This window comes from Schistocerca serialis, chromosome 10, assembly GCF_023864345.2.
Source record: "Schistocerca serialis cubense isolate TAMUIC-IGC-003099 chromosome 10, iqSchSeri2.2, whole genome shotgun sequence".
NCBI lineage: Eukaryota > Metazoa > Arthropoda > Insecta > Orthoptera > Acrididae > Schistocerca > Schistocerca serialis.
The window spans coordinates 89,455,684-89,527,772 of record NC_064647.1 but is presented as its reverse complement, the minus strand read 5'-3'; the positions used below and the strand labels follow the sequence as shown (position 1 = coordinate 89,527,772).

At 40.9% G+C, this 72,089-nt stretch overlaps 1 protein-coding gene across 1 annotated transcript; it reads right to left on the bottom strand.

The window, feature by feature from the left end:
• Positions 1-27,598: 27,598 nt before the first annotated feature.
• LOC126424562 (cytochrome P450 4g1-like) lies at positions 27,599-48,598 on the bottom strand. Its single transcript, XM_050087308.1, has 2 exons — positions 48,413-48,598; positions 27,599-28,024 (listed from the first exon to the last, which is right to left on the bottom strand). Exons 1-2 carry the CDS (start codon positions 48,596-48,598, stop codon positions 27,599-27,601), a joined length of 612 nt encoding a protein of 203 aa, XP_049943265.1.
• Positions 48,599-72,089: the final 23,491 nt, after the last annotated feature.

Here is a 72,089-nt window from a genome sequence, read left to right as displayed (position 1 = left end):
GGGAAGAAAGCAAATATGGGAAAAACGCAAATATGGGAAAAACGCAAATATGGGAAAAATGCATATATGGGAAAATTGCATATATGGGGAAACGCATATATGGGAAAAGAGCATATACGGAAAAGTGCATATATGGGAAAAATTCACATATTGGACAAAAGCATATAGTGGGAAAACGCATATTGGTGAAAAACGCATATATGGCAAAAACGCATATATGTGAAAAACGCAAATTTTAGAAAAACGCATATATGTGAAAAAAACAAATATCGGAAGGAAGCAAGTAAGGAAATAACGCAAGTATGGGGAAGACGCAAGTATGGGGAAGATGCAAGTATGGGGAAGACGCAAGTATGGGGAAGACGCAAGTGTTGGGAATACGCAACTTTTGGGGAAGACGCAAGTATGGGGTAGCCGCAAGTATGGGGGAGACGCAAATATGGGAAAACCGCAAATATGGGATAAATGCAAATATGGGATAAACGCAAATGTAGGAAAAACGCCAATATGGGAAAAACGCAAATATGGGAAATACGCATATATGGGAAAAACGCAAATGTGGGAAAATGCAAATATGGGAAAAACGCAAATATGGGAAAAACGCAAATATGGAAAAACGGAAGTATGGGAAAAACGCAAATGTGGGAAAAACGCCAATATGGGAAAAACGCATATATGGGAAAAACGTATATTTGGTGAAAACGCATATATGGGAAAAACGCATATATGGGAAAAACGCGAAAATGGGAAAATTGCAAATGTCGGAAAATCTCAAATATCGAAAAATCACAAATATCGGAAAATCGCAAATATGGGAAAAACGGAAAAATGGGAAAAACGCAAATATGGGTATAACGGAAAGACGGGAAAAACGCAAATATATGAAAATCGCAAATATGGGAAAAACGCAAAAATTTGAAAAACGCAAATATGGGAAAAACGCAAATGTGGGCCAAACGCAAATGTATGACAAACGCGAATGTGGAACAAACGCAAATGTGGGACAAACGCAAATGTGGGACAAATGCAAATGTGGGACAAATGCAAATATCAGACAAACGCAAATATGGGAGAAGATAATTTTGTGGCACACCTTGAGTAGAAGAAGGAAGTGGTTGGTGGCATGGGTTCATGAGTAATGGGAAAAACTCAAAAATGAGAAAAACGCAAATATTGGAAACACGCAATTATGGGAGAATTGCAGATATGGGAGAAACGCATATATGGGAAAAACGCATATATGGGGAAAACGCATATATCGGGAAACACATATATGGGAAAACGCATATATGGGGAAAATTCACATATTGGACAAAAGCATATAGGGGAAAAACGCATATATGTGAAAAACGCATATATGGCAAAAACGCATATATGTGAAAAACGCAAATATTGGAAAAACGCATATATGTGAAAAAAACAAATATCGGAAGGAAGCAAGTAAGGAAATAACGCAAGTATGGGGAAGACGCAAGTATGGGGAAGATGCAAGTATGGGGAAGACGCAAGTATGGGGAAGATGCAAGTGTTGGGAATACGCAACTTTGGGGAAGACGCAAGTATGGGGTAGCCGCAAGTATGGGGAAGACGCAAATATGGGAAAACCGCAAATATGGGATAAATGCAAATATGGGATAAACGCAAATGTAGGAAAAACGCCAATATGGGAAAAACGCAAATATGGGAAATACACATATATGGGAAAAACACAAATGTGGGAAAACGCAAATATGGGAAAAACGCAAATATGGGAAAAACGCAAATATGGAAAAAACGCAAGTATGGGAAAAACGCAAATGTGGGAAAAACGCCAATATGGGAAAAACGCATATATGGGGAAAACGTATATTTGGGGAAAACGCATATATGGGAAAATCGCATATATGGCAAAAACGCAAAAATTGGAAAATTGCAAATGTCGGAAAATCGCAAATATCGGAAAATCACAAATATCGGAATATCGCAAACGTCGGAAAATAGCAAATATGGGAAAAACGGAAAAATGGGAAAAACGCAAATATGGGAATAACGGAAAGACGGGAAAAACGCAAATGTGGGCTAAACGCAAATGTATGACAAACGCGAATGTGGAACAAATGCAAATGTGGGACAAACGCAAATGTGGGACAAACGCAAATATCAGACAAACGCAAATATTGGAGAAGATAATTTTGTGGCACACCTTGAGTAGAAGAAGGAAGTGGTTGGTAGCATGGGTTCATGAGTAATGGGAAAAAAGCAAAAATGAGAAAAACGCAAATATGGGAAACACGCAATTATGGGAGAATTGCAGATATGGGAGAAACGCATATATGGGAAAAACGCATATATGGGGAAAACGCATATATGGGGAAACACATATATGGGAAAACGCATATATGGGAGAAAGGCACATATTGGACAACAGCATATATGGGGAAAACGCATATATCGGAAAAACGCATATATGGGAAAAACGCAAATATGGGAAATACGCAAATATGGGAAAAACGCAAATATGAGAAAAACGCAAATATGGGAAAAACGCAAACTTGGGAAAAACGCAAATAAGGGAAAAACCCAAATGTGGGAAAAACGCAAATATGAAAAAAACGCAAATATGGGAGAAGAGAAATGTGGGGCACAACTTGACTAAATGAAGAAATCGGTTGGTAGCATGGGTTCATGAGTAATGGAATCACTTGAATATGTGAGAAGAGAGTTTAGTGCCACACCTCGAACAAAGACTTAGGAAAATCAACAGATATTAGCGTACAAAATGCGCGTAATACTGAGCCTTCTGGCATATCTCAGGTGGTGGCGGGGGGGGGGGGAGGGGGATATGGAGAAGTTAGACACTGTTTACTGGTGGGGTGTACTTGTTTTAGTGTTTTGTTGGGGTATCATGTAGTGATGGGACAGACTTAGCTGTAATTATTTTTTCGCGTCGACTGTGGCCGAGGCTCGAAGCCTGGTTCTCTTGGGTGATGTGCTCTCACCTAATACCTGCAAAGCTATCTGGACTATAAAGGGTACAGTTCGATAGTTGATTTTCGTAAGTCCTTGTTCGAGGTGCAGAAAATGGTGAATAGGTACATAATATTTAATTCGCCGTATTAATGCATAAATTTGTCTGTTTGGGGGTTCCCTTATTGGTGGAGATGCGTGTATGGTAAGAATTTTTAGGGTGCCGCCAGAACTCGGTACGTGGTGAAGCAGGTATCATTATGACATTGGCTAGAGTCACAAGCAGACGTGCTGCGATGGAGGCAGGTTTCATATTTATGCTGAATGGTGGAGCCACTGAGCGGCGCGTGTAGCGGCAACATCTCAGGCGCGTTCTAAGTGAAAAAGTTTCACGACTCTTTGGGACGTATCTCTGAGGAGTAAAGGAATCTATCTCATTACTCCTCAGTCAATGGTTTGATACACATACCCGCAGAAATTCACGATTTCCAACAATATATTCCTAAATGCAACATAAATTCACTTGCGTTTATTAATACGAGGGTGTTCTCCAGTCATACTGACAGTATTCAGTCTCATGGTCTCTCCTGTGTCCTGGTGAGGATCCAAAAATCCTTGGCAAGCATCCGTTTCCTGTACCTCACGGATCGCGCTCTGGGCTGCGGACTGAGCGAGATGGCGAGGTGGCGAAGTGGTTAGGGCACTGGACTCGCATTCGGGAGGACGACGTACAGCCATCCTGATTTAGGTCTTCCGTGATTTTCATAAATCACTCCAGGCAAATGCCAGGATGGTTCCTTTGAAAGGGCATGGTCGATTTCCTTCCCCATCCTTCCTTAATCCGATGGAAGCGATGACATCACTGTTTGGTTATCTCCCTCAAATCAACCAACATCTGGGCTGCGATGAGTAGTTTGTTGCCGCTGCTGTTTTGTCCTATGCTCTGATCAACCAGAACACCATAACCACAACCTATTATAGATGTAAACCCGTACAGGCAACAGCAGCGTCAACTGGCAAGGGACTTTTGCTAGTCAGACACACATACGCACACACACACACACACACACACACACACACAATGCACTTAGCATCAGTGAGCTTGCTGTCCCTGTGTAGAATGGGAAAGACTCGCGATCCATCAGAGTTTGAACGAAGGCAGATTGTGATGGCCCGGAGGCTCGGCGCGAGCATTCCGGAAGGTGTACGATTTGTCTGGAGATCGAGGGGTGGTGCGGTGAGTGTCTTCAATATGTGTCGAAACCATGGTGAAACCACGTCCAGACGTCGTTGGGTTGGGTGACCATCCCTCGTTACAGATGTAGGACGTCGTAGGCTGGGCAGACTCTTGAAACAGGACAAGCATCGAACTGTAGCGGAACTAACATCATAACTTATAATGCTGGGTAGAGGATAAGTGTGTCTGAACACACAGTGGACCGAACACTGCTAACAATGGGTCTCCGCAGCCAGTGACCCATGTGTGTGGCAATGTCAACACCACGATATCGGCAACTACGATTGGAATGGACACGTGACTATCGGAAGTGGACGTTGGTGCAGCGGCAGAGGATTGCACTGTCTGATAAATACCGATACATTCCTCATTATGAATATGGGAGGGCGCAAATCCGTCATCTTCCAGGGTAATAGCTCCTTAACACCTGTACAACGTGGCGGCGTCTCCATTGTGCTCTGGGGGATATTCACATGGGTCCAGTGGAGCTCCTGGAATGCACCATGACGGCAAAGGAGTATCGCACACTGGTTGCAGTCCACATACACACCCCTTCATGACGATCATGTTTCCCAACTGTAGTGGCTTTTTCAGGCAGATAGTGCGCCATGTCTCAAGGTCAGGATTGTGATGGAGTGGTTCGAGGAACACAGTGGGGAGTTCCAACTCATGTGGCCTCCCCCCTTCCGACCCCACCCACACGCCAGATCTGAACACGATTGAACACATTTGGGAGGTGATTGAATGTGGTGTCAGAGCTCATTGCCCCTTCTCCGGAATTTACGGGAATTGGATGACTTGCGTGTGCAGATGTGGTGCCAACTCCCTCCAGCGACCTACCAAGATCTCATTGCTTCCATGCCACTATTCGCCGCCTCTGTTATCCGTGCCAGAAGTGGACATATCAGCTGTTGGGTAGGTGGTCACAATGCCGGCTGATCAGTTAATGTTTCCGCTGATGATGCTGCTTCTGTTACTGGTCCTTCAGGTGTTTCATTTGTCACTACTACTTTGCACTCCTGTGAATTTCTGGTGTTTCTCTGAGATGTTTTTGGAGATTGAGAAATCTTGATACTCAGTAGCCCATCAGTTGTTGTATCAGGCACGCTATATGACCATGTTCTTCTAATTCTTCTTCGTGAACAGGTGTCATGTTTGAACTTTGCTTCCTTTAACAACATCTCATCGCTGGCTTCGAGTGATGTATCTTCACTGACGGTAGAAATTATGTTTAATTCTCAGGTAACATACGACCTATGTAGCATTAACTAGCACATTTGAGATTTTATTTACTATATCTAACACCTTCGTGATTAAAGCGTTTTCCCTAGTCTATTTAAGTGAAAACCGTGTGTAGTGTGAAAGCTTTTCCCCAAATGGTTAATGTTCACAAATGTTGCGTTTTCAAAACGACTACCGATCTTCTGCATCTCTGTATTAGCGCTTTGAGTTTCCTTGTTGACACACGAGCACCCTATCACTTCGTGTTGATGTGGCACTGAAAAAAAGGGCGACGATTGTCTCTCTCAGCTTAAATGGTCTTCTTTCAAGTGAGATTAAGAAACCATTTCTTTCGTACCTTGAAAGAAAGGCGGAAAACTCTTTGTTAGTTAATAAAGAAATGTTTTCTGAATGAAATTACAATGAAATCACTACGCTTAGCTGCATACAGGCGTTGATATACGTCAACGGGGACAGTCGAATATGTATGCCCCGAGTGGGACTCGAACCCGGGATCTCCTGCTTACATAGCAGACCTTCTATCTGTGGTGTCACCGCCAGACACCACACTTGCTAGGTGGTAGCCTTTAAATCGGCCGCGGTCCGGTAGTATACGTCGGACCCGCGTGTCGCCACTGTCAGTGATTGCAGACCGAGCGCCACCACACGGCAGGTCTAGAGAGACGTCCTAGCACTCGCCCGAGTTGTACAGCAGACTTTGCCAGAGATGGATCACTGACAAATACGCTCTCATTTGCCGAGACGATAGTTAGCATAGCCTTCAGCTACGTCATTTGCTACGACCTAGCAAGGCGCCATTACCAGTTAATATTGAGACTGTAAAACATGTACCGTCAAGAGTGATGTTCTCCAATTATGGATTTAAGTTAAGTATTCCAGCAACTACGTTATTTTCTTACTAGACTCAACTACTTTACCTTGTTCCAGACCTCACGCCAGTCTGCGTGAGCTTAAATGCGTGCATTTCGGCCTCCTCTAGCAACACGGTGTTGGCTCTTCTGCCAACACATCACTGTCCATCTGAGCCACCGAGGACACAGAGGATAGTGCGACTGCAGGGACGCCTCCCGCGAAACCCACATTCGCAACTTATTGTCCCGCACTATATTCATAGTACCCCTGCCCATTACTCATTACTCGCCGCTTTTTTGCTGATTCCCGTAAGAGTTCGGGCACTGCTTGTGCATCCGCACAGAAGAAGATGGTCAAATGGCAGGGACACAATGAATATAGTGCGGGACAATAAGTTGGGAATGTGTCACGGGAGGCGTGCCAGAGATAAGTCCCTGCAGTCGTACTATCCTCTGTGTACTCGGTGGCTCATATGGATAGAGCGTCTGCCATGTAAGCAGGAGATTCCCCGGATTTTAGTCCCGGTCGGGGCACACATATTCGACAATCCCCGATGACGTATATCAACGCCTGTATTCAGCTAAGCGTAGTGATTTCATTGCAGTTTCATTCTAAAAACGGGCTGCATGGTCACCAGTGGTATCTGTTCTTTCGGACATGTCCAAAAGAACAGATACCATCTTCATACAAAGTCTTTTATGAACTCATTGATATAACTGGAATAAATTTCGCTCCTGGCTTTATAATGCAAACGACCAATGCGTATTCACAAAAGATAATCTAGTGGAACAACGACGGTGTGGTGTACTACGAATTGCTTCCGCGAGGTGTCGCTATCGCTACTGCCATTTATCGTCAACAACTGAGACGTCTTGTAGACGCAATACAAGAGCAACGGCCAGGAAGGCAGCGTGAAGTGATGCTGCTCCAATATCAGACCCGTCCGCATTCTGCTAGACTGACAAAAAACACTACACAGGAATTCTTTTGGGAAGTCATTCCCCTACCACCTTATTCACCTGATCTTGTGCCCTTATATTTTCACCTTTTCTGCTGTATGTTGAACAACCATAAACTTCCTTTCAGGATGAAAATGCGCTCCGAACATCACTCGGCGAGTTCTTCGCCTCAAAACCTCGTGATTTGTACAGTCCAGAATCGAAAAGTTATTCGTGCACTGACAGACTGTTGTAAAGAGTGGAGGATGATATATTATAGAGGACTGACGTCTCTGTTGTGTGTATCTGTTGTGTTTACACTAATGGAAAAACGCTGCGAACTTATGCACGAACCTAATATATGCGATAACAACAATGGCTGCGCTTAACACTGTTAGAGGTTACCATTATTACAGGAATCAGTTCGTTGTAGCAGAGCCACGTTCATCACATGTGTTTATTCGTGCAACATCACTAGTTGGAGATACACAGGATTAAAAGCGTTAATGGATACATCAAACAATTATTTCCATAAGCACTTTCAGCAGAGATGAGTACCAGTTCACATTCTGCTGTGCGTCGTCAAATGTTTCACTTGCATTGTTTCAGACAACGTCGAGTAAGTGCCCTGATTTCCATACTCAATTAGACTGCGTTCTACACCGACTCGCTTAGTCTATATTTCTATACATTTCGATTTATCCTAGCGAATATAAATCGTTTATCTATTCAGTTACAATGGATCATGCAATTTGTCAGAATACTAAACCTAGTTACAAATTTTATATTTTTCTCTTTGCTTTTAAAAGTCTAGCTACGTACAATACTTTTCATTCGCAATTTAACTGGCCGTGTTTGTAATTACTTAGCTGAGTGCCTTGATGTTTACACATGAATTGTTTGCTCAGGTAGTAAAATTGTATGTTTTGCCGTGGAAAACACCACACTTCTACTCTCACATGCACGAAAATCTAAAACGTGTCAGTACGAATCGAGAAACAGGAATCTTAGAAAGAGAAATCGAAACTAGAACGTGTATCCAAACATACACCAAGTAAAATTTGTCTGGCCTTAAGATCAACCAAATATTGCAAAATGGCTCTGAGCACTATGGGACTTAACATCTCAGGTCATCAGTCCCCTACAACTTAGAACTACTTAAACCTAACTAACCTAAGGACAGCACACACATCCATACCCGAGGCAGGATTCGAACCTGCGACCGTAGCAGTCGCGCGGTTCCAGACTGAAGCACCTAGAACCGCTCGGCCACCAGCGGCCGGCACCAAACATTGCAATAATTATAGTTAATATCATTACTTTATTTCCTTCGAATATGAAAAAGGACCAAGATTTTCTTATTTAGTAAAGTAAGGAACTTTTATCATTTCAATAAAATAATATACCTAAATCTTAATTCATATTGAAGAAATATTTATATATTGAATTTTACTTATTTAGCGAGTGTTTTATATTTATATGCCATTTGTGGTGCGTTGTAAACATAACTCGCAGCCTTGACAGCGAAACTGTTATTTTAGTATCCACATTTCATTACTCATTGATACACTTGTGCATATCCCTGTCGTACATTACTATCTTTGAATTACATGACGTACGTAGTGTACTGATGGTTCATAGATTCACATTTCACAATCTAAAAACTTCATGAGTTGAAACCACTTCGTAGTACATTATGAAATTGTGTCCAGCCTCACCCACTATGTCAATTTCGTTAAAACAAACTGCTTACATTTCTGTTACTGGTCAGTCCTGCATAATGTGTACATAGCTTCTAGATAAATATATAAGTTTTGGTAATTTAGCTCAAGTACTTTTCTCACTTATATACTACGAAATATTGACTTCAGAACCTATAATATGTATAGATGGTGAATTGCACAAATAGCTATATGCTATTCATATTTCACATAACTTCCATAGAAAAGTATAGTCTGTACTTCCTGAACCAAGGTACAAAATGATCTTTACACACTTATACACAATTAAATACATAATATTTATACGTATAATATATTAGTTATGACATGGTGTAACAGATATTAGTACAAATGAAAGTCCTTATTGCAGATATTTCTTAATATCCTCTTGGCGATTAAGTCATTTTATTCTACTAGAATGTGAACAGACTACCAGATGCGACCTTCATGTGGGATTCAGATATTCATATAGGGCCCAGTATACAACTGTCCTTATTTTTCTTGTGTATCAGTTAGGGTTTAGCATGTGTCCTCAGGAGAATATTTTTTTCACTTACCTCGAAATTTTGTATACGTCCCAATACTTTGGCAGACTTACATAAACTTGCTGTGGCTGTGACTGGAATCAATGTTCAACGAATCTTCCTTTGTCACATCAGTACCAAGCTTGTGTGGAAGAGAGTCTACCTACTCGTTTTTTTCTTCACAGGTACCTAGTATAACTTCATATGGAATTCGTTGTGTCGTAGCACGCGACAAGTTATTTACAATTGGCTCAAATGAAATGACATATTCAGTCCATTTGGTTTGTTGTTTGTTGGTGTGGTTTGTAAGTCTTAATGAAGTGGTTAAATTTCCTAAATACCCTTACTGTCAGGTTCGACTCTGGATGAAATTTCAAGATGGATATCTGTTTGACTTTCTGATCATGCAGAAATGATCTCCGTACATTTGAGGTAAAACTGGAAGCATTATCAGGGAGTATTGCTTTAGGTTTGGCAAGTCTTGGAATATAACCATCAGTCTCTGTATTACTGTACCAGCATTTGTACATTTGGATGCATATAATCTAACATAATTGGTAAAGAAAAGATTAACGAGGTGTCTAACGCCGCCTCTTGCCTGTGGAAGGGATCAAGCTACATCAATGGCCAAATTCTCTCCAGGTGTAAACGTTGGAATGGGATGTACCTGTCTTGTGTTAGAAACCTTTAAAGATGTAGCCTCTGACAAGTAGTGTAGGTAGATAATAATCTGTGTTTATGTCTATGTGAGTTAGAAACATATCAGTGTAGGATAAACTTTCTTTTGCGTTACTCCTCTCCAAAATACCCTCAAGCTAAGTGTGTAAACCAAGTAAGATTATCTTAGCATGGCAGAGGGAATGCATACACACCATACATTTGAATCTATACCTTGTCGGTAAAACAATACGTTATTATAAACCTTGTAGTATGATGCCAATTTGTGTTAAGGCTGTTGTAACAGCAGTTGTCTTACAATTCTCCACCTTGGATCTGCAACCTGTAGCCTTTTCGTATCCTTACACAGCTTTAAACAATGACGCCTATGTTCTGATAATATCATCAGCAACACCTTGTAATCTGACATCTGTCCAGTTATCTCCACACATTATGGAAGAGCTTGAGGTAACCTAGAAAGAGCGCCAGCGACATTGCCCTTACCTTTCATATGTGCAACTAAAAAAACGTAGTCCTATATAAATGGAAACCATATAGATAATCTTCAGTGTAAGTCTTTGCATGGTAACATTAAGTTCAAGGGCTGATGATCACAAAAGATCTATTTTTTTCTTGCCGTAGTAGTAATAATGAAACTTTTTGAACGACCATACTGCCGCAAGTGCTTCTAACTCCATCATTTATTAAGATCTTTCACCCTACTAGCGAAGCTGATAATGTTTACGTTGTTTTTTCCATCATACTCTATAATTCATAATAAGAAAGCTCTCATATCAAGTACGCTGCATCTGAGGCGATGAAAAGTTCTTTCTCCATACCTGGATGGTGTAAAATCTCAGAGGAAACGAAAGAGGCTTTTATCTTCTCAAATGCATCCTGACGTTGGATCGACCAAAACAAACATTTTTATGTAACAGACTAAGTAAGACATTGCTGCTTAACAGTTGATTGAAAAACTTAATTCTGATCAGTCGTTGAAGCCTTTTTTTTTTTTTGAGAGATTCGATCAAGACTCCTACTATCTGCTGGGGGCACGCTTTTGAAACTCGATCAAGAATTCTGTTGATCTGGGCTGCCTATCCAATCGCTAAGCGGGCGCAATTGGCGTTCACTTGATAGGTTTGTTTCTTTGCCAAACAAGGAAAATTTTCACTCGACATATTAGCTAATTTATTGGAGAAATCCTTAAACGGGTCACAACCTTCAGTAGTTTCCGGAATCTTCTCTGCAGACGCAGACTGCATTTGTGATTCAGTCTGTGTATTATTAGAACCCACCTTTTATATTGTTGGATCAACGACACTGTCGCCATCGGCATTCACACCTGTACCTAAGTTCTCTGTATTATCCATGCTCAATTTGTATTTTGCCAAATTTGGTCATACTATACAGTAACATATGTTATTAAAATCCTGTCATACATAGCACCAAGAATAATTTAATGAAATGTCACTCAGCAAAACTAACTTAACGACAACGTACATCCATCTTGTTCACGGACTGTTTAATAGTGGCCATTATGAGCTTTATAAATACTTACTTTTTGCTCTTAAAAACATCTGAATATATATATATATATATATGTATATATATATATAAGTAGATCATAATTCTTTAAGGCAATGTTTTAAAAGTAGTAGCAACACAAAATGCAGGGATCAAACTAAGGTGTCTGTACCTTATTCCAACGTTTTGCAACTTTTTTATGCAATAAAGCTGGTCGTACATCAACTACAAAGATTTTTATCCTTTTATTACGTCGTTCACTTATGAATTATCTCACATTTTGGCTTTAGATCAATTTTCTTGCTTCCAACGACATTTGTTAACCCTGTCACGTGCAAAAGAGAAAAAACTTCTTTAATCCTTTACACCGAAATTTCAGTTATCCGATGGGTCCACGTTGGGGGCGATTTGAAGCGTTTTTCGCTCTCTCTCTCTCTTATTTAAAGGCTGAGATGTTTTAATAAAAGTTATATCACTAAGTCACGGCAAGAAGAGGATACAAATCCTAAACCTTCCTTTATGACTGTCACGTGCAATGAGAAAGAGTAACCCCCCAATGATGCTGAACCTAATCTAAATTTTGAGATAAAATGTTTAAATGATGAAATTCCTGACAATTATACAGAAGCGAATGATTTCTATTCACCATCTGTATTACGTCATGGGTTCGCAGACATCAAGCAAACTGTGACATCTACAATGTACCCACCTCTGGTAGCAGTGCAGGGGTGCATTCTCGCATGCAAACGACCATAAAAAGTGTCAAATGACATCCATCAAAAGATTGTCCCAAGCATCTTGCACCTTTCGTTGCAACCCGGATTTGGTTCTTGCAGGCTCTGGTGAATGAGTGCGTTCCCACTTCGCCGTGCTCCATGCATGTTCAGTTCGCGAGAGATGTCAGGGGAGTTGTTGTACACCTTGAAGATAATGTCGCATCGCAACAGTCGTATGCCAATGTGCATTCTCCTCCTGAAAAAGCACATTACCTTCCCGACTATGAAAGGACAGTAGCATGTTTACAACTACGGAATCTAGCGGGCGATAGTTACTGCACACTGCAGGAACACCAGATCTGGATGTGAGTTGTAGCTAATGGGCCCCACATAATGAAGCACGGCGCCGGCCCTGTGTTTTGTGGGCGAGTGCACTTCGGAACTGGCCGCCCACCAGATCTGTGCCACACACGTGTACGTCAATGACTAGCATAGACACAGAATCTGCTTTCATCACTGAAGATAACAGAGTGAGATCCTGCTCTCCGGTCGACGCTTTCACGACGCCGGAGTACCTGTGCTTGGCGGTGTCGTGGCGGCAGCGTTATCCTGGCCAGAGGCACACATGTGCATAGTCCTGCTGCAAGCAGGTGGTCCTCAATTGTCCTTGGTGATACAGCAGGTGCAACAAATTCTGGATTTATGCCCTGGATGTCGTTTGGTAGGCCACAGCTGTACGCAAAATGTGGCAGCGGACGTCCAGAATATGGTCCAAATATGTGGGAATGTTCTTCAGATCACTGTTGAAATCAGCGCCACACCACCGCCACACTATGCCCAACACGTGTCGTAATTCGTCGATACGTTGATCCAGCTTCCCGCATACTTCTAATGAGACACCGTTCAAACGGCTGTAGCCGTTCAACAGGGGCACGGTTTTACCCTAAAATGATTGTTGCATACACTGCTCACCTCTAAATTCAGCACAGTTATCGCCTGTAGTGCCAACACAGAGGGTGCACAGAGAGGCGCTCTGAACACCGTCCGATCGCCGATGATCATCACAAACGAAACACTGACACTAAAACCATTAGGATACACATGTGATGAAACCGATCCAGTCCTTGTGGGTGTTGGATTTTTTTCCGGCAGTGTATATCACGCTCTGGAGCAGTATGTGCAGAGTTGTAAGGTGGCAAATTTTAGCACCTTACATGAGATTGGTTCAGAAAGTAAATGACAAATACCACGCTGACAGGTATAGCTGTTGCACAGAATAATACTGATAGCAAAACCAAGGTTCATACTGGTACGTAAGATTTTGAGAACTTTTCATGTTATCATTGGGAAGTTAGTTTGAACGGACACAGGAAAGAGCTGTTTGAGCTGTGGATCAAGCAAGGTAGCCGGCGGGAGGCTGGAGCTTCACAAGGCGGCTTCTTTGTTTGCAGTGTCGCCAGCGGCCGAAGTGGGCACCGGGCGAGCCTGGGACCACACAGGAGGAAGAGACAGAGAGAGAGCGTACATGTGAGACACAGAGAGACTGCTTCACGCCGTTGCGCCTATACAGCGATTGGAATGGGACACAAATACGGCGCGCCCATGAAAGGTGGGAGAACCGCGAGAAATTTGAGAGTTCTGATTGGCCGAAAACGCGTAGGGATACATGTGAGAGGAACTGGAAAGTTTGACGGCAACAAGAGGTAGAAGACACTAGTTTCTGGTGCGGTGCTGGGCAGACACGGAGTGTCTCGTCTGCGAGTGGAGGCCTACACATAGTTAGGTTTGGAGATATTGCTGGCATTGCGACCAGTGATCCCTCCCCAGTTTTTCAGAGTTAGTGCAGACATCTCCACAAAAGCAGAATAATCTGTTGCACTGAGAAGAGAAAACAGAATTGTCCCACTTGTGGCGTTCGAGTGCAACATTAAGTGTTCCTTTTCTGCCGCGCACACGAGTCTACAACTACTACTGATATTTGTGCAAGTAGATTGTGTATCGACTAATGACGGATTCCGCAATTGACCAACTTACGTCAGGATTTTTCAGACGGAAATCAAGTCGACTTTTCAGATAAAGTCGAGATTTCAGAGAGGAAAGACGTCATCACGCCGGTGCCTGGGACGACCGTCGTGATCTTCACACTGAATTACCGTGATATTAGTGCAAACAGCTGCAAAGTAGGGGTCTGTACTTGAAAATGGGTACGTGTTACACTAGCTCTTTGCTTGAGCTCTCCCACCCTGCGTCCGTCTAGGTGGAGCTTCAGTAGAACAACGACTTGCGTGACGAGTATCAACCAACATAATTTAGGGAAAGGGGCGCGATAAGGAATAGAGTATCCATTATGCCAATGGTATGGTAGTTAGTTTAAGAAGTTAATTTGATTGGTGTTGTAATGTCTTAGGTTAGTAACATTGCTCATCCTGTTTTAATTAGTAAATTTGTGATTTGATTACACACCATAATTAAACTTATTATAATTTCCGTAGGTAGTAAACCACTTATTGAGAGTAATAGTTTTTATTAACAGAAATTATTATTCAAAATTGATCGAAACGGTATTGGGGGTATTACTCGCGCAGTTAAACAGAGCCAAAGTCGGATAGCACTAAATAAGTAAGCATGTTTTTATAGAGATTATAACACCGTACGTTGCAAAGTAAGTGGATTAAGGGTGGAAAAGACCCATAGTGGTATAATAATTAATTTAGCAAGTTCTGGTTAAACAGAGACTGTAAAAGGAGAGCACGGAAATTTCAACAGGCAAAACTGAGTTCGTGTGTCTATAAAAAGATCGATACGTGAAGAGTACAACAATTTCCACCGTCATACACTAATTAAAGACGTTGTCGAAACCCGAGAAAATTCTGATCCTACATAAAATCGCTAATCGGGTCGAAGGCTGCTGTTCAGTCGCTCGTCGAACAGTCTGGAGTGGCAACTAAAGATAGCGAAAGGAAACCTTAAGTTTTAAATTTGACGTTTAAAATAACGTTCATGGAAGAGGATCGTGAAGACGTACCACCGTTTTACTGTCATCCAGGATGCTAGAAATAGATAACTCTGGTGCCGAAAACCAACTAAAAGAGTTGGAAAGGAGTAAGTCGCCTGTGCCGGATTGAATCCCATACGGTTCTACAGAGAGTGCTTTTCCACAGTGGCCCCTTACTTAGCTTACAATCATCACCTATCTCTTGCCTACTACAACGTCCCAAGTGACTGAAAAAAAAAAGCGCTGGTGACTCCCGCGTACAAGAAGGGTGACAGAACGGACCAGCAGAATTACATGCGGATATCCTTAGATTGGTTTGGTGGATAATTCTCGAGCTTATACTAACTCCGAATATAACAAGTTTCATTGAGACAGAAAACCTTTTCCCACAGATCAGCACATATTTAGAAAGAGTGGCTCGTGGGGAACTCTGCTTGCCTTTTTGTCGCACGATATCCCACGAATCATGGATTAAGGGCAACAGGCAGATTCCGTATTCGTAGATTTCTGGAAATCTTTTGACACGGTGTCTCCTATGCAGACCGCCAGAGAAAGTCCGAGCATAGAGATTAGATTCTCAGATATGACAGTGGCTCGAAGACTTCTTAAGTAACAGAATCCAGCGCGTTGTCCCGGACGGCGAGTGTTCGCCGCCAAAGTGCCTCAGGGATGTGTGACAGGACCGCTCACGTCCTGCATGTACATACCTGGTGTGGCGTATCAGAGTGAGCAGCGGTCTACGACTGTTTGCAGAGGACGATTTACACGAGATTTACATTTGGTGTACTAAATGGCAGCTTGCTGTAAATGTATACAAATGTAAGTTGATGCAGATTAGTAGAAAAAAAGCAGTCGTGTAACGCTCGAATACAGCATTAATTGCTTGACACAGTCATGTCGACTAAATATCTAAACGTAACACTACACAGCGCACGAAGTGGAACGACCTCTTGAACTCGGTTGTAGGGAAGGCGAACTGTCCACATTCGTTTACTGGGAGAATTCTAAGAAAGCGGTAGCTCATCTGTAAAGGAGACTGGTCGTAGGACACTTGTGCCATCCATTCCACAGTAGTGCTCGAGCGTTTGGGGTCTTCATCTGCCCAGAGTGATAGTAACACTAAAAGAGACTCCAGACATACAGTACTGGACGCTGAAACTCCTCTGGATTTGCAACAGCGGAGGAATGTTTTTCACGGCATTTTGTGTTTTCGGAAGTCACCTGTGTATTCTGATAGTCTTATTTTAGTTTTTCCCACTTACAAAAGTACAGTCGTGTTAAGTATAGCGAGCGTGTAGGCAATTTTCTGTTCCTCCAACGACCGATCCAACGATCTTCTAATGTTCTGAACAATGTCTATATATTTCAGTTTCGAAAAGGTGATACATTGATCATGTTGATGCAGCGTGGATTGTCCTTTGCATATTTGAGAAGTCTTCCGGTAAGTGCAGCACCATGATCAGCTTCGCAGTGAATTGGCCGATGCAGATAGTGTTTACTTCTAGTTCCTTGCAGGAGATAAGTGGCATGAAAGAAACCCACTTGGGGTACTGAGATGACCTTGGTCCTACGTGCTAGAAACCCGCAGAGACATGTAAGGAATCCTGATGGTCTTCACTGTGTTTAGGCTGGCGGGAAGAACACTGTACTGCAGATCATCAATGTGGCTGTGTAGCACGGAGCAGTAGCGCCTCTCTTAACTCATGTAATTGTATCTTGACTTTGAATCTTTGTAAGTTTGTCTCTCTGTAATTTTATTCGTATGAATCATCATCATCATCATCATTTAAGACTGATTATGCCTTTCAGCGTTCAGTCTGGACCATAGCCCCCCTTATAAAATTCCTCCACAATCCCCTATTCAGTGCTAACATTGGTGCCTCTTCTGATGTTAAACCTATTACTTAAAAATCATTCTTAACCGAATCCAGGTACCTTCTCCTTGGTCTGCCCCGACTCCTCCTACCCTCTACTGCTGAACCCATGAGTCTCGTGGGTAACCTTGCTTCTCCCATGCGTGTAACATGACCCCACCATCTAAGCCTGTTTGCCCTGACTGCTACATCTATAGAGTTCATTCCCAGTTTTTCCTTGATTTCCTCATTGTGGACACCTTCCTGCCATTGTTTCCATGTACTAGTACCTGCAATCATCCTAGCTACTTTCATATCCGTAACCTCAACCTTGTTGATAAGGTAACCTGAATCCACCCAGCTTTCGCTCCCATACAACAAAGTTGGTCGAAAGATTGAACGGTGCACGGATAACTTAGTCTTTGTACTGACATCCTTCTTGCAGAAGAGAGTAGATCATAGCTGAGCACTCACTGCATTAGCTTTGCTACACCTCACTTCCAGTTCTTTCACTATGTTGCCATCCTGTGAGAATATGCATCCTAAGTACTTGAAACCATCCACCTGTTCTAACTTTGTTCCTCCTATTTGGCACTCAATCCGTTTATATTTCTTTCCCAATGACGTTACTTTCGTTTTGGAGATGCTAATCTTCATACCATAGTCCTTACATTTCTGATCTAGCTCTGAAATATTACTTTGCAAACTTTCAATCAAATCTGCCATCACAACTAAGTCATCCGCATATGCAAGACTGCTTATTTTGTGTTCACATATCTTACTTAATCTCACCCAGCCAGTCTATTGTTTTCAACATATGATCCATAAATAATATCAACAACAGTGGAGACAGGTTGCAGCCTTGTCTTACCCCTCAAACTACTCTGAACCATGAACTCAATTTACCGTCAACTCTAACTGCTGCCTGACTATCCATGTAAAGACCTTTAATTGCTTGCAAAAGTTTGCCTCCTATTCCATAATCTCGTAGAACAGACAATAACTTCCTCCTAGGAACCTGGTCATATGCCTTTTCTAGATCTATAAAGCATAGATTCAATTCCCTGTTCCACTCGTAACACTTCTCCATTATTTGCCGTAAGCTAAAGATCTGGTCCTGACAACCTCTAAGAGGCCTAAACCCACACTGATTTTCATCCAATTGGTCCTCAACTAATACTTGCACTTTCCTTTCAACAATACTTGAGAAGATTTTACCCACAACGCTGATTAAAGTGATACCTCTGTAGTTGTTACAATCTTTTCTGTTTCCATGTTTAAAGATTGGTGTGATTACTGCTTTTGTCCAGTCTGATGGAACCTGTCCCGACTCCCCAGGCCATTTCAGTTATCCTGTGTAGCCATTTCAGACCTGACATACCACTGTATTTGATGAGTTCCGACTTAATTTCATCCATCCCAGCTGCTTTATTGCACTGCAATCTATTGAGCATTTTCTCCACTTCCTCAAATGTGATCCTATTTCCATCATCATTCCTATCCCATTCTACATCGAAATCTGAAACATTACTGATCGCATTTTCACCTACATTGAGCAACTCTTCAAAATATTCCCTCCAAAGGCATCCACAGGATTCACCAGCAGTTTTCCTGACCTGTCCAAAATACTTGTCATTTCCTTCTTACCTCCCTTTCGAAGACTGCTAATTACACTCCAGAATGGTTTTCCAGCAGCTTGACCCATAGTCTCCAACCTGTTTCCAAAGTCTTCCCACGATTTCTTCTTGGATGCTGCAATTATCTGTTTGGCTTTGTTTCTTTCTTCAACATAACTTTCTCTGTCTACCTGGGTTCTGGTTTGTAGCCATTTTCGATACGCCTTCTTTTTCCTTTTACAGGCTGCCTTGACTGTATCATTCCACCAAGCTGTTTGCTTCATCCTACTTTTACACACTACTGTTCCAAGACATTCTTTAGCCACTTCTAGTACTGTGTCCCTGTACCTTGTCCATTCCATTTCCAATGACTGTAATTGACTACATTCAACTAACTGGTACCTTTCTGAGATCGCTGTTATGTACTTGTGCCTGTTTTCCTTATCCTGAAGTTTCTCCACTCTTATCCTCCTACAAATGGACCTGACCTCCTGCACTTTCGGCCTCACAATCCCAATTTCACTGCAGATTAAATAATGATCAGTGTCATCAAAGAATCTCCTGAATACACGTATGTCCCTCACAGCCTTCCTGAATTCCTGATCTGTTATTATATAGTCAATGACAGATCTGGTTCCCCTGCCTTCCCAAGTATACCGGTGAATGTTCTTATGTTTAAAAAAGGAGTTTGTGATTACTAAGCCCATACTGGCGCAGAAATCCAAGAGTTGTTTCCCGTTCCTGTTGGCCTCCATATCCTCTCCAAATTTACCCATAACCTTTTCATACCCTTCTGTTCGATTTCCAATCCTGGCGTTAAAATCACCCATGAGCAGAACACTGTCCTTGTCCTTTACTCTAACAACTACATCACTGAGTGCCTCATAAAAACTATCCATATTATCTTGATCTGTCCCTTCACAATGCGAATATACTGACACAATCCTAATTTTCTTGCTAGACACTGTCAAATCTATCCACATCAGTCGTTCGTTTACATACCTTATTGCAACTACGCTGGGTTCCATTTCTTTCCTGATGTAAAGCCCTACACCCCATTGTGCTATTCCTGCTTTGACTCCTGACAGGTAGACCTTGTATTCTCCCACTTCCTCTTCTTTCTCACCCCTTACCCGAATGTCACTAACAGCTAAAACATCCAGCCCCATCTTACTTGCAGCCTCTGCCAGCTCTACCTTCTTCCCAGAGTAGCCCCCATTGATATTAATAGCTCCCCATCTCATTACCATTTGTTTGCCAAGTCGTATCTTTGGAGTCCCTGGTTTGTCAGTTAGAGGTGGGACTCCGTCACCTCCAAAGGTCCGAAGCATTTTGCTCTGATTGTTGCCAGCATCATATTTAAAGTACCAGGGAAGCAGGTTGCTAGCCTTACTTGCCCCGAGTCCCATTGGGTTTTACCCCTAATGGCTGAGGGACTAACCGGTGGATTTGGTAGTCTTTGCCGTATGAGCACAAAGGTGACCGCGACTCAGAATATGTCCGAGATGCCCAGCCTTATTCCAAAGTAACTGGTATCCCGACTGTCGGGACCACTTACTTGGCCACTCATACGTTGCCCGTGGTTCATGAACTAGGACATGACTACAGGAACCCACACCATGAACCACACCATTCGTATGAAGAGTGAAAAAAATCTTAAACATTGTTCCCCACAACAGCATTATCTTTCAGCTAGAATGTGTGTCCCTGCATAATTTTTTTGAGCCAAGTTGGTAGTTGATGCCCTTATTAAGGCAAAGACTTTTAACACTGACACTGAACTTTGTTCAGCAAATTATCAGCTTTTTGTCAAGTGAACTTCAAGAAAATTCTTTTAGCTTCAGTGGATTAGAAATAGCAGCCAACCAGTTGCAAAATACAGGCTTATTAAAACTTGACCATCGTTTCGCCGGTCATGTTGACAGATCGCTGCTGCTTTCCACATAGCATTTGTTTTCCTCAGAATTCTAAGTTCAGTAAGAATACGTCTCTTGTTGTATTACAACGCCCTTTGTCATCGACAAATGGCTGCTATTCAACGTTTTAGTTACATACCATCTTAGACCTATTCCCCCCACCTCTTTCTACACTCCTGGAAATGGAAAAAAGAACACATTGACACCGGTGTGTCAGACCCACCATACTTGCTCCGGACACTGCGAGAGGGCTGTACAAGCAATGATCACACGCACGGCACAGCGGACACACCAGGAACCGCGGTGTTGGCCGTCGAATGGCACTAGCTGCGCAGCATTTGTGCACCGCCGCCGTCAGTATCAGCCAGTTTGCCGTGGCATACGGAGCTCCATCGCAGTCTTTAACACTGGTAGCATGCCGCGACAGCGTGGACGTGAACCGTATGTGCAGTTGACGGACTTTGAGCGAGGGCGTATAGTGGGCATGCGGGAGGCCTGGTGGACGTACCGCCGAATTGCTCAACACGTGGGGCGTGAGGTCTCCACAGTACATCGATGTTGTCGCCAGTGGTCGGCGGAAGGTGCACGTGCCCGTCGACCTGGGACCGGACCGCAGCGACGCACAGATGCACGCCAAGACCGTAGGATCCTACGCAGTGCCGTAGGGGACCGCACCGCCACTTCCCAGCAAATTAGGGACACTGTTGCTCCTGGGGTATCGGCGAGGACCATTCGCAACCGTCTCCATGAAGCTGGGCTACGGTCCCGCACACCGTTAGGCCGTCTTCCGCTCACGCCCCAACATCGTGCAGCCCGCCTCCAGTGGTGTCGCGACAGGCGTGAATGGAGGGACGAATGGAGACGTGTCGTCTTCAGCGATGAGAGTCGCTTCTGCCTTGGTGCCAATGATGGTCGTATGCGTGTTTGGCGCCGTGCAGGTGAGCGCCACAATCAGGACTGCATACGACCGAGGCACACAGGGCCAACACCTGGCATCATGGTGTGGGGAGCGATCTCCTACACTGGCCGTACACCACTGGTGATCGTCGAGGGGACACTGAATAGTGCACGGTACATCCAAACCGTCATCGAACCCATCGTTCTACCATTCCTAGACCGGCAAGGGAACTTGCTGTTCCAACAGGACAATGCACGTCCGCATGTATCCCGTGCCACCCAACGTGCTCTAGAAGGTGTAAGTCAACTACCCTGGCCAGCAAGATCTCCGGATCTGTCCCCCATTGAGCATGTTTGGGACTGGATGAAGCGTCGTCTCACGCGGTCTGCACGTCCAGCACGAACGCTGGTCCAACTGAGGCGCCAGGTGGAAATGGCATGGCAAGCCGTTCCACAGGACTACATCCAGCATCTCTACGATCGTCTCCATGGGAGAATAGCAGCCTGCATTGCTGCGAAAGGTGGATATACACTGTACTAGTGCCGACATTGTGCATGCTCTGTTGCCTGTGTCTATGTGCCTGTTGTTCTGTCAGTGTGATCATGTGATGTATCTGACCCCAGGAATGTGTCAATAAAGTTTCCCCTTCCTGGGGCAATGAATTCACGGTGTTCTTATTTCAATTTCCAGGAGTGTATTTTTAGCGTGTTTTTATTCTACCTATAACATCGTGCTTTCTGGGCGTATATGGTAGTTACTGAGGCTTCGTTTACTATTCCATTCTTTATTTTATAACATCCTGTTCCTAGTTCATTCGTTCATATAGCATGCTTTATCAATACGACCATCCCCCGTAACATGATGCCTGACAAGTGATCATTTACCCTCCTACTTCCATCCCCCCCCTTTCTATTCCTAATTTGCATTTGTATTTCACTGTATGCAGTTTCTCTAGTTTTACACTAGTCCAGCACGACAGGTGTCAGTTGGATACGTCTAGTGTTGGGTCTCTTGTACAATGATAGCGTCCCTTGAAGCAGTTTTGCTCTGATAATATGTTTACCTGAGCCTGCGGGCTCTTTATAAGCCCCCCTCTCTCCCTCTTATCAGCTGTTTATTAATATGTTGATTCAGTTAATAAAATGTAGGCCTATTAACGAAATCACACACGCGGCTCATTGCAGCTACACGCATATAGGACACGCAGGTTCGCCACCTACCAGATGTAACTTGAGGGTAGTGCCTTCGCTCTTCAACCAGTCAGCGCATGTCACTAACTCTGAACGTGACATATTGACGCTCTATAGGGTCTGATGTCAAATTTTATATTTAAATGTCAGTTGTGTACTAATCTTTCAAGTTTCACACTATATGTTGTTGTATCCTGCGTCAAATATATGACACTTAAAAAATTTGAACGTTTTACGACAAAGCCGCACAATAGACGGCTACTGCTTTTGTATAACATACTTTAAATGGTGATTAAGTGGATGACATGTACCAGACAGACTCAACTAATCCCGCATTGACTAAGATAATGTGATTATAAGTGAGTAAGCTTCAATAAAAAAAAATTTGTAACATTTCCTGTAATTCTTTTATTGTAATGTTACTATCTCTGTTTCATACACAATGTCGTAATCTCATTAATAGGTACTACATCTCCTGAAGAAGACGGTTTTAAACCGTTGAAACCGTGGTCCAGGTTTAATATATTATATGTATACGTGGTGTCTGTTCATTCTGACATATCGGAAATAATAGACATCATTGGACTCCGCAGCTCTGATATATTACAAGTAAATTGAATGTTGCAGTGAACACATAGTGTGTTGTGGGGCGATGACTCTGTTGTAGAACTAATTTAAAAGCCAAGATCGCTTAAATACTGTTTACTGGGTGACCGATTTCAACACACTAAAGGTGCCATCATCGGATCTGAATGTAGCTTAACATTTATACCATTTGGATATAACGATACATGAGGCAGAACAGCTGATATAAAATCATTGTCTTATGAATAACAAATTAAAACTGCTCTCATGGTCATTCTGTCCCATCAGATATCTAAAACCGAAGTCACAAGATAAAACTATTTCGAGCAGCTGTCATGTACCAAATAGTTTATAAATGTTAAGCTACATTCAGATCCGATGATGGCACCTTTAGTGTGTTGAAATCGGTCATCCAGTAATCAGTATTTAAGCGATCTTGGCTTTTGAATTATTTCTAAATTGAATGTGGGGGGAAGGAATCAATGAATCTATGCTGTCAGCTGCAACGATACATTATGCGAAATCAGCGGCGATGATTGAAAAGGTGTGTCGGGCTCGGATTCGACCCTGGGATCTTCTGCTGACTAGGCAGTCGCGTTAATACTGCGCTACCCAGAACAAAGTGTTTACCGCAGGACAGGTGGACCTGGATGAGGCTGTGGGTCGGCCGCAAGGCCGCAAGGCATACCCAGATGGTTCGCGCAGACGCGATAACACTGTGTCCCGGATGGCGCAACTACCTAGTCAGCAGGTGATCACAATTTCGAATCCCGGTCGAACACATTTTCACTCGTCTTCGTTAATTCCACGTAATGTCCCGATGAAGCTTACGTCAGTAATCGCCTTTCTTTGCTTTCTCCCCACTCCCTCCACCTTCAATTCACATACAATAAACCTGTATTTTGCAACTGGTTGGCTGTTATGTCTAATTCGCTGAAGCTCTTGCATGCATCTACATCTACATTTATACTCCGCAAGCCACCCAACGGTGTGTGGCGGGGGGCACTTTACGTGCCACTGTCAATACCTCCCCCTTCTGTTCCAGTCGCTTATGGTTCGCAAGAAGAACGACTGCCGAAAAGCCTCCTTGCGCGCTCGAATCTCTCTAATTTTACATTCGTGATCTCCTCGGGAGGTATAAGTAGAGGGATGCAGTATATTCGATACCTCATCCAGAAACGCACCCTCTCGAAACCTGGACAGCAAGCTACACCGCGATGCAGAGCGCCTGTCTTGCAGAGTCTGCCACTTGAGTTTGCTAAACATCTCCGTAACGCTATCACGCTTACCAAATAACCCTGTGACGAAACGCGCAGCTCTTCTTTGGATCTTCTCTAACTCTTCCGTCAACCCGATCTGGTACGGATTCCACACTGATGAGCAATACTCAAGTATAGGTCGAACGAGTGTTTTGTAAGCCACCTCCTTTGTTGATGGACTACATTTTCTAAGGACTCTCCCAATGAATCTCAACCTGGTACCCGCCTTAGCAAAAATTAATTTTATATGATCATTCCACTTCAAATCGTTCCGCACTCATACTACCAGATATTTTACAGAAGTAACTGCTACCAGTGTTTGTTCTGCTATCATATAATCATACAATAAAGGATCCTTCTTTCTATGTATTCGCAATACATTACATTTGTCTATGTTGAGGGCCAGTTGCCACTCCCTGCACCAAGTGCCTATCCGCTGCAGATCTTCCTGCATTTCGCTACAATTTTCTAATGCTGCAGCTTCTCTGTACACTACAGCATCATCCGCGAAAAGCCGCATGGAACTTCCAACAGTATCTACTAGATCATTTATATATATTGTGAAAATAATGGTCCCATAACACTCCCCTGTGTCACGCCAGAGGTTACTTTAACGTCTGTAGACGTCTCTCCATTGAGAACAACATGCTGTGTTCTGACGGCTAAAACCACACAGCTGGTCTGATATTCCGTAGGCTCTTACTTTGTTTATCAGGCGACAGTGCGGAACTGTATCGAACGCCTTCCGGAAGTCAAGGAAAATAGCATCTACCTGGGATCCTGTATCTAATATTTTCTGGGTCTCATGAACAAATAAAGCGAGTTGGGTCTCACACGATCGATGTTTCCGGAATCCATGTTGATTCCTACAGAGTTTCCAGAAACGACATACTAAGCGAGCAAAAATGTTCTAAAATTCTACAACAGATCGACTTCAGAGATATAGGACTATAGTTTTGCGCATCTGGTCGACGACCCTTCCTCAGACTGGGATTACCTGTGCTCTTTTCCAAGCAAGTCTCCTCTAGAGACTTGCGGTACAAGGCTGTTAGAAGGGGGGGCATGTTCTTTCGCGTACTCTGTGTAGAATAGAATTGGTATCCCGTCAGGTCCAGTGGACTTTCCACTGTTGAGTGATTCCAGTTGCTTTTCTATTCCTTGGACACTTATTTCGATGTCAGCCATTTTTTCGTTTGTGCGAGGATTTAGAGAAGGAACTGCAGTGCGGTCTTCCTCTGTGAAACAGCTTTGGAAAAAGGTGTTTAGTATTTCAGCCTTACGCGTGTCATCCTCTGTTTCAATGCCATCATCATCCCGGAGTGTCTGGATATGCTGTTTCGAGCCACTTACTGATTTAACGTAAGACCAGAACTTCCTAGGATTTTCTGTCAAGTCGGTACATAGAATTGTACTTTTGAATTCTCTGAACGCTTCACGCATAGCCCTCCTTACGCTAACTTTGACATCGTTTAGCTTCTGTTTGTCTGAGAGGTTTTGGCTGCGTTTAAACTTGGAGTGGAGCTCTCTTTGATTTCGCAGTAGTTTCCTAACTTTGTTGTTGAACCACGGTGGATTTTTCCCGTCCCTCACAGTTTTACTCGGCACGTACCTGTCTAAAACGCATTTTACGATTGTCTTGAACTTTTTCCATAAATACTTAACATTGTCAGTGTCGGAACAGAAATTTTCGTTTTGATCTGTTAGGTAGTCTGAAATCTGCCGTCTATTACTCTTGCTAAACAGATAAACCTTCCTCCCTTTTTTTATATTCCTATTTACTTCCATATTCAAGGATGCTGCAACGGCCTTATGATCACTAATTCCCTGTTCTGCGCTTACAGAGTCGAAAAGTTCGGGTCTGTTTGTTATCAGTAGGTCCAAGATGTTATCTCCACGAGTCGGTTCTCTGTTTAACTGCTCGAGGTAATTTTCGGATAGTGCACTCAGTATAATGTCACTCGATGCTCTGTCCCTACCACCCGTCCTAAACATCTGAGTGTCCCAGTCTATATCTGGTAAATTGAAATCTCCTCCTAAGACTATAACATGCTGAGAAAATTTATGTGAAATGTACTGCAGATTTTCTCTCAGTTGTTCTGCCACTAATGCTGCTGAGTCGGGAGGTCGGTAAAATGAGCCAATTATTAACCTAGCTCGGTTGTTGAATGTAACCTTCATCCATAATAATTCACACGAACTATCCACTTCTATTGCACTACAGGATAAACTACCACTAACAGCGACAAACATGCCACCGCCGGTTGCATGCAATCTATCCTTTCTAAACACCGTTTGTGCCTTTCTAAAAATTTCGGCACAATTTATCTCTGGCGTCAGCCAGCTTTCCGTACCTATAACGATTTCAGCTTCGGTGTTTCTATCAGCGCTTGAAGTTCCGGTACTTCACCAATGCAACTTCGACAGTTTACAATTACAATACCGATTGCTGCTTGGTCCCCGCATGTCCTGACTTTGCCCCGCACCCTTTGAGGCTGTTGCCCTTTCTGTACTTGCCAGAGACCATCTAACCTAAAAAAACCGCCCAGTCCACGCCACACAACCCCTGCTACCCGCGTAGCCGCTTGTTGCGTGTAGTGGACTCCTGACCTATCCAGCGGAACCCGAAACCCCACCACCCTATGGCGCAAGTCGAGCAATCTGCAGCCCACACGGTCGCAGAACCATCTCAGCCTCTGATTCACTCCCTGTTGCTGAAGCGCACCCATATTCAAAATCTCGAATATTTGGGTTTCATCTTAATTTGCTGATATTTGATGATGGCAGTCGCCAAAATGGCTTAGTAAATATAGAAATTTAATAAGTGATCTAGACGGTTTTATTCATAAAATATTCATAACGTTTGTGGACCTAGACAAGAACATAATTTCTTTATTAACTTCCAAATTCAGAACGGTGAAGAGTATTCTCATGTACTGGATGGATGCAGAGGCACACAGGAGACTCTTACCGGCTCGATGGTGTGTAGGCTGGTGGCGACTAAGGCATCCTCCAGGTCCTTCCAGCGGCTGTGCGCCAGGAAGCGGAAGCGCCTCAGGATTTCTGCCAGGAAGACCTTGAGCTGCAGACGGGCGTACTGGGTGCCCACGCATCTGCGTGCGCCCACCCCGAACGGCAGGTAGCTGCACGCATGCTCCTTCCCTGTGCGGCCGTCCGAGAACCGCGAAGGGTCGAACCTCAGAGGGTCTGGGTGAAACTGTGGCACGCGTTGCGTGATGCCAGGTACCAACAGCACCACGGTGCCCTTAGGGACCAGCACCTGTCCCCTGGGCAGCTGAAGGTCCTCCGAGGCCACCCGGGAGATCACGGGGACTGTCGGGTATAAGCGCAGCGTCTCCAGTGGAAGTAAGGTTTTCATTCTATTCCGACCACAACTTGAGGGAAAAAAACTCTTTGGCTTGGTAGTAGAACAGATGTTTAACAATAGGTATGTTAAACATACACTTAGGTGACAAAAGTCATGGGATAGCGATTCGCACATACGTCATATGCTGGTAGTATCATGGACTTGCCGGCCGGAGTGGCAGTGCGGTTCTAGGCGCTACAGTCTGGAGCCGAGCGACCGCTACACTCGCAGATTCGAATCCTGCCTCGGGCATGGATGTGTGTGATGTCCTTAGGTTAGTTAGGTTTAACTAGTTCTAAGTTCTAGGGACTAATGACCTCAGATGTTAAGTCCCATACTGCTCAGAGCCATATCGTGCATTTAAGGTATAAAAGGGCAGTGCATTGGTGCAGTTGTCATTTGTACTAATGTGATTCATGTTTGAAGGTTATGGCCTCACAACGAGGATTAACAGACTTTGAATGCGGAGTGGTAGTTGGAGCTAACGCCTGGGACATTCCATTTTGGAAATGGATAGGGAATCCAATATTCCGAGTTCCACAGCGTCACGAGTGTCGTGAGAACACCAACTTCACTTAACAAGCAGAGCAGCGGCGTTTGCGTCCAGTTATCAGTGCTAACAGAAAAGCAACACTGCGTGAAATAACTGCAGAAATCAGTGCAGAACGTACGACGAATGTATCCGTTAGGACAATGGGGCGAAATTTGGCGTTAATGGGGTGTGCCAGCAGACGGCTGAAGTGAGTGCCATTGCTAGCAGTTCGTGCACAGAATCCTGCACCTGCTATGCTTTCTCAGTTAAGGTCGGATACTGAGCCAGCATGGCTCACCATTACTGTAGGGGAGTTCCACGACTTGTCGTGTCAATGGCACGTCGAGGTGCTGCACTACTCTAGGCAAAAGGAGGTCCGACACGATATTAGGAGGCTTACCATGGCTTCTGTCGCCTCAGAATATAGACAGTCAGTAGATTACGTGGTGAAATTCGGGAGATTTTTTGAAGGTACGTTTAGCCCGATACCTGCAGGTAGTCTCTGGTCGACTGATGGACAGAAGCAGCTATAGTAGGCACTCAGAAGAACGCCTGTGAGGGGTGATATGGGGGTTGGGGCACAACTGTCCTTCCCGTCGCTGTCGTCTACCCCACAGATGCCCATGGTCGGTGTTGCTCGCAGTATAAAATATGTCCCCTTCATCGCCCCCATGCTCGATGTGTCACTGTGTTTGCCTCTCATTTTCTGTACCTGTTCATGCAATAGCTCCATACTTAGCAATCATATAATCTGAAGAGCCAAAGAAACTGGTACACATCCCTAATATCGTGTAGGACCCGCGAGCACGCAGAAGTGGAGCAACGCGACGTGGAATGGACTCGACTAATGTCTGACGTAGTGCTCGACGGAATTAACACCATGAACCCTGCAGGGATGTCCGTAAATCCGTAAGAGTACGACGGGGTGGACATCTATTCTGAACAGCACGTTGCAAGAGATCCCAGGTATGCTCAATAATGTTCATGTCTGGAGAGTTGGTGGGGATAGGAAGTGTTTAAACTCAGAATAGTGTTCCTGGAGGCACAGCAATTATGGACGTATAGGGTGTCGCATTGTCTCGATGGAATTGCCCGTTGGAATGCACAATGGACATGAATGGATGCAGGTGATCAGACAGGATGCTTACGTACATGTCATCTGTCATATGGTATCACTCCAACGGCATATGCCCCACACCATTACAGAGCTTCCACCAGCTTCAACAGTACCCTGCTGACATACAGGGTCCATGGATTCATGAGTGTCTCCGCACCGCTACACGTCAATCTGCTCGATACAATTTTAAACGAGACGCGTCCGACCAGGAACATGTTTCCAGTGATTAACAGTCCAATGTCGATGTTGACGAACCAAGGCGAGGCGTAAAGCTTGGTGTCATGCAGTCAGTGAGGATACACGAGTGGACCTTCGGCTCCAAAAGCCCATATCGATGATGTTTCGTTTAATGGCTCGCATGCTGACGCTTGTTGATGCCCTAGCATTGAAATCTGCAGCAATCTACGCAAGGGTTGCACTTCTGCCACGCTGACCGATTGTCTTCAGTCGTCGTTGTTCCCATTCTTGCAGGGTCTTTTTCCGGCCGCAGCGATGTTCGAGATTTGATGTTTTACCAGATTCCTGCTTTTCACGGTCACGGTACACTCGTGCAATTGTGGTACGGGAAAATCCCCACTTCATTGCTACCTGACAGATCTGTATCCTATCGCTCGTGCACCGACTACAACATCATGTTCAAACTCACTTAAATCTTGATAACCAGCCGTAGTGGCAGCAACGACCCATCTAACAACTGCGGCAGACACTTGTTGTCTTAAAGAGGAGTTGCCGACCGCAGCGCCGTTTCCTGTCTGTTTACATATCTCCTTATTAGAATACGGATGCCTATACCAGATTCTTTAGTACTTCAGTGTACAACCGCTCGCTCGACGAAAAATCCGTTCCCAAAGACAGGAAAGTTGCACAGGCCACACAAACATTCAAGAAAGGTAGTAGGAGTAATCAACTAAATTGCAAGTCCATGTCATTAACATCGATGCAGCGGGATTTTTGAACATTTATTATGTTCGAACATTATGAATTACCTTGAAGACATCCGTCTATTGACACAGAGTCAAGACGGATTTAGAAAACATCGTTCTTGTGATACGTAACTAGCTCTTTACTCACCTAAAGTGTTGAGTGCTATTGACAAGATATTTAAAATTGGTTTCGTGTTTCTAGATTATCAGAAGGCTTTAGACACTGTACCACACAAGCAACTTGTAGTCAATTTGCGTACTTTTGGCTATCGTGTCAGTTGTTTGACTGGATTCGTGATTTCCTGTCAGAGAGGTCATAGTTCGTAGTAGTTGACGGAAAGTCATCGTGTAAAACAGAAGTGATTTCTAGCGTTCCCCAAACTGCTGTTACAGGCGCTCTGCTGTTCCTCATTTATATGAACGATTTAGAAAACAATCCTAACAGTCATCTTAGGTTATTTGCAGATGATGCTGTCATTCATCGCCTAGTAAAGTCATCAGAAGATCAAAACAAATTGCAAAAAAATTTAGAAAAGATATCTGTATGCTGCAAAAATTTCAATTGACCCTAAATAATGAAAAGTGAGGTCAACCACGTGAGTGCTAAAAAAAAAATCCACTGAACTTCGGTTAGACGATAAATCAGTCAAATCTAAAGGCCGTAAATTCAACTATGATAAATGATATGGGAAAAATTTGATGGTGCTGATTTATCAAATTATGCAGATATACTATTTCATTCAAGTATTTTTTCAAGGATTATACTTTGTATGAATATGATAAATTCACAAGAAAGTAGTTAGCACTGATACAGCCGCTTTATCTTTATTTGATGTTGAGTGCAATAAACAATCATAATTAGTTCTTAAGGTAATAAATATATTAAAAGACACTGCAAAAACTAGAAAATTTTACATTTTCCTAGCAAAAATTTCTTCTACAAGATGCAGAAATATGAAACCTGAATTTCCCTACAGATGGTGCTAGCTGTCAGTGTAGGGCCCGTGAGACCACGTCTGTAGCGCCATCTGCTTTCTATAACGGCTGACGACGAATGTCTACATACAGTAACCAAAGTTCCATACATTGGTATCTGTTACAAACCCATAAACATGTCGACTTTCGTGCCTCCGATCTAAGATCGTGGACAGCATTGGTTTCCTGTTATAATTTGAAGAAAAATGCTGCAGATTCGCATCAAATGCTTGTCGAAGCTTTCGGCGAACATGCTCTTGGGAAAACACAGTGTTTCGAGTGGTTCAAAAAATTCAAAAGTAGTGATTTTGGTATGAGAAACGACAATGGCGGGAAACCACCGAAAAAGCTGGAAGACAACGAATTGCAGGACTTATTGGATGAATTGCAGGACTTATTGGATAAAGATGGTACTCAAACTCAACAGAAACTCGCGTAACAAATCATTGTAACTAAGAAAGCCGTTTCTCTTCTGTTGAAAGCTATGGGAAAGGTGCAGAAGGTGGAAAAATGGATTCCACATGAACTGAAAGAAAGACAGCAAGAAATTTGAAAGACCACTGGTGAAATGCTGCTCGACAGATACAAAAGAAAGTCATTGCTCCATCGAATAGTGACAGATGATGAAAAATGGATATACTTTGAGAATCCTAAGAGTCGTAAATCATTGGTGAATCCAGGAAGCCATCGACATCCACTGATCTGTACTTGGTGGGGTCAGAAGTGTGCCATCTATTATGAGCTGCTAAAACCTGGTAAGACCGTTAATACTGATTGCTACCAAGAGCAAATGATCGATTTACAACAAGCACTACGTGAAAAACCACTGGGATATGAAAAAGACAACACAAAGTCATATTGCTCCATGATAACGCCCCATAACACACAGCAAAACGGGTCAGGGATACGATCGAGGCATTCAGTTGGGAAATACTAGGGCATGCAGCTTATCCTCCAGACTTGGCCCCTTCCGATTGTCATCTGTTTGCATCACTGGGACACGCTTTCGCTGAACAATGCTTCAGTTTTTATGAAAATGTCCCACTGACTGGTTCAATTAAATAGAAGAACTGCTTTTTTGTGGGGTGGCATTTAGTCTGCCGGTGAGATATGTATAAATAGCAATGGAGATTATTTTGAATAAAATATTGTTTATCAGTTTCAATCAGCAGATGTGTAATTATTGCAACAAAATTCCGGTTTCATACTTCTACACCTGGTATATAAATGGAGCAGGTTCAATACAAACTGTCTCAATATTGCAAATTGATAATTTTACTTCACAGAAATATACAAAACGTAATTATAGGACAAATGAGTGTCATACAAAAGTATTCCACAGTAAATGAATTCCTTGTATGTGTGTGTTTCAATATATTATTATAAAAATCGCTTGCTATGAATTCCAAGTGAAGAACCTTTGAAGATTTTGTTGGTGATGAAAAATTATGAACAACAGACTGAGACCAATAACACACAAAAATGTGTTGATTTTTAGAAGATTAAAGAAATAGAATGGTTTTAATTAGATCCATCACGTAAAGACAAACATACAAGTAGATGTAAGAAATGTATATGAGAATATTTCAAAAATAAGAAATTTGGGTGATCCTTTATTAAAACTTCTTAATAATTTTCTTAATACAGAATGGCGCACATAAAACCGGCCATAACCGGAATGCGAATGCGTGTGAGTAGCATTACTAGCATGTCAGTTTCTGTGCCACCTTCCAACAGCAGTAGAATGTGAGTATTTCATACGGAAAGTAGTCGTTATAAACCATGTACTTCATTGTCATGCCTTACTCCATTGAAGAAAATGTGTTCATTGTTGAAGAGAGTGTGCGGTCTGAATCCATTGAAGTTGTTTGTGACACTTTTCATGAAAAATTTCCTGAAAGTAATATTCCTGCAAAATCAACGATTGAGGATCTAGTGAGAAAGTGGCGTTCAACAGGCAGTGTTATTAATTCAAAGAGAAATAAGGCACTGACTATACTTACACCTGAAGTTGTGGCAAACTTGACAGCACACATTGAAAGAAATCCCTACAAGTCAACATGACGATTATTACAGCAATGTGGAATATCTCACAGGTCATGTCAATGCATCCTTCATGGCTTAAAACTGAAACCTTACCATGTGAGAATTGTTCGCAAATAAATGAAGTGGACAAAGGTAAGCATACACATTACTGTATTTGGTTGCTGGAAAATGTCGCTGGAGGACATCTGTTCCTCATTTATTCGACAGATGGAGCTTGGTTCTATCTGACAGGTTACATTAATTCACAAAACACAAGACACTGGGTTACAGAGAATCGCCATAGCATACTGCAAAAGCCATTACACGATTTAAAAATTGGTGCATGGTGCGCTGTATCTGGTAACAGAATTACCAGGCCATTGTTCTTCAATGAAACTGTCAACACATATGTTAACATGCAACTCTACAATGAATTTTTGGCTCTGTTAACTCCAAAAGAAAAATGTTGTGCATATTTCCAGCAAGATGGGGCAACTTCTCATTCTTTGGATTTGTCCTTAGCTCATATACAGACTGATTTTACAGAAGAGAGGACCATTAGTAAGGACTTGTGGCCACCCCACTCTCCCGACTTGTAACCATGTGACTTTTACCTCTGGGGATTTCTAAAGGCTAGAGTCTACCGCAACAATTCCAGAGCACTCGACACATTAAAAAACAAAATATGTGAAGAAATTTCGAACATCCCTCAAAGAGTACTGAAAAGTGTTTTCCTTAACATGCTTTGACATGGACAAGTTTTCTTGGATGTTGGTGGAGAACGTTTTCAACACAGACTTTAAATTCCTTTCTAAACTATTCTTATTAAAATAATAAAAGTAAATCTGTTACTGAAACTGTTAATTACATAGTAATAATGAAACTGCACAATAAAATGTATTAAAGCGATGATGTACATTGATTTTCTTCATTCATATTACTTTCAGCGCAAGGGCCAGTTTTATGTTCGCCACTCTGTCTTTAATAAGGGACTAACAAGGAACAAATCGATTTCCCAACTTTGTGATTATGAGAGATGAAATAATGATTAATTACCACAGTTTAAGTAAAGGTGAATTAATTGATTTAATTATATCACATAATTTACCTACTTGTACAAAGACTATCAATAATATGATGGTAGTTTAATTCAAAAGGAGAGCTATAAATCTTTGAATTAGAAGCTAAGGTAATTTAAAAATTCAGAAATAATTTAATTAATTTGCAAGGTTTTTCATTTCATCAATAATTAATCCAAAAGACTAAAACAGACCAAAACATATACGTGGTATAAAGTATTTTTGCAGATGTGATGATGATGATGTTTGAAAAAACTTGAACACTGAGTCCAAAAAAAATAGTGAGACCAGATTAAATTTATTCAGTAGTAAGCTATTTCAGCAAGAAACAGAGAACAAATCATGGTAAAACAGTTATCTGAGATTAAAGAAATAATGCAAATTTAATGAAAACTTTAAAGCTTTGTCTGTTGACTATAAAAGAGTCTTTAACTATAGTAATATTAGTAAACTGAGAAAACAGACTATATAATGAAAGAATTACATGGTAGAAGTAGCTAAAAAGAGAAGTAATTTTAGAAAAGGAGATAAGTTAAATAACAGCAAATCCAAAAGTGTTCAGTTGTATTTATACAGATTATGATGCAGCAAATAATATTAAACAATCTGTTCAAGTTTTATGCAATAAAATCAGAGATATATTAAGATCTGATGAGTATTGATTAGCGAAAAGTACATTTAATATTCAGATGTTAACAATTCCAAAAGGCAGCAAATGTAAGAAAATAATAAATTACTTCAATGAAAAAAAGACGAAAAATGTGTTATAAGAATTAATAATAGTGATAACTTATGTTGTCCTGGAGCAATAATAGTTGCTTTAATGTGTCACACAGATGTTATCTTGAGCAGAGAACTAACAACTGGAGAAATTAAGAAAATGGAGAAGGAGATAAGTATAAATTACAAAATGAGTAAACCAGATTATTATATAAAAAATTAAGCAAATACAACAAAGAAGGGTTAACTCTAGTTGATATTAAAAATGTTGAGCAACTATTGGGTATTCAAATAAATGTTGTATGTACTGATAATTTTAACTCAGTTATCTCTTGCTGCACCAAACTTGCAACAATTTCCATGTTACTAACAGTATGTCAGCATTCTTAGGATGATCACATTTCTGTGATAAATTTAACAAAATGTATATGAAGAAGGAACAACATAAAGGTAAGATAGAAAAATATATGCATATTATTCAATTGTACAGAACACAGTACTGTGGAAAATAAGATATATTGTTGAAAATGTAGCACATAATGTTATAATGAATAATGCTTAAATAGTCAACAAGAAGTCTGTGATACAGCTTGTAAATGTGAAGAATGTAAAATAACTTATTTGGGATCTAAAGAACACATATGTGACTTTGAAAAATGTAATCTAGAAGTAGAAATTTAAAGTCATCATTGTTCAACACAATACAAAATATACAAAAAGGTGGTGTATGTGGATTAAAATGTATGGTCAAAGATTGACAAAAATGTTTAAAATAGTTGTAATATCAATGGAGAATACATAAATACTATATTATTGGGTGTACAATAATGTAGTAACAGAAAACAGTTGAAGTGTTGTAAAAAAGGATCCCCAAAGAGAATTCCGTGTACCTATACTGAAAAATACATGTGGTTTGATTATGAAACTGAAGAAGAAACAAGAAAAATATCCCAAATCTCACAATTTTAATGGTGATACTTTTTGTAAATTTAAAATAAATGATGACTTCTGTAGGTGGATGACATCTAGTTAACATAATGATTATACATTTATAGCTCATTATGCTAAAGATTATGATTTACAATTTATTCAGAAGTACCGTGTTGAATATACAATAAAGCTATACATTATCTACAGAGGAACTTAATGTTATTGGAGATAAACAATTACTCCTAAAATTGTAGATAGCAGCAATTTTATACAAGGAAAACTTATTGAACTCCAGAAACATTTGATTTGAAATAATTAAATAAAGTTTGTCTTCTACATTTCTTCAACACATAGGAAAATGAAAATTACAAAGGACCGATTCCTGATATCAAAAATTATTGTGCTGATAGTATGAAACCAAAAGATAAAGAAATATTGATAAAATGGCTTAGCCATAGGGAAAGAAAATTATATACTCAGTATGAAAAATGAAATTAATGAATACTGTAATTCTGATGTAGATATGTTAAGAAAAGGTTATTTACAACAAAGAGAACAATTCCTAGAAGTAGCTAACATATATCCATCCTGTTATTTAACGACTGCTGGAGTTTCTATGGCTGTATGCAGATATAAATATTTACCTGTTGAAAAAATTTCTGTACTGGACAAGGGACAAGAGGAAAATTATACTAAAGAATCTATATTTACTATCAAAAACAGTCTTGATCACAATTTATTTATTACAGTGATTGGTTTCAATCACTACTGTGGTCATCTTCAGACCAATGAGTAAGGACCTCCTTCTGCTGGAGAATCAGTGATTCTCCAGCAGAAGGAGGTCCTTACTCATTGGTCTGAAGATGAGCACAATAGTGGTTGAAACCAGTCACCGTAGTAATTAAATTGTAATCAAATCTGTTTTTGACAGTAAATATTCGTAACACTTTGATCTCTGTACACTCCTACAATGTATTCAAAAGTAAAGAATCTATAGCTTAGATAAACAGTTTAAACAATAATACCATTCTACTTGCTCTTAATGGCTGGATCTAATTCGATGGATTTGATAAAGAAACCAATACTGTTTATCAACACTGTAGCTGCGTTTTGCAAAAGTTTTAACACTGAAACAGTTAACAACAAAAATCGAGAATCAGTGGATGATCTATATCAAAAGCCATTAACAAGAAGTACATAAATACAAAATTCAGAATCTAATTTACCAAAGATGTGGGAATGTAATTGAATTAACTTAGCAGAGCATAAAAGTTTAAGAAATTAAAACAGTTGTGTGAAGTTGTCAAATCACTAAATCCAAGATGGGACTTTTATAGTGGTCATACAAATACAATAAAATCAAGAGCTAAAGCTGATAATGTTAATACAAGAATAAGATATATTGATGTGAGTAGTCTCTACCCAACTCTACAATATTATCATTGTTATCCTGTAGGTCATCCATTATAAATATAAAATCCAAGATGTTATTGTAAAAATGGCTATGGGCTTATAAAATGTAAAGAAGTGGCACCTAGAGAATTGTATCATCCTGTTTTATCTGTGTGAAAGAAGATTGATAAAAATGAATAACTGTTGTTTTCTTTTTGTGTAAAATACGCAGGAGGAAAAATAAATAAATATAATCATAATGATGATAAAATAAGTTTTACTGGAAATTGGACAACTGACAAAATAAATAAATGTACAGAAAAAGGATATAAAATTTGAGATACCTATGAAGTATGGAGTTTTAGAAATGTAGGGAACCTATTGTTTAAAAATTATATGATCCTCTGTATGAAAATAAAATTAATAACCAGCCCCAAAGGGTTTGAAACTAATAAGTTGTATGTGACTACGTAGGCTTTCCCGGCGTAATAAGTCTTGAAAGTCTTTTCAGGTTTGCTGCCGGATCCTAAAATCAACTTGACTCGATATTTCGGCGATCCAACTGTTCGCCATCTTCACGAAATGCTGCTTCTGCTGATGAGTCCCGCTGAGAACTGACGCAAGATTGCTATTCGACGTCCTATATAGGCCACCGTTCAGTACACGGCGCATGCGCCGCCCATCACGGTTTCTGACTTCCAAAACAGGGAGGTGGCGCCGCCCTTAGTGAAACACTGCTGGCAACGATATATCGCAATCAAGGCCGCATCGAAGAACGTTCAGTTTTGATGCGAGATAATACAGGATTCCACGTTTTGCTAAGAGGAAACCCATTGTCCCTGTTGATTAAATTATCAGCCAACCTAATTTCGATCGCCTCTTTATACACACTATTCCAAAAACCGGAAATGTTGGCAATTACAACAGTTTCCTCAAATTTCATTTTATGTCTCTCATTCAGGCAGTGTTCTGCTACGGCTGATTTTTCCGGCTGTTGTAGCCTTGTGTGACGGCGATGTTCCACACACCTGTCATTCACTGTGCGAATAGAACGGCCAACGTAAGTTTTCCCACGTTGACACGGGATTTTGTACACCCCAGGTTTCTTAAGTCCCAAATCATCCTTCACAGAGCCGAGCACAGCCCTAATATTAGAGGGTGGACAGAACACACTCTAAATGTTAAAACTCCTTAAAATTCGTCCAATCTTAAACGATAAGCCTCCAGCATAAGGAAGAAAGGCCACAGATCTATGTTCCTCTTCGGACACCTCCGGAGACGGTCCAAATTCCATAGCCCGACGAATCTGTTTCTCGGTGTATCCATTTTCCTTAAAAACAGTCATGAAATGCTCAAGTTCTTGGGTTAAGCTGTCTGCGTCGGAAATGGCTGACCTCGTCATGTGCTGACCTCCACGTATTTTTTATTTAACGGTAACATTTTTGAACAGAATGATGGAGTGGCTATGGGTAGTCCTTTGTCACCCATAGTCGCCAATTTATTTATGGAGGACTTCGAGGCTATGGCACTGAGGACTTCAGCTTTGCAACCAACGTGCTTCTGGAGATACGTGGACGATACCTTCTTCGTATGGCCGCATGGACGTGATGCTCTTAACAGGTTTTTGGACCACTTCAACTGTCTTCATCCCCGTATCAAATTTACTATGGAGGTTGAAAATGATGGGATGCTTCGATTTTTAGACGTAAGGGTTTATAAAAAACCAGATGGAAATTTGGGACACAGCGTTCACCGAAAGCCGACACACACAGATTTGTATCTGCACCCTAAGAGTTGTCATCCACCACACCAACGTAGTGGCGTCCTTAGGACTTTGGTACGGAGAGCATATGCCATTTTCGAATGCAGACAGCTTAACCCAAGAACTTGAGCATTTCATGACTGTTTTTAAGGAAAATGGATACACCGAGAAACAGATTCGTCGGGCTATGGAATTTGGACCATCTCCGGAGGTGTCCGAAGAGGAACATAGATCTGTGGCCTTTCTTCCTTATGCTGGAGGCTTATCGTTTAAGATTGGACGAATTTTAAGGAGTTTTAACATTAAGAGTGTGTTCCGTCCACCCTCTAAGATTAGGGCTCTGCTCGGCTCTGTGAAGGATGATTTGGGACTTAAGAAACCTGGGGTGTACAAAATCCCGTGTCAATGTGGGAAAGCTTACGTTGGCTGTTCTATTCGCACAGTGAATGACAGGTGTGTGGAACATCGCCGTCACACAAGGCTACAACAGCCGGAAAAATCAGCCGTAGCAGAACACTGCCTGAATGAGAGACATAAAATGAAATTTGAGGAAACTGTTGTAATTGCCAACATTTCCGGTTTTTAGAATAGTGTGTATAAAGAGGCGATCGAAATTAGGTTGGCTGATAATTTAATCAACAGGGACAATGGGTTTCCTCTTAGCAAACGTGGAATCCTGTATTATCTCGCATCAAAACTGAACGTTCTTCGATGCGGCCTTGATTGCGATATATCGTTGCCAGCAGTGTTTCACTAAGGGCGGCGCCACCTCCCTGTTTTGGAAGTCAGAAACCGTGATGGGCGGCGCATGCGCCGTGTACTGAACGGTGGCCTATATAGGACGTCGAATTGCAATCTTGCGTCAGTTCTCAGCGGGACTCATCAGCAGAAGCAGCATTTCCTGAAGATGGCGAACAGTTGGATCGCCGAAATATCGAGTCAAGTTGATTTTAGGATCCGGCAGCAAACCCGAAAAGACTTTCAAGAATAATAAGTTGTATATAAAATACATAAGAGAAAAAATATATATTGACTTAGATAGTGATAAGAAAAAAGAAAATACAGGAAAATGAGCTGTTGCTATTCATAAATTCATTTTGTGGAAAATTTGGGCAACAACAAAACATGAACAAAATTGAGTATGTCACAGATTTACAACAATTTTGTGAGATAGTGTTGGATGATCGATTAAATAGTATAGATACAAATTTGACTATGCTTCAAGTGAAGTATAGTTTCAAGGATTATTATGTGGAAAGTAACACAGCTACACACACTTACATAGCTGCATTCACTATATCAGTTATATGATTGTATGACATGTTAGATAAACTCAGAAAACTTTTATATATTTTGATGCAGGCAGTATAGTATATGTTGATAATGGTGAAAATACTGTGGAAATGGGTTGTATGCTAGATGAATGGATCAATGAATTACGAATTAACTGGGTTAGTGGTTGGGCTTCAACTGTGCCTAAAAGTTACTAATTTGAGAACATTCATAAAAACATAGTGATGAAAATAAAGGGATTCACTTTAAACTGTAAGGGTATTCGAAAAATGAATGATAAAATTCAGAATGAAGTGAAAGAAAAGATACAATTGGATTACAACCAAATAATTATATCTGTGAATACTAAAATTTCATAAGCAAAACAGTTTAGAAAGAATTCTCATTTCAGTGTAATAAAAGAATAGTTCCAGAAATTTACAATACAGTGCCATATGGATTTTAAATTTTATTAATACATTTTTAGTCTAACATAAATAAATGGGAGCCTTATTGAAGAAGCTCAACAGACAATACTAATTTGTTTGAAAAGATTACTGAACTAGAAGTAAATATCTTATGTGACATTACTGATTGTGAGTATTCGAATACTAGACACAAAAATAGAATATGCTTCGAATGGAATAATGAATTTAAAATTATTTAGGCAGACAGATTTTTGAATTTCATTACTGGCTGAGATTTTTCTGTTTTTTGAAGGAGCGAATATTAAACTGAGATATAAAGGAATGAAGAAACTTAATGAACTTCATGATCTAGAATTTTTGCTTTAAATACTTTGATTTTTTCACAGTAATGTCATGGGGGATGGCCAGCCCCACTGAATCTGTTACATCAAAAGCATTTTTAAAAATTAATTCTAGTGTACTCAAAATGCTCATTATTTTCAAATGAAATTTTATTTCATTTTATATACATTCTAATTAGATCCAGTAACTTGTAGTGCACTCAAAATTGTCTTGGATTTTTACATTTATTACTAAGTGTGTATGTCGAGATCACTTGGCATATTTCTACTGCACATGCCTTATTACAAATTAATTAATTATATTATATTACAGTGTTCTATATCTATAAAGAGTTTACGTGTTTCATCAAAATCTTTCTACTACAATTATAGTTAATTCATAAAAAAGTATGTGAGATAGAAGCATACTAAGTGTGTACATACCCTCTTACTATTTTCAATTAAACTAAGTTTGTAATAAATACAAGGAACAAAACAGATAAGAATATTATTATAAGTAACCCAAAAGGTGATCATTGTTGCAGGTTTTATTAATTTTATTAAATTTGTGTATAAGTAGCATGATTAAGAAGTGGAAATAGGAAACAAAAACCTCAAAATGAATAAACCTAGATCAGTATTATTATATAAAAATGTTAATTTGTTCTGTCAATTAGGCTGTAATAGCCATTTCAAGAAAAGATTTGTAAAGAAATACATTCTCGTTAAATAATACTGGTAAACACTGTAATTTCAAGACATCCTTAGGAATGAAAGAAAAGCAATGACATTTGGTGAAAAACAACATGGGCAATCAAGAAAAGTGATGCAAAACAAAATAATCGATCATATAGGTCGCTGCATCACATGAGCTGCAACATTTCTTTTGATTATGATAAATATTTAGGAAAAAGACATCAGAATAGAACAATAAAGATAACATTAAATAAAAAGCAACTACAGAAATGCAGCTGAAATTTTATATAAAACTAGGTATTCCATTGCTACTGTATGATTCTGAGACAAGGAAGACGTATATTGGATATTGAGATCAGAAATGAAATTCCTCAGATTAGTTGAACACTGTAAACTAGAACACAAATTAAGAAATGGAGTTACTATAAGTGGGCTTAAATATTTGTAACAAGAGAAAAAAGTGCTACACACAAGCAGAAGTGCACAGAATATGTAAACTGAATGTAAAAAACAGTTATCTTAAAACGATTTTCTGTTCTTCCCTAAAGTTGTAAGGAATATATGTTGGCCCAGGAAAGTATAGAGCTAAGAAATTGAGCTCAGAACAAATTACAAAAAAAGGATATAACATTTGAGATACCTATGAAGTATGGAATTTTAGAAATTTTATTTAATTAGATGATGATAATGATGATGATTTTGCTATGGACTGGATCGAAATGCACACTTGATTCTATGCCACATTCCTATTGCACATATCGTTCTCAGCACAGGATACCACTCATCATCATTATGAGATTTTATCGAAATTCTTGTATTCTCACGAATATAGCTGCCAGAAGGATAATGGGAGGTGCGGTAACAGTTCTCCCATACATTAAAAGATTTTAAAGTGTTTTTCTTTTTCCTCTCTATAACATGACCTTGCGTAATGTTGATTCTCATAGTCTAATAAATGTTGTGTCGCTACCTGCTGGCTGATGCAGAATGTAATGAGACCCTTTTAAAAGTTTGATTTGTGATTCGAAACTAATGAAGTACAAAGAACAAATAATGAGAAAAACTAACAAATAGAAACTATAATAATTTAATGTAAAGACTGTCTGTAAGAAACAATAATAACCAAAGTTAAATAAAAATGGATATAAAATGGTAGTTAAAAGTCAGTGAAGGATTGGATTACATACATCTTACAACTAGCCAATCTCACATCGTCTTCCAGCTATGAAGTAGCTGGCTGGGACAAAGAGGACCAACATAAGAAAAAAGTGGTTTGTTGGAGTGGCATGTAGACTTGTTGTGTCTGTGTTTGGTTATTTGGCGAAATCTAGGTGTTAAGGTGATAAGCGTGAATGACGCAAGTTATGACAAGGTTAATACAAGTCTTGAAATTTTTTAACTAATCTAAACAAATCTTCCCTATGGGAGGACCTGTCAGTCCTTCAGTAGCCAGGTTCAATCTGCTACCATACTGTCGCCCTTACTTCACAGAGTTTAAGGAAAACGTGTAGAAATGCAAAAAAATGGTTCAAATGGCTCTGAGCACTATGGGACTTAACTCCTGAGGTCGTTAGTCCCCTAGAACGTAGAACTACTTAAACCTAACTAACCTAAGGACATAACACACATCCATGCCCAAGGCAGGATTCGAACCTGCGATCGCAGTGGTTGCGTGGCTCCAGACTGTAGCGCCTAGAACCACTCGGGTAGAAATGCACGAGGGTCTGATTGGTATTGTCATGGAGATGATAAAATTATTGAAGATTGGCAACATCGTTATGGAATTTGTAACAACATTTTGGGAAATTTAAATATGATACCTACCCACGGATACCAAACTGGGTAACCAGTTATCGCTCCTCGTTCAAACAGTTACCTCAAGAGCGAGAAACTTGCCACAACCACATATATTAATGATAGCAGTGTTCCAGTCACTGCAGCCAGTGTAGCTGCAGCTCAAAGTTGAGAAAGTGGTTTTGCCTAAGGTTGCAATCGTCAGTCCATCGTAATAGATTTTGGACTTTTCAATATCAGTTACTTTGGGTGCAAAGAAAAATTGTCCACACCTAAATTTTTTGAGTAAAATCTGAAATTTGCTTCACTTTGACAAACTTTAACTTTTCTGGTAAAAATCAACAGTCACAACAGATTCATTGAACAAAATCCACTATGAGGCTGCATGTAAAATTAGTTTCAGGTAAAGTAGATTCCAAACTGAGTTTCATTAGAAGGTGATAGGCTGGTATTAGCTAGGCCCTAGTACTTTGGCAGTATCGCCATCAACATCAAACTAAAGTGAACATCCTAAAATGTGATCCATATGTGGAAACTTAGGCCAATCTCTCCTTTAGTATGCCTTCTGGCACCAGTCTTGCGTAGCAGTAGCTTATGTGGGTGATAGCTCATCTAGATGTTGCTATTTACTGGCACCAGCACCATCGATACCACCACCAGCATCACCACCAACAACAACACCATCACCATCATTACCATCACAAACAAGACTAAGAATGGCAACCACAGCAACACAAAGTGCTGTCCATACGCGAAGCCAATAGCTTAGGCTGGTGTTTACTTGGACCCTAACACACTGACAGCGACGCCAACAACAAGAGAGTGAACTATCTATAACATGAAACACATGTGGAACCTTTGGGGCATTCTCTCATAGCATGCCTTCTCACATCAGTCTTGCATAACAGTATCTTATGTGGGTGATAGCTCATCTAGATGTTACTATTTACTGGCACGACCACCACCAATACTGCCACTATCACCACAACAACCACCACCACTACCATCACGATCAGCACCACTGCCATCACAAACAGCAACAATCAAGTGCTAAAGTTGTTATACACATACCAAAGCTAAGGGATATTATCTTGCACCAAACTTTATCAGCAACACACTTAAGATACAGCACTTCTGTTATGTACATAGTTCCGCGTAGTCAGCGCGTACACAACTTTCCCAATAGAGCGCGCCCCGCTAAGCACAACAGTGCAGGCGCAGCGCTCGTCCGTCTCCGCACTACGAGATGGCGCCGCCTTAGAGACGAACCAAATTCTGCTTCCGCCGATCCACGTATTAATATGTAACGCAGCCAATGAGACTGCTGCTAATGCAGAACCTTTTCTCCTCGTGGATCACACTCGCGCAGTGATATCTGAATGCGCGAGGTATTATAACGAGTGTACAGACCTCCAATTAGTCAGTCTGCATTTGTCTGCACCTGTCTGTACCAGCCTGCATTAGTCTGTACCAGTCTATAGTCAAGTTTCAGTCTGCACCTAAGAAGATTATCATATTCCTGTACATAGCCGTGAAGATAAATGTATAGACACTTTGTCAAGTATCAGAGATATGTGAGAATAAGATTAACGTATCAAGACCAAAGGAACTTCAGATTGTCAATTTTGGTCACCGTCAATCTGCTACTCTAAGCGTGCAAGTGGCATTTCTATCGTCTGACCTAACAGCAGAAGATAAACACGCCACGATAAGACCACGAGACATATTGCTGACACTCGCTTACTTCGTTAGAGCGACAAGTCAAATAATCTGATGGTGTGTGTACCAAAGGTCTTACAGTACGCACACCAAAACTTCATAGGCAACTACACACTTCCAGATTAATATCCAACCCCACCAACCGTTCTGCCATTCCAACCTTCATTAACAATAACAACATAAAAATTGAGTGTTGCTTACAACACTCATAATATCAGCAGAAGGTAGCTCCCTGCAGAATTTTGGTCGATCTTGTTCCTGAACTAAGAAAATCACTTGTCAGTTACTTGTTCTGCTTTCCTTTTTGAGTATAGAGTTGCTACACTACAAGTGCCTTGAGGACTTCCATCATAGCAGTACCTCAGAGTCCCTGTTATCTGTTTGTCATTATCAGTTTGCTGCACATGTACATAAGGCTCCCACATTGTTGTCTGGATTACCTTAACTCTGTTACACATGCAATTACATATGGATCGAGTAGTAATGGCTACTCTAGCCCTGTTTGACGACATGCAGTGTACTCTGTTGAGGCAAAAATAAAAAAATAAAATGAAATCGCATCACAATGCGCCATGAGTATTGTTTAACCTCGTTGTCAGCTGGTCCTAAGCACTCTGGCACCACCACCAACAGCAACCACCTGCAGTAAACTCTATACTAAACTCTGCCCCAACAGGCCATGAAGGCCCAATGGTACTGACCGGCCACCATGTCATCCTTAGCCCACAGGCATCACTGGATGCGGATATGGAAGGGCATATGGTCAGCACACTGCTCTCCCAAATGTATGTCAGTTTACGGACTGGTTGGTCATCCATTCAAGTGCTAGCCAAGCCCGACACCACTTATCTTCAGTGAACTGGGGTGGAAAAAGTGTTACTACTGTTGCAAGGCCGCTGGCAACCACCTACAGTGAACAATGTAAGATTTGGGGTTATAGTGTAGCGTGCATCACGACTACTACCTTGGGGCACAGCAGCTTGCTAGTCACAGTTCACCTAGGTGTTCCTATCCAATACCACAAGCACTACAGTCATCACTAGCACCATTATCACAAATACTACCAAGGCCGACACTTACGAGAACCAGCTAAATTGTAGTATTTCAGCTGCATGTGGATCATTGGGGATATCCTTTCAGCACCCCTGATGCTTGCAGGTGTGAGTCACAGAAGATACTAAGTGATAATCCACCTCACTAGTGCTGTACCATCTAATATCGCCACCTTAGTAACAATATTCCAATCCCAAAGAAAGAATATGTTGACAGATGTGAAAATTACCGAACTATCAGTTTACTAAGTCACAGCTGCAAAATACTAACACGAATTCTTTACAGACGAATGGAAAAACTAGTAGAAGCCGACCTCGGGGAAGATCAGTTTGGATTCCGTAGAAATGTGAACACGTGAGGCAATACTGACCCTACGACTTATCTTAGAAGCTAGATTAAGGAAAGGCAAACATACGTTTCTAGCATTTGTAGACTTAGAGAAAGCTTTTGACAATGTTGACTGGAATAATCTCTTTCAAATTCTGAAGGTGGCAGGGGTAAAATACAGGGAGCGAAAAGCTATTTACAATTTGTACAGAAACCAGATGGCACTTATAAGAGTCGACGGACATCAAAGGGAAGCAGTGGTTGGGAAGGGAGTGAGACAGGTTTGTAGCCTGTCCCCAATGTTATTCAATCTCTATATTGAGCAAGCAGTGAAGGAATCAAAAGAAAAATTCGGAGTAGGTGTTAAAATCCATGGAGAAGAAATAAAAACTTTAAGGTTCGCCGATGACATTGTAATTCTGTCAGAGACAGCAAAGGACTTGGAAGAGCAGCTGAATGGAATGGACAGTGTCTTGAAAGGAGGATATAAGATGAACATCAACAAAAGCAAGGCGAGGATAATGGAATGTAGTCGAATTAAGTCGGGTGATGCTGAGGGAATTAGATTATGAAATGAGATACTTAAAGTAGTAAAGGAGTTTTCCTATTTGGGGAGCAAAATAACTGATGATGGTGGAAGCAGAGAGGATATAAAATGTAGACTGTCAATGGCAAGGAAAGCATTTCTGAAGAAGAGAAATTTGTTAACATCGAGTATAGATTTGAGTGTCAGGAAGTCGTTTCTGAAAGTATTTGTATGGAGTGTAGCCATGTATGGAAGTGAAACATGGATAGTAAATAGTTTGGACAAGAAGAGAATAGAAGCTTTCGAAATGTGGTGCTACAGAAGAATGCTGAAGATTAGATGGGTGGATCACATAACTAATGAGGAAGTACTGAATAGAATTGGGGAGAAGAGGAGCTTGTGATACAACTTGACTAGCAGAATGGATCGGTTGGTAGGACGTGTTCTGAGGCATCAAAGGATCACCAATTTGATATTGTAGGGCAGCGTGGAGGGTAAAAAACGTAGAGGGAAACCAAGAGATGAATACACCAAACAGATACAGAAGAATGTAGGTTGCAGTAGGTACTGGGAGATGAAGAAGCTTGCACAGGATAGAGTAGCATGGAGAGCTGCATCAAACCAGTCTCAGGACTGAAGACCACAACAACAACAACAATAACAATATAAACAGTCACCTCTATGTATGTCGCCTCTATGTATGTTGATGCATATATGGAGCACTGGGGACATTCTCCATAGCACACTTTGTGACCACGCCCAGTATGCAGTTGGTGGCAAGCTCACCTTGATGATGTTCTCCAGCACCCTAAGACTGTGTAGGTCTGCAAGGCTGACAGCCCGCAAGTAGTCATCCCCCTCGCCGAAGACGTGCCTCAGCTCTTCGTGGGCTGCCTCCTGCCACTCTGGGTGGAGGGCCAGCACCGCGAGCACGAAGCTGATAGACACAGCCACTGTCTCGGTGACGGCCATTATTACGTTCATAAGCTGCAAAGCGTTTCAGTTAGACTAGCTCACACACGCACTGCCCATTCTCTAGATGCACGGCAAGGAATAGCTTTGTATAGCAAATAGAGGAGGCACTAGGAGCCAAAATCTACACATGCACAAGGACAGAGGAAAATCATAAAATGAATCCCTTATTCGAGATTTACTTTTAAACTGTAAGTTGTCGGTTCCTATGGTACGAGAGTTGTTCAATAAATAAGCCCCAAATATTTTCCAAGGGTCTGTAAATACAGAAAAGTTTTTGTACTTGCTTGAAATTTGAAGTTTCTTCTGCATGTATGCAAGGTTTTGAAAAGTTCGACAAATGGAATTGACACAGCGACCTAAAAAATAGTGTTATTGCAAGACACTCGTTATGAGCAATGTTCTATAATTGAATTCCTGGTTGGAGGAAAAGGAACTGTTGTGAACTTTCACAAACGGATTTTTGATAGTGAGAGACTAATGCGAAGGTAATAATGATTTAGTTCATAGGAGAAGTCTCGGGCGATGGGTAAGGGAGAGCAGAAAGTAAGCTTCTTCAGCAGCCATGTTTAGAACGTCCACTCACCATCACTGCATCCGACGTGGTGAATAGCGCAGATGCTACTATGTGAGAATTGGCAGTCTGTATTCAGTGCCAGAGACTCATGGCTATTCAATGGTTTGCTCAAGACGGGACCTGTGAATAGCCATAAAAAACCATAAGATTAAAGGAAAGAAAAGTCATTTAATGTGAGCTGTTGGAGAATAATGATTCCAATCACAGACCTAGGGTGCCTAAATTTGAGCCATAAACAAAAAGGCAATCATTAGAGTGGGAAAATCAGCAGTTACCCATAAAAAAGAAATTTGAGACAGTTCCCTCTGCCGACCGGTGTGGCCGAGCGGTTCTAGGCGCTTCAGTCCGGAACCACGCGACTAATACGGTCGCAGGTTCGAATCCTGCCTCGAGCATGGGTGTGTGTGATGTCCGTAGATTAGTTAGGTTTAAGTAGTTCTAAGTTCTAGGGGACTGATGACCTCAGATGTTAAGTCCCATAGTGCTCAGAGCCATTTGAACCATTTGAACAGTTCCCTCTACTGGCAAAGTCTTGATGACAGTCTTTTGAATAGCGTTGGTGTGTTGCCGAAAGCGTTAACCAATACTTCATAGGCCTAAGTGCATACCTTGAATAAACTCAAGAACTATTTCCGACGTTTTGATCTGACAAGAACCCGAAATAAATCTTGATCTGATAATACATGTCCGCACACAAGCTCACAACTCGGGGAATACATCACCATAATGTGTTGGACATCATTGCCTCATCTATCCTGCAGTCGAGACCTTGGACTTCCATATATTTGGGCCACAAAAGGATTCTCTAAATGCGACACACTTTGAAGACAGTAACACAGTAATTCCTGCAGGGAAAATATGGCTATGGGCACCAGGCGAGAGAGTTTACCACCAGGGAATACATACTGTTTATAACGGAGTGGGAGGAGAAGACACATTTCCGTCGACAGCTATAGACTAGTTTCTGCAAAGGCTGGGGATGCGTACTGTTTCTGTGCAAAAGTTGGATGCAGGTGCAGCAGAAGGAGGTCGTTCGTGAATACAAGAACTTATTTATTGCCGTTTGTTTACAGTCAGTGCACGTTAATCCTGGTAGCATCGATGACGAGCAAGGCGAAGACATCATCATGGTGTGGGAGAGCAAGTGTCATTGCTGTGTAGTAAGAGTGAGGAGACAGAGGGGGAGGGTAAGACTTCCCCTACACTGCACACCCAGCCTGAAGGTCAAACGGAGTGCACCTTCAGCGTGTACTAGTGACGGACGAAGAGTTGCTCTCCTGTCAAACGCAAAAGTAAAATACTATTAATAATTCGTAATTTTTCATACAATAGTGTAGAATCGTTTAGACGTAAGATATACAAGGTTTGAGCAACTCCAACAAGTAGTTTCCACAACAAAACTGCTATTTTTTGCAATTTCAATATGGTAGGGAGATATAAATCTAAAATTTTGATAGTACAATTACGTATTTTGACATAAAAATCTGATACAGAATGTTTGGTAAAATTATCTTCAATACTTTTCGCGATTTTTAAAGAAATGTTAATTTTCAAGGCTTAGTACGTTACCCAGTAGAAAAATATGAGTAAGATTACAGGAAATACAGTACTACATTCCATATGAGAAGTAATGAGGAGGTATCAAGTTACAGTGCGCTTAACTGCTTTTAGAAAAACGTAGCGATAACAAAAGAGGCAGTTCAGATGGTAGGACCCGCTCACGATTCCACTGAAAAACTCGTGACAGTCATAATCAATAAAATGTGAAAGAAAAATCACAGCGAAATGTTAATTAAGTGTAGATATACAATATGATGAGTTACAGAAGCTAAAAGATCATAAATGAAAAAGTCTTTAGTTATTTAGTATGCAGAGAGGGGGCTTTTCGAGAACAAAGGAATGGGCACTAGGAATTCAGCTGCCACCATTCCACTCCACAGTCCCCTCTGAACGGGACTGGGGCTACACCAGAAATGGCGACGCTGCCTCATGGTTCACTCTCCCAAAGTCTTTCACCAAGAGCGTGTGTCGCTGTCACTATTGAGTTCCACGTTAAAACGCGTCATGATCTAATCTGCAACTGGGTTCAAAATGGCTCTGAGCACCATGGGACTTAACATCTATGGTCATCAGTCCCCTAGAACTTAGAACTACTTAAACCTAACTAAGGACATCTAACAACACCCAGTCATCACGAAGCAGAGAAAATCCCTGACCCCACCGTGAATCGAACCCGGGAACCCAGGCGTTGGAAGCGAGAACGCTACCGCATGACCACGAGCTGCGGACTCTGCAACTGGGAATGCAAGCCATCGAATAGCTGTGTATGGAAATCCTTGAGTGACACAGCGAAACCTTAACATCGCATGGGATAGTACAGGTAGAATTGAACATTCCGTGAACTGCAAATACATGAGATGCTTTCTTCGTTCTGGTATAATATGGTTTGTGTGCTGCCCTCTTAATCAAAGCTCCGCATCGGAATGGAGTAGAAAGTTACCACTTTCAGGTGTGTAACAAACAGGACTCTGAATTAATACAGCTATTATTTTCAGAACTGTAGTCAACATGAAATGGAATATGAGAAATCTATGCTCTGAAATATGGGAAATGATGATTACTGCAGTAATAACTGATGTGCTTTGAAAATGATTTTGTGTCTGCCAAACAACTGTTTTTCTAAAATATGATTTTATTGAAGACAGTGAACACTTAGTTTATCGCTGTCATTTCCTTACTTCCTTTTAAAATAGGGGGTAGACAACTTCTCAATTCAGGTGAGCTAAAATGTGATCAAGTGGATGGCAGACGATGAGTACCAAGTTTTAGGTTGCTTCTGTATGCTCATCAAAGGAATTTGCAATCCCTTGTAATGTTCAAAAATGGTTCAAATGGCTCTGAGCACTATGGGACTTAACTTCTGAGGTCATCAGTCCCCTAGAGCTTAGAACTACTTAAACCTAAGTAACCTAAGGACATCACACACATCCATGCCCGAGGCAGGATTCGAACCTGCGACTGTAGCGGTCGCGCGGTTACAGAATGTAGTGCCTAGAACAGATCGGCCACTCTGGCCAACCCTTGGGACGTAGTAGTCATAAAAACGAAGAGACAGAACCAATACACCACCCCACAATGGCATCTCTCAGAACTTTGGCCTCCAACCTGGATTCGATACTGGAACCACTGAGTGTGTTCACCTGTTGTAGCCGGTGCTGCATCGAGGAAGTCTCATGTTACTCTGCCATAGTGTGGATGGCCCTATGTAGCTGGTTTGCTGTGAATACGTTAGGATGCTACTCCCTCCAATGGTACAATGTCAGGAAGTCCTTATTGGTAACCAAGCGAGGTGGTGCAGAGGTTGGCACACGGACTCGCATCCGGGAGGACGTTAGTTCAAACCCATGTCCTGCTCCGTCTTCAGCTGCAAATCTTGCTAGATTTAATTCCGTTACGATTCCTTTCCCCTAAGAAAAATCCAGCTCCCAGACTTCTCTTAAAAACTGGCTGTAATATAAGCACTGGTTTATTTATAACTATTTACAGCTTGTATCCCGTACTTCACTCACAGTGTCACTTAGTTCTTCATACCATTCACAATTACTTTTTACCTTATTAGCAGGTGGCACTCACACTAAGTTTCTCTTTATGACTGATTCTCTTCTGTCTCGGACTATTTCTCATTGCTGCCGTTTTTACTGGTTTTAACCCATAGGCTGAAGGTTGGTAGGGATGAAATTTCGGTAGCTTTCTGTTTGAAGTAGTGAAACGTCCCCTTTTGAAAAATTACTGACACACAATATTTTTAGCGCAAAACAGTCTGACTTTCAAAAAATCCCTACGAAATAATGGCCCTGACTAACATTAACCTATACCTTTCACAAATCACTTACCTCACAAAAATCTTCGTTACTGGAACTAGTGCAATACAGCGAGCGCCACTACTGCCAGCAAAATAAAAGATTCAAACTACGGAAGGCACTAACTACTGATAGGGATAGTTAGCAAATGGAAGATATTAATAGAGAACAAACAATGTATTTACCTTAATATAATCAAAAGTCATAATATATATAGGAGTTCATAACATCCATTCCTACAAATATCAAAACTCCGCCATTTCTCTCTCCACATCCACCACTGCTGGTGGCTCACCTCCAACTGCGCAAAGCTACGCGCTGTTAACATCCAGCTGCCCAACACTACAATGGCAGACAACAATGCAAACCAGCCACAGACTGCACACAGCACAGCCAGTGATTCTCACACAGAGCGCTACGTAACGTTGCCAATAAGAAAACATAAACAGCCTATTTACATAGCCCCCATGCTCCCCACAAAAAATTTTACAAATTGTTTTGGGCAGTGGCCAATAATGATTTGATAAAATTTTCCATAATTACGATAACAAAGAAATCATATGCACACACTTATTGATACAATGTTGGTCAAATGCTAAAATTTTCTCACAGTCCATAAAGACAGTCCTGATCATTCATCACAGTAACATTGCAGTGTTTTCCTCAATGTCTGAGCAGTAAAAGAAAATGCACATGGAAGTAGTGGATTTCCATGCAATCTTGAAGAAGTAGTGTTGTCCTTCCAACTGAAAGACAGTGCTGACTCTTGACATGCAGACAGGTATTGGTCCACAACAGAGCAAACCGACAGCAAAGTCAGTCGAAATTTTGAAGAGTATTGGTAGGTCTGTCATCACAGAGCAGACTGACTGTAGTCCTGGTAGAGATTACGGTACTGGTGGGCCACCAGAGGTGCAGACCCACTGCAGTCCTTGTAGAGATGGGCAGCAGCCATCTGTTGTGACTGTGCGGGTGCACAATCACCATTGAAGAGTCTTGCGGACAATATAGCAAGTCCATAAACCACCACTTGTGCACTCACAAAGTTTTTTAATTGTCCTTAGAACCAGCAATGCTGTTATCCAGTCCCTTGCTGAATTATTAACACACGTGCAAACACTAACAGTCCCTACTTCTCACATATTGTCCATATACTATGACCAACAGAAACATGTGCAGTAAAATGGAACTTACAAGTTACTTAATTTGATGACCTGGTGTCAATTACAATTTTATAACATAAGAATACAATTACAAAGGTACAAAATACATCATTAAAGAACATAACAATAAAGAGAACATTTGTAATACAGCCTTTACAAAAGAATCGAAATAACATATACGTCAGTGTTACAGGAATTATGACATGAGTACATACATAAAAGATCAGAATAACTTTCGAAACATCAACTTCACACATGAGCATTAAAACAAAACAGAATAAATAATGTCTAAACATCTTTACAAAGGAAATAACATATTATCAGAAAAATTCTACAACATAACTCTTATTAGCTAAACACATAAAGACAGGAAGTACACAAATACACAAGGGTACACAAACAAATAGAGGGATAACACAAAAGGAAAAGACAGGGTTTGTTTTCAGTGTAACATTTGGTGCTGCAGTCCAACCCAAAACTTCATTCCATAGATCTTTCGTCTTATTTCCACATTTGTTTCCACCAAAAAAATCCTATTCAAGCATGCTTTCTGTATATATATGTTCACATATTTCTTACCTCATTATTTATTTTCCATTATCTTAGTTCATCATTTATTTCCAAGAAGATCCTACCTAAACCTGTTGTCCCTAAACCCTACTTTTTTGGTTCATATCCTCTTTCAAAATACTGTTTTGGCCAAACCATTTTCTTACAGCTTCTCAATGTATTTCTTCCAATTCATCACAACTTGTTCTCTTATATGGCCTACCCCATCTTAAGCTAACTTAAATCTACTGAGCTCAGATATATATACCAAGGGATGAGACAATGCAGCAGCACATAAAACAATTAATACAAACAGCAATGAAAAAAAAATGGAAATTGTCAAAGCAAGCTGCAGTAAATCTAAATTACCATCAATGCAACATTACAACTAATATGAGCCAATGTGCAGCAACAAGAAAAATAAATCAGTAGTAAAACTAGATTAACAGAGTAATACAAAGTGACATTCATTAGCACTATGCATGGCAAACAGCAGCAACAAATGCTATAACTAATACCTAAGCATGGCAAAGATCAAGCAGAAAAAATATTACACTAAAGACAACAATGCAGATAAGGGAAATGTCTATTCACATCTTAATATCTATATCATTAAAGTGGTGCGCCACAAATTATTCTACAAAAGAAATTACCAAGTACTTGAAAAGAAAATTCTGTATGCAATTCCTGTGAAATGTTTTTGTGCTCCATCGGTTTTTTTAAGTACATCATACAGTTATTTTTTTTACTGGATCTGTAGGCATAAAATATTTATATTAGTACATCTATAAATTTTTATTTTAACCAATGCTGCAGTGCCACTAGAAACTAGATATTAAACAAAATGAGCAATCTCTCAACTAGAAAGACAATGGATGTAAAATGTTTCTCATCATTTCATTAGGCATTTTAGTAAATATCATAAATTAAGAGCTCCACAGTGTAATCATACGTTTTCAAGTTCGAGCGTGTCGTATTTGCGATGCTTTCTACAAAGGAATGTCAATAGCGAGGATAATGGCCTCTTTTTTTTTTTTTTTGGACCTAATGGCTTCCTTTTGTCAGACGTCTACCTCTCAGCTGGGCGCTCAAAACGCATAACGTCAAGGTTACTTACCTTTCTTTCTGAAATATTTACGACAGCAGTTTGCTACAGTGACAGTCTCATATAAAAATTTCACAGGTCGAGAATTTGCGTTACAAATGTGTAGAAACAAAATCCTATTGATATAACAGTGTCCAAAAAATTTTCATCAGCATTGTAACACATTCACGCATTTACATACATTTCATAACTCTTAAAGTACGATTCTTGGTTTCCAACAACCTTTATCACAAACCAGAGTCCCTAACCACTACTCATTATTCCTTACCTTATTCGTTGACACTTCCACAATATTTCATCATAACAGATACGTAGCATAATCAAATAACACATATAGTATCAGCTTATTGTTTGATCATAAACATACCGCAACAGCATAATACACATAGTCATCGTAATAATAACATCATAACACCTCAGTCAACTCTCAAAATCGTCGTAGCTTCCTCCAATAATTAAAAAAAATTCTCTGCTCATGTCAAAAGTGTCATCTGCCTCAAACGTACTTTAAAAATCGTGATCCCATACCAAATATATCATTCAAAGTTCTCATAATATCACAAAGGGTCTGAAAAACATGAACCGTTCACAAAGTACAGACAAAATACAATTTTGTAAGTGTGAAGTTATACAACGGTGTAATTATGTAAACATCTGTCACTGATGTAGTAAAAAAAAATGTTTGTCTCTCAGTTAAATGATCAGATAGCTGTGTAATTTATGTATTAGGGAAATATGGTACCGATGTGTAAAGTTGTATAAGCAAATACCATATTAGCTAGGGCTCCTTGTGCTTGCCAAACACATGATACACAAAGTAGGCGTGTACCCCCCTGAGGATTAATGTAATTATACCCTCAGGTGTTACAGATTACAGCAATGGAATGAAATGTATCACGGAAAACCTTTGTATCATTGTACTTCAAATATCTTTAAAAATAAATGTTTTAAGTACAAAATTAATCACTCAAATACGTGTACTGTAGCGCTAAACTGTGCGTCTTGTTGTAAGATAATCTCTGTGGAAGTGTCGTATTTATCGTCCTCCGAAAGCTAAGTTCTGCAAAAGACAATGTACTTACCTCATGATAAACAAAAGTGAAATGCTTTGCGTATAGACATCTTAGTTATTATGCTTATTGCCGTGATGAAGAAAGTACTGTGCTGTAACGTATTGTTGTGCTATGGAAAAGGCAGTCTCATTGTAGCTATACCACAAAAGTTACTATTAAAACATGTTTTAATTTCCAGAATAATACAGAAAAACTGTGCAGATATAAAACAGAAACACTGAAAAAGCAACATTGTAAATTGTCACTCATTGGTAGCGTTGTGATAAAATCGTGTGGCTGTCACATAAACTAACCACTGTGTTATCTGGTATCTCACTGAAAGTACTTTAAATCCAGAATGTATTTTCAAGTAAACCAAAATGTTGCATTACAATCTCATTAGCAGTACCAGTATGTGCCCTAAGTATGTAAGCCTGATAGTCGTTACGTTATCGTGCAACTAACAAGCAAGAATGTACAAATACAACACTGTGTTGTCTGTTCACTATAACAATACATTCGTAATTTCTGTTTAAAAATGTTCCCTAGGTTCTAGACTGGATGTTTAACTTCAAACATTGTTGCATGTTAACAGTTTCTTAAGTCTGACAAAGCATACTAGAAATGTGAAGTGAAAAGTTTTATGGCAAAGACAAAGTTAAAAAGCAGATTATCTTTCAATAAACGGTTTTACATGTGAAATGTGGTGTAACCCTTTACTCTTCCTAGTACGCAGAGTCTCAACTTCAACGCAATTATCATGTGGTATACGTCGGATTCTGTAAGGTCCATTGTAAACTAGAAAGAATTTGTGACTAAAGTGTTTCTTCTTATGTGACAATGAATGAGCTTTAATGAGAACTTTCTGACCAATATATAATTTCTTTGCATTTGCTTTACCGTGTAGTTTTCTCCTTTTGTCTGCTGCAGATTTTATATTTATAATAGCCAAATCAATTATGTCTTTGTGTCGAAGTTTACGTGTATTCGGGAAAGGTACAAGCTCTCTGATTCTGTTCGGTGGTTCTTCATTCTTTAGTACAAGAGTAGGTGGTAAAGCAGTGGAGTCGTGAGGCATTTCATTCAGCACGTTTTGAAATAAGTGTAAATATCTGTCCCAATGCTGATGCTTCCTGTGACAATAAAGTCTGCAAAGCTTGTTGATTTCTTTCATAATCCGTTCAGACGGGTTACAATGTGGTGAGTACAATGAAATAAAAACAGGTTTGATTTTATGATTCCGAAGCATGCATGACCAAACAGCAGATCTGAATTGCGGTCCGTTATCTGAAATGACTTTACTAACGTGTCCAACTTCACGTAAGAAATTTTTAACAAAGGCGTTCGATACAGACCGTCCAGTGGCTTTACGTAACAGAGTGAAAGAAACAAATTTTGAAGTAAGTTCAACAGCAACTAGAACGTACGAAAATCCATTAGATGTTCTGACAAGCGTTCCCAAGAGATCAACAGCAGCAAATTCTTTTAATTTAGAAGGAATAATAGGAAACAACGGAGCACGATGTGAGACAGTAGATGGTTTCGCCTTTTGACAAAGTTTACAAACAGACAAGACTCTTCGAATTCTCTTTTCCATATTGTTAAAATAACAAGTCGTTCGAAGAATATGATAATATTTTCGTGGACCAAAATGTGCGTAGCTGAAATGAATGTACCAAATGAGCTTATTAACAAAATCGTCTGGAATGCAAAGTACCCATAACTTGTCATCAACAGTGCAGCGTTTGAAGAGTATGTTGCTTCTAACCAAGTAATAATGCCGAATCTGTGTGTGTGTCTTTTCATGCCATTTGCTCTTGATGTCTTTCCAAATCGGATCTTTATCTTGTTCATGAGCAATGTCCTTTAAAGATGTGGTGATGAAGTTTTCAAAGGCGACTTTCTGAATGTAAAGAATACTGAAATTTTTCTCGAGGTTGCCTTCTGTGTTACTTTTCTCAAGCCCAGCCGGTGCGCGTGACAGTGCGTCCGCAACAATGTTCCCCTTGCCGGGAATGTAGACTATTGTGAAGCGGAATTCTTGCAGAAAAAATGCCCAACGTTTTAACCTGTCATGATTTAATTTTGAAGACATAAGAAATTCTAATGCACGATGATCACTGTATACTTTTACGTGCTTACCAGAAAGAAAGAAACGGAATTTGTTAAATGCCAAAACGATAGCTAAAGCTTCTAATTCAGTAACGGAATAATTTTTTTCAGATTTTTTTAGCACTCGGCTAGCAAAAGCAATGGTTTTCTGAACAGTAGTGTCATTTTCTATGGCTTCTTGAAATAAATGGGCACCAAGACCGACTTTAGAAGAATCCGTGCTAAGGCAGAAATCTTGTGACAGATCTGGATGAGCTAATATTGGCGCGTTAAGTAGCAATTCTTTCAAAGAATTGAATTCCAACTGTGCTTGTTCGTCCCAGTTCCAAATAGTATTTTTTCCAGTGAGAGAACAAAGTTTTTGTGTAACTAGAATTTGCATATTCAGAAAACGACGGTAAAAATTTACAAGACCTAGAAAACTGCGGACTTGTTTTTTTGTGGATGGAACTGGAATGGCTCTTACTGCTTCTAACTTTTCAGGATCCGGCTGAATACCTTCAGAAGAAATAATATGTCCCAAAAACTTCACCTTTGTCCTACCAAATTCAGACTTTTCCAAGTTAACTTTAATTCCAGATTCTGCAAAAATATGTAACACGCTGTTGAGGATGCGATTGTGTTGTTCCCATGAGGCTTCTGCTATCAGAATATCGTCCACATATAAGGTGATGTGACGTTTTAAGAACTCAGGTAATATGGAATTTAGCCCGCGAATGAATGCTGCCGAAGAAATGTTCAAACCAAAAGGAAGTTTCCGAAACTGATAACAAACGCCGAAACAAAGGAAAGCTGTGTATTTTCTACATTCTGGATGAAGTTCGATCTGATGAAAGCTGGATCTGAGATCAATAGAAGACAACACTTTTACACCATTAAAATTTTGAAGAAGTTCTTCTAACGTTTGCGGCCTGTCTGTTTCAGGAATGATGACAGTATTGATTTGTCTCGAATCTAAGACAAGCCTGATCGATCCATTTTTCTTCTCAACAACATGTAATGGATTGTTGTATGAGCTTACTGCAGGCTCAATAATGCCCTCATTAAGCATAGATTGTATTTCTGTTCTAACACGGTCCCTATAATGTGCTGGAATTACGTATGTTCTAACACAAAATTTAGTATGCTCACGAACACGAAATTGGTATTGAAATCCCTTGATTGTTCCTGTTTTGTGAGTAAAAACTGTGGAATGTGCTTGTAAAATCTCAAAAAGGTCTTGCCTATCATTGTCATTACAATTCTCAATTGTTTGAATTTTATTCTGAATTAACTCATTAGTATCTAATGCGCCGTCGATATCATCCCTGTCAGTACTTGCAGAGTGATTGTTAGGGTCAAGTTCCGTCGAAAATTCCGAACTGTTGTCCAACAGGAGGTAAAGCCGATTAATTTCTTCGTCATGGTTTGAGAGCCAATCTTCAAATTTCAAAGCTATTGACTTACCTTCTTTCTCTAAATTTATTTCAGCATTGTGAAAGTTTAAGATTGCTTTGTATTCATTCAAAAAGTCTACTCCCAATATAATTTCCGTCGACAATAATGGAACAATGAGAAAGCTGTGGCTTCGACAAAAGAGTTCTAAGTTGGTTTGTTGGCGTACATCTACACTTTTTCCAAAGATTGCACCTTGTAATTTAATCTTATGTAACGGAAGTGTGGGGCAATCGTTCGATTTGTTACATTTGCTAAAGGCTGTTTCACTAATAACTGAAATGGGACTGCCAGAGTCAAGTACTGCCGTAAATTTTACGTCATTTACTGTAATGTGAATCACAGGATATGCAATGTTGTTATGTTTTACGTCGTGTTCCTGGAGTAAGATGTCCCTAATGTCTTCCATTTTTATGTAATTACTAGCTACGGCAGCTGCGTCGTCAGTTTCATACGTACGTTTTGTGGCTGCCAGCGGTATGAGTCATTGCCTATTGTCTCTTTGTTGGCGCGCGTCGTTATTGGGATTTGGAGACCTAACGTCTACAAATTCGCCTTGTCGAGAGGGCCCTGCTCTGTTTGAATCCCGCCAGTTCTGATGCAATTCAGGTCTGTCGTTATGATCATATCGTGTGTCTTCATGTTGGTAGATTCCATAGTTTCTTTCATGTCGGTCACGTGGTGGAGAATTTCTCCCTGAATCGTAACTGCGCGCTGGACCGTTGCATCTAAAGTTATTCTGTCTCCCCTGATAATATTTATTTTGGTTCCTATATTGTCTGTTTCTCTGATTGTCTCTGTGATAGTAATTACCGCGGAGAGGTGATCTTTCCCTGTAATTATTACTACTCTGCCAACGGTTGTCATACGGGTGGTGTCTGTTTTGGTCACGATTTATGTTGTGAGAATAGCCTTGTCGCATCCAGTTATTATTTCTTTCATCGTGGAATTGCGACGGATATGACCTGTAATTGTTGTGTTCCTGTTTCCACCTTCCGCGATTGTCAGTGTCAATTTCTAATTCTTGTAAGAGTCCCTGAAAAGCTTCAATGTCGTCTTTGCAACGTCCTGCCAAAATAATGTCGTAAATGTTCAGGCAATTTGATTAAGCAAATGCGGATGAGTTCTGAGGGACTGTATGGGTTTGACAGGTACTGATTCTTGTGCAACATGTCTTCAAAATATTTCACAAGACTGGAAAATTCAGATTGTTCGAAATGTTTCATCATTATGATGCTATGTTTTACTCGGTCTTGTGTAGCTTGAGACCAATATGCTGAGAGGAAGGCATGATAAAATTCTCCTTCACTGTGACAATCATGAATGACCGATCGCATTCTTACAGCTGGTTCATTCTCTAAGTAGCCACACATAAATTCTAATCTGTGCTCTAATGACCAGTTGGGAGGAAAACAATGAGAGAATTGATGGAGCCACGCTTGTGGATGAATGTCGTTGCCAGAATTCTTAAACGTTTTGAATTTACGTGTAGTAATGAACAGCTTATAGTCAAAATCATCATGTCGGCGAGTCGCATGTCGGTCATTGTTACGTCGTGTCGGCGGTTCAATCTCAAAATTCGGTGCACATTGCCAATTTCTTTCATAACTTCCGAAATGCCCTGTGTTATTATTTTGTGGCTGTTCCGTATTTCTATGTCCCTCTTCCCGTATTGGGGCGCGAGTGTCCTCTGAAATACGTAATTCTTGTATTACCTGTGTCAGCTGATCTTGTACTTCCCGGATTTCCCTTTTGTACTGTGTATTGATTTGATTTTGATTTTGTTTGAATTTTCTGATTTGTTTGCACTCTTCTGTGTCATTAAAGACTACCGGTTTTGTGTCATTCAGATTATCATCTACCTTCGTAGATAAATTATTTAGCTGATCCGAAAGTTCAACTACTTTCTCTGATAATGAACTAGTTTCCTCCATGTGTCTTTCTGAACCAATTTTCAGAGTATCTACTGTGTCCTTTAAGTTTTCCTGAGTTTTTGCAAGTTGTGTAACCAAATCGGTAGATGCAACTGAGTCAATTTTAGCTTGCAAGGTCTCATGATTTTCATGAACAATAGTTTGCAGTTCTTTTATGGCTGCTTCGTGATTCTGTAATGCATTTTCATGCCGCGAAAAAATAGGTTGAAAATGCTCACAAATTTGTGTTTTTACGTCATTACAGACTCTTTGACATTTCGATTCAATGTTATGTAACTCAGTAGTTAAATCTTCACGTGTTTGTTCAAGCGTGGTGTCTAACTTTTGAAGATTTTGTTCCATTGTGTCTAACTTTTTAAGATTTCGTTCCACTGTGTCTAACTGTTGCTGTGTTTGTCTCTGGTCTTGTTCCATTGTGTCTAACTTTTGAAGATTTTGTTCCATTGTGTCTAACTTTTGAAGCCTTTGTTCCATTTGTCTCTGATTTTGTTACATTTGTTGCATTAATTGCAATAATAATGTATTAGTGTCGGGAATCTGTTTCTCTATGCTTTTTGGCAGTGCATTTTCACCGGCAACATTCACATTTTGACAAACAGGAAATGTGTCTTGTCTCATTTGAGAAAACGGTGAGGACCCAAAACCTGAATCTACAGTATTTGCTAGATTGTGTCCTGTCATTTAGGATTCCTGAGGCGAGCTGTTGCCGACCGATCGATCGATAATGCTTCCCTGTTCACTAATTGTTTCACTGTCTACACCATTGTTTGCAGCCCGCTTCATTTCCCTATGCACAAGTACCAAATTACTACTTTGAACATTAGTTAATTCATTACTCGGTGGCGCTAACACACTGCTTTCGTCTTCACTGTCATTTCTCAGTTTACTTTGGAGCATAGTATTACGTTTTTCACACGCCATTATTGTCACAATATTTCACACGATAACACAGAAAAGCACAATTTGAAGAGCAAAAATTAGAGAACACATTAACATAGTACTGAAAATAATATCTAGTTAATTGCAGCTGCGAAATACTTGGTGCAAATCTACATGCGTGCCACACCTGTTTTACTGTACAACAATGAAAGACTGCAACTACAAAGGAAATTCTCTCTATAATTACGCGCTAGCAATAAACAATAGCTACACTAATTACACAAACTACAAGAAAAAAATCAGAAGATTCCAGTGAGGTATCCTAGGCTAAGGGTCGACATATGAAACGTCCCCTTTTGAAAAATTACTGACACACAATATTTTTAGCGCAACGCAATCTGACTTTCAAAAAATCCCTACGAAAGAATGGCCCTGACTAACATTAACCTATACCTTTCACAAATCACTTACCTCACAAAAATCTTCGTTACTGGAACTAGTGCAATACAGCGAGCGCCACTACTGCCAGCAAAATAAAAGATTCAAACTACGGAAGGCACTAACTACTGATAGGGATAGTTAGCAAATGGAAGATATTAATAGAGAACAAACAATGTATTTACCTTAATATAATCAAAAGTCATAATATATATAGGAGTTCATAACATCCATTCCTACAAATATCAAAACTCCGCCATTTCTCTCTCCACATCCACCACTGCTGGCGGCTCACCTCCAACTGCGCAACGCTACGCGCTGTTAACATCCAGCTGCCCAACACTACAATGGCAGACAACAATGCAAACCAGCCACAGACTGCACACAGCACAGCCAGTGATTCTCACACAGAGCGCTACGTAACGTTGCCAATAAGAAAACGTAAACAGCCTACTTACAGTAGTAGTGAGTAATATCTATTATAGCTAAAATCTTACAGGGAGCTAAAGCTGAGGTTCGTATAGCTACGAGTTGGCACTGATGTTCTGTGTGGTACTTTTCGTGTGTTCTGATAGATGCTCCTTTGATATGAGGCTATTTTCCGCAGCTAACATCTGGTCCAGAGAGACGAGCAGAGATGGTTCTAAAGTGGTATTCAAGTAAGTCAGGTTTTCAAAGAGTAGGTTGGGAAGTAAATTAAAATGTGGCTGATATTTATGGTGGACGTTCCAGTGATTATTGCGTGTAATCCGAAAGTTTATCTGGAAATACTGCATCGTGTCCTATTGATCAAAAACCTTTAACCTTGTAACCCTAAGCACAGTACGCCACTGTAATCACCATGCTCGTAACAAGTGAAAATACTAACCAGTGGGTTTGTTACGGACTGTAACCAATGTTTTCGTACTCTTTGGAAATATTCTGGTTTGGTTTGTGATTATTTTTTTCAGAACATTGCCATGTAGATTTCTGGGAGCAGAAACAGGTGAACTCACACAACCTGGGGACAGTGTGTTCCCAACGTGTATGGCAGGTGGTGACCACCCTTGCTTGCTGCGCAGCAATTCTTACGTCGAGAGTAGTGTGATGTACTTTCTGTCTAATACTATCATACATCTTGCAGATATAAAACTTCTTAACAGAAAATCTTTACTGTTAAGGATAAAAACACATGAATTACGTGTACACATTTGCACACTTCCATCCAAACACAACCTTCTTGTTCTTTTAGCCTGCTGAAAGTTAACCGCTACTTCCACATCAAGTAAACGAGCACTCTCCACAAAATAATTAACATACGAGGGTAAGTCAATTATTATCAGCAAAGTAGTTATAAAATTTTATTGTAATCAAATAGGAAACATACAAGAACATCATTTGTCGACATAGTCTCCTTGCGTTTAAGCGCACTTGGTCCATCGTTGTACAAGCTTCCTGATGCCCTCATAAAGGAAGGTTCTCGGTTGAGCTGCGAGTCAGGAAAGCACCGCTTCTTTCACCACTTCGTCCGAGGCAAATCGACGGCCCATTAATGCCTGTCTGAGTGGACCAAACAAGTGATAGTCAGAAGGGACAAGATTGAGACTACATGAAGGATGATCAAATTTGACTTTTTGGAGCATTTCAGCAGTATGGGCAACAGTATGCGGACGGGCATTGTCGTGCAACAACACAACAACGTCGGCCGGTGTGGCCGTGCGGTTCTAGGTGCTTCAGTCTGGAACCGCGTGACCGCTACGGTCGCAGGTTCGAATCCTGCTTCGGGCATGGGAGTGTGTGATGTCCTTAGGTTAGTTAGGTTTAAGTAGTTCTAAGTTCTAGGGGACTGATGACCACAGATGTTAAGTCCCATAGTGCTCAGAGCCATTTGAACCATTTGAACACAACAACTTTTGAAAGCAATCCTCGGCGTTTGCTTCGAATTGCAGGCTTTAGCGTGGCAGGAAGCATCTCACTGTAACGTACACGCCGGAAGGAGTGGCCGCTGGGTTCTAGGCGCTACAGTCTGGAACCGAGAGACCGTTACGGTCGCAGGTTCGAATCCTGCCTTGGGCGTGGATGTATGTGATGTCCTTAGTTAGGTTTCATTAGTTCTAAGTTCTTGGCGACTGATGACCTCAGAAGTTAAGTCGCATAGTGCTCAGAGCCATTTGAACCACTTTTTTTTGTAACGTACACTGTTTATTATTGTGCCCCTTTCCCCATAATGTTCCAGTACTGGATCTTGTGTGTCCCAAAAAACCATAAGCATCAGTTTTCCTGCGGACGGTTGGGTCTTGAACTTTTTCTTGCACGGTGAATTTGCATATTTCCATTCGATTCGCTGCCGTTTACTCTCCGGCTCGTAATGATGGATCCATGTTTCGTCACCAGTAATGATACTCTCTAAGAAGTTGTCCCCTTCGTTACCATAGCGATCTAAATGTTTTTGCAGATGTCCAAGCGCGTTTGTTTATGCAACTGTTTGAGTTGTTTTGGGACCCATCTTGCACAAACTTTATGAAACTCAAGTCTGTTGTGGACGATTTCGTAAGCAGAACTGTGGGTAATTTGCAGACGATGTGCCACTTTGTCAATAGTTAATCGTCTAAGAGAATCATTTCATGTGAATGCTCAATGGTTTCTTCATTTGTTGCGGTAAATGGTAGTCTGGCTCCTCCATCGTGCGTAACACTTGTGCGATCATTTTGGAATTTTTCAATCCATTCGTAGACACTCCGTTGTGGCAAGACACTGTTCCCGTCCTGTACCAAAAGTCATCGATGAATTTCCGTTACTGATATGCATTACGACAACAAAAAATGGATCACTGAACATTGCTCTTCTTTGGTGCAAACGGACAGCGCAGCAGCCATGATTAATAGCACGGCAGTGATAATTAAACTAACCTAGCAGCTTGAAAATTGCAAAGATATAATAACAAATAAACAAAGCATGCATCATCAACGTAAAACGACAGGACTACCAAAATAAACAAAAATATAACTAAATTGCCGATAATAATTGACTTACCTTCGTACCATACTACGCAATACTTGTGTTCTCCTACCTAACATCTTACCATCATTAACAATATTTTGAATAAAATTACACCCAAAATTCCTTCAGTCTAATAATTAAACAAAATATTTCATTTATGTTTATTGGTGAGCCCCTTTCAAAAAAAATAATACACCTTTGACTTGGTATTTCTTCAAACGTAGACATAAACATAAGCTATACACTGATGGACCAGAACATTATGACCACCGACCTATTACCGATATAAATCCGTCCAGGCAATAGCAGGGTCAGCTGGCGAGGAATGACTACCAGTCAGACATGCGCACAGTGCATGTAGTATTAGTGAGCGTACTGTTCACGTGTAGAATGGGGAAGGCGCGAAGGCTCACCTCGATCGTTTCGGAAACTGCACGACTTGTCAGATGTTCGAGGAGTGTCTTCAACATGTGGCGAAACCGAGGTGAAACCATATCCAGAAGTCTTGGTGATGGGTGGCCAACCCTCATTACAGAAGTCAGACGTGGTAGGTTGGGCAAACTGGTAACCATTACAGACAGCAAACTGTGGTGGAACTAACATCAAATTTTAATGCTGGGCAGAGTACAAGTGTGTCTGAATATATACTAACGATGGGCCTCCACATCCGAAGACCCAAGTATGTGCCAAGGTTAACTCCATGATATCAGCAACTATGACTGAATGGGCACGTGACCATTGGCAATAGACGTTGATGCAGTGTCAGAGTGTTACATGGTCCGATGAATCCTGATACTTTCCCCATCATACACTCCTGGAAATGGAAAAAGGAACACATTGACACCGGTGTGTCAGACCCACCATACATGCTCCGGACACTGCGAGAGGGCTGTACAAGCAATGATCACACGCACGGCACAGCGGACACACCAGGAACCGCGGTGTTGGCCGTCGAATGGCGCTAGCTGCGCAGCATTTGTGCACCGCCGCCGTCAGTGTCAGCCAGTTTGCCATGGCATACGGAGCTCCATCGCAGTCTTTAACACTGGTAGCATGCCGCGACAGCATGGACGTGAACCGTATGTGCAGTTGACGGACTTTGAGCGAGGGCGTATAGTGGGCATGCGGGAGGCCGGGTGGACGTACCGCCGAATTGCTCAACACGTGGGGCGTGAGGTCTCCACAGTACATCGATGTTGTCGCCAGTGGTCGGCGGAAGGTGCACGTGCCCGTCGACCTGCGACCGGACCGCAGCGACGCACGGATGCACGCCAAGACCGTAGGATCCTACGCAGTGCCGTAGGGGGCCGCACCGCCACTTCCCAGCAAATCAGGGACACTGTTGCTCCTGGGGTATCGGCGAGGACCATTCGCAACCGTCTCCATGAAGCTGGGCTACGGTACCGCACACCGTTAGGCCGTCTTCCGCTCACGCCCCAACATCGTGCAGCCCACCTCCAGTGGTGTCGCGACAGGCGTGAATGGAGGGACGAATGGAGACGTGTCGTCTTCAGCGATGAGAGTCGCTTCTGCCTTGGTGCCAATGATGGTCGTATGCGTGTTTGGCGCCGTGCAGGTGAGCGCCACAATCAGGACTGCATACGACCGAGGCACACAGGGCCAACACCTGGCATCATGGTGTGGGGAGCGATCTCCTACACTGGCCGTACACCACTGGTGATCGTCGAGGGGACACTGAATAGTGCACGGTACATCCAAACCGTCATCGAACCCATCGTTCTACCATTCCTAGACCGGCAAGGGAACTTGCTGTTCCAACAGGACAATGCACGTCCGCATGTATCCCGTGCCACCCAACATGCTCTAGAAGGTGTAAGTCAACTACCCTGGCCAGCAAGATCTCCGGATCTGTCCCCCATTGAGCATGTTTGGGACTGGATGAAGCGTCGTCTCACGCGGTCTGCACGTCCAGCACGAACGCTGGTCCAACTGAGGCGCCAGGTGGAAATGGCATGGCAAGCCGTCCACAGGACTACATCCAGCATCTCTACGATCGTCTCCATGGGAGAATAGCAGCCTGCATTTCTGCGAAAGGTGGATATACACTGTACTAGTGCCGACATTGTGCATGCTCTGTTGCCTGTGTCTATGTGCCTGTGGTTCTGTCAGTGTGATCATGTGATGTATCTGACCCCAGGAATGTGTCAATAAAGTTTCCCCTTCCTGGGACAATGAATTCACGGTGTTCTTATTTCAATTTCCAGGAGTGTACTTACAGGAGGGCACGGATGCATGGTCTTGCAGGGGAGCAGCCCCTTGACACCTGTACTGCAGGACAGAGACAACCTGCATCAGCTCCATTATGCTCTGGGTACCATTTATGTTGGTCCAGTGGAGCCCGTGGGAGGCACCATGATGGCCAGGGAGTATCATACATCTGTTGCAGACTACATACATCCCTTCATAATGTTCTACAATGGCAGTGTCATTTTTTAGCAAGATAATGCGCCATGTCAGAATCCCAGGAGTGTGATGGTGTGGTTCAAGGAACACAGTGGCGAGTTCCTGTTGATGTGCTGGCCTCCCAACTCGCCACCTCTGAACCCAATCGAACACATCTGGGAATTCACGGGAGTTAGGCGACTTGTGTGTGCAGCTTTGGTGCCAACTCCCTCCATCCATTGACCAAGGCCTCATTGCTTCCACGTCATAAAGCATCGCTCCTGTTACCTGTACCATAGGTGGACATACTGGCTTTGAGGTAGGTGGTTGTAATGTTCTCGCTGATCAGTGTACACAGGATTGGTTAATGTAATTCTTGTCTGACACGATACTTTTTAATACTAATTTTCTCTTACAAGTACATTCCTATCGTTCCAAGTATTAATAGTTAATTCTTCGAACCCGGCACCAAATATTTTTTTCTCAATTTTAAGAAAGCTTTTACTGATCATATATCTTTTCGTGGATAGATCTTACAGAGCTGGAAAGGAGCTGGCATCATCTGAGCGAAAACAACCTTGTAGGTGGACAAGTGTGTACGCTCCTGGATTTTTAAATTATTTGTCAATACTCCATGTGGGAGTAGGGCAGCCCAGTCATTCTGTTCATAGTTACTGTAGTAATTCAGCATTTTTCCTGTCATCTAGTGGAATATTTCAGTTTGTCCATTTACTTGTGGCCACTGAACCCGGGTCCTGACTTTCTAAATATGTAATTAAAAGGACAATTGCTTCATTGAACTGAATGTGAAATTCCTTCCTTGTTCTGTATCACTGTCTCAAGTGTTCCAAATTTTAGTATCCACTGGTTCACCGTCATCTGGACCAATGTTTCTGATTGCTGGCTAGGCATTGTTACTATGGAAATAAAATGTGAAAAAGATCTAGTACTCTCAGCACATAACCATTACACGCTTGTGTTTTCTGAGCAAATGGTCTGAGTATGCCAATGCCAATTATGTAGAATGGTTTATCTGCCTCTAGTAAACTCTCCAGTGTAATCTTTTAACGAGTGTATTCCACTCTCTGCGTGCCTATCACATAAATTTTACTATAATGGTCGATTACTCCTTTGTGAGTCATCTGCCAATAATTCTATGCAACTCTGCATTCTGATGCTTGGTGACCACTGTGTCTGGATAGAGATGACTCATGAGCCTGCCCTGACACATTTGTTTTGTAATATCCCTGGTACCGCTATGCATTACCCACATCTAGTCTTTCTACACAGCACTCCATCTTCCACACTGAATTGTGTCTCCTAGCAATAACTGACAGTCTGGGTCAGCACTTTGTATCATCTGTTTATTTATTTATTTATTGTTCCATGGGACCAAATTAAGGAGAAGTCTCCAAGGTCATGGAAAGAGTCAATACATGAAATTGTGACACGATAGTAGAAACAGATATAATGAAATACAAGAAACGTATTAAGGCAACAATTCATACATTTAAATAAAGAAAATCAACAATGTAACACTGGAATTTGCTTAATTTTTCAGCTCTTCTAGGAGCTCCTCGACAGAATAGAAGGAGTGCGCCATGAGGAAACTCTTCAGTTTAGACTTAAAAGCGTTTGGGCTACTGCTAAGATTTTTGAGTTTTTGTGGTAGCTTATTGAAAATGGCTGCAGCAGAATAGTGCACTCCTTTCTGCACAAGAGTCAAGGAAGTGCATTCCACATGCAGATTTGATTTCTGCCTAGAATTAACTGAGTGAAAGCTGCTAACTCTTGCGAATAAGCTAATATTGCTAACAACAAACGACATTAAAGAAAATATATACTGTGAGGGCAATGTCAGAATTCCCAGACTATTGAATAGAGGTCGACAAGAGGTTCTCGAACTTAACACCAGATATAGCTCGAACAGCCCGTTTTTGAGCCAAAAATACCCTTTTTGAATCAGAAGAATTACCCCAAAAAATAATACCATATGACATAAGCTTATGAAAATATGCGAAGAAGACTACTTTTCGTGTTGAAATGTCACTTATTTCAGATACTGTTCTAATGGTAAATAAAGCAACATTTAGTTTCTGAACAAGATTCCGAACATGGGCTTTCCATAACAGCTTAGTAACTATCTGAACGCCTAGGAACTTGAACTGTTCCATCTCGCTTATAATATGCCAATTCTGTCTGATCAAAATATCAGTTCTTGTTGAATTGTGAGTTAGAAACTGTAAAAACTGAGTATTACTGTGATTTAGCATCAAATTATTTTCCACAAGCCACAAAGTTATTTCATGAACTACATTATTTGATAATGTTTCAATATTAGATACAAGATCCTTCACTACCAAGCTGGTGTCGTCAGCAAATAGAAATATTTTTGAATCACCTGTAATACTAGAAGGCATATCATTTATATAAATACGAAACAGCAGTGGCCCCAGCACCGACCCTTGGGGAACGCCCCACTTATCAGTGCCCCATTGGGACTGAGACTGTTTCTACTCTGATGCATTTTCTAGTGTATATTTTGCGACAGAGACGATCGACTTTCCTGGGTGGTTTGTCCGGTTGATGTCCTAATTAAGAACAAAAACCAGTCATTGGTAACACTCATCTAGTTAAACAACTAGTTAGATGTTTAAGGCCTAGTAACCATTTCAGTGCAGTATGATCATTTGTTGCTTTGAAACATTCTCCATACAAATAACAGCTGAAGTAAATTACTCCATTCATCAGTGTTAGCATTTTTTTCTCAATAGTCAAATGTTTTTTCCTTCTTTACTAAAGCATCTTAATGTATATGCTATTGTATGTTCTTGTCCATCTACTTCTTGGCTTAAAATGCACCTCAAGGCAAAGCTGTTAGTGTCACATGAGAGTACAAACCGCTTTTGGTAATCTGGAAAACTGAGAACTGCACTAGCTGTAAGCAGACCTTTTACATTCACGAATGCCGTTTCACATTGTGGCAACCATTGAAACATTGCTCCT

Bases quoted from the DNA above. Each gene is read 5' to 3' on its own strand.
- LOC126424562 (XM_050087308.1), bottom strand. From the start codon at position 48,598: ATGGCCGTCACCGAGACAGTGGCTGTGTCTATCAGCTTCGTGCTCGCG. The intron at 28,025-48,412 runs GTGAGCTTGCCA...CTTCCACTGGAG, and splicing joins TGCTGGAGAACATCATCAAG to ACGCTGCGCTTATACCCGAC.